Source organism: Garra rufa, chromosome 22, assembly GCF_049309525.1.
Source record: "Garra rufa chromosome 22, GarRuf1.0, whole genome shotgun sequence".
NCBI lineage: Eukaryota > Metazoa > Chordata > Actinopteri > Cypriniformes > Cyprinidae > Garra > Garra rufa.
In genome coordinates, this window is record NC_133382.1 from 8,696,291 (window position 1) to 8,767,198 (window position 70,908).

A 70,908-nucleotide genomic window follows, 5' to 3' on the forward strand; every position below is an offset into this window, starting at 1 on the left:
TACCACTTGTCACTGACTAGCAATAGCAAATGTTATCTGTGACTTAAACTAAGGCTATTTTTAATATAAAAAGGTGTCATGAGCCCTTTGATAAGTCTCATCCCTTCCTGTTTCCAAAGGAAATGTGTGAACGCAAGAAAAAAAAAGAGTCATTTCATGTGGTCTTTAAATAGATTTTTGAGAAACCCAAAAGGTTTGAGACACCCAAAAATGAAAAATTTGTCATTAATTACTCACCCTCATGTCGTTCCAAACCCCGTTTCTGATGAATTCCAAAAGCTTTCTGGACCCTGCACAGACAGCAATACAATCACTACATCCAAGACCCAGAAAGTAAGGAATAAGTCTGTTTGGTCAAAAACTTTCAAAATCCAATTTAGATGCTGTTTAGAGTGTAACAAGCTTACTTAACACAGCGTGCGGCTGTTGCTCATACCTGTGTTCGATGGCAGGGAAAGATCATGCAAGCAGTCCAGCAGACAAGCAAGATGTAAGGTGTGCAGACATGCAGGCAGGCAGGCAGGCAGGCAGGAGGAGGAGGTATACAGCAGGCAGGCAAGCAGATAGCACTCAGTGTATCAATAATCCAAAGGGAAAGGGGTATTCTAAATGAAATGTTCTAAATGTTCAAATTAAGCTATGAATCCTTGAAATGGTAAAGTGTTAAAGTGTTCAACGTCAAGATTCAAGCTATCAAGCTTCAAGCTACAAGTTTCAAGATACAAGTTTCAAGCTGTAAAAAACTATTTGTGTCCAGCATCTTCCATTGTCTAACCAAGACTGACTAAACCACATGGAAGACGCTATCTTGAAGTGAACAGGTGACCAGGTGACCTAAGACCATGTCAAAATAAAAGCTCCAAACAAAACTAATAATTCTCAAACAAACTAAGAGTCTTTCAGTTCAATAGGATTTAAATTAAATTTGGCTCCTACATCTCCGGCCCCTTATAGCAACCGCGTAAAGCATGCTCTCAAAGGAGCCAATTAATCGTAATTCATATGGCAAAAAATAGAAAATAATCTGAATTTCTAATTCTAAGGAAGGTGAATGCAAAATATCAGTAGATGTGTATGTGATGCAGAAGGATGCACATGCATATTCCAAGAGTCATCTCAGTCTTGATTGGCAGCTTCGACTAAGAGGCATATCTTGTTAATGGGTCTTTGGAGCTGGTTTGTTTTAGTCTGGAGCCATACACTATGAACCAGACCCTTGGAATCCTTCATAGCTTCAGTGACTCTTGCCATTATCCATGAGCCTTGTGGTGCTGTTGCATCAGCCACCACAACGATGTCTCCCACACTGAAATTCTGCTTAACACGGGATCACTTCTGTCTTTCTTGCATGAGTGGAAGATACTCCCGTATCCAGCGTGTCCAAAAAAGATCTGCAATGTATTGTATTTGTCGCCAGCGCCTCATGGCGTATAGATCTTCCTTTCTAAATAACCCTGGTGGTAGTACATGTTGGACTTTCAACTGAAGTAAGTGATTGGGTGTCAATGGTTCCAGGTCATTGGGGTTGTCTGAAAGAGTTGTCAAAGGACGGCTGTTCAAGATGGACTCTACCTCGCACATCACTGTGGCAAGACCCTCGTCATCTAAATGTTGTTGGTTGGTGACAAACAATAAAATCCTTTTGACCATTCGGATCAGTCGTTCCCAAACACCTCCGTGATGGACACCAGTCACTTTACACCCTTTTGTAAGAGACTGCGCTCGATTTGTTCCACATTCCAAGATTTCAGCGCTTCCTTTAATTATTTTTCAGCTGCGATCAAATTGGTTCCATTATCTGACCTTAGTTCCTTTACTTGACCTCTTCTGGAAATGAAGTGCCTGAAGGCATTCACGCAAGAGTCTGTATCCAGAGTGTGTGCCACTTCCAGATGAACTGCCCTGCTGGTGAGAAAATTGAACATCACAACATATCGCTTTACCATGCTGCGTCCTCTTCTCACCTCAATCGGTCCAAAGTAATCCACTCCGACATGTGAGAAAGGAGGAAGGTCAGGTGTCAAACGGTCATTTGGCAGGTCAGCCATCTTTTGTTCACCTGCACATGCATGTTGCCGCCCGCATGGCACACATTCATTTATGATTTTTCTTGCCAGGAAGTTGGCACAGGGAATCCATTACTTCTTCCGTAGGGTCGACAACATGTGATTCCTTCCACTGTGTCCAGTTTGATGGTGGATATGACAAAGCAAAAGCTTTGACACATGATGTTGCTTGGGCAAGATGGCGGGATGTTTCTGCTCTTCTGGCATTGCCATCCTGTTAAGGCGACCACCAACTCTTAAAATGCCATTGTCAATTATGGGATTCAGTCTGAGGATGGAGCTTTTCTTGTCTATATTCTTTCCATTGCATAGGCTATCCATTTCCCTTGGAAATCCTTGATTTTGGCAAAACTTCACAATGGATTCTTCAGCATCTTCAACGTCCTGAATGGACAACATCATACAACCAGGCTTTAGTGTTTTAATGGTGTCTTTCTTTTTCAGGACATGCTGGACAAGCAAGTTCTTCAATTTGAGCATCCATGCAACGGCATTTCTGAGTTTGCTCCATGTGGAAAAGTAGTTGAGCAGGGTGCTGGTGGCATTGCAGTCACTTGTGAAAGTGGCATGTACCTCAACCACTTCTCTTCTCAAATCAGGGTCATCTGAAGGGATTGCAAGCTCAGATGGTGGATTAGGCCAACACTGTGGTAAGTCTCTCAAGAATTTGGGTCCATTGATCCAGTTGTTATTCTTCAGAAATTGAGCAACATTCAGCCCACGTGATGCATAATCTGCTGGATTCATTTCGCCAGGAATGTGCTTCCATTGAAAGACATCGGACGCATTCCTGTTGAGATCGACACGGTTCGCAACAAAGGTATGAAACCGTCTGCTGTCATTTCTTATGTACTTTAAAACAGTTGTACTGTCTGTCCAAAATACAGGTGGTTCCAGTTGCAGCTGCAATTCAGTAGACAGCATCCAATCAATGCGAACAGCTAAAACCGCAGCAGTCAGTTCAAGATGTGGGATGGTCATTAGTTTTAAAGGAGCCACTCTTGATTTTCCCATAACAAATGCTATGTGCACTTGATCACGGCTGTCAGTCAAGCTCAAATAGGTCACTGTGCCATATCCGGATTCACTTGCATCACAAAAGTGATGCATTTGTGCACATTCCACATTTCCAAAGTTCTTTGGCTTGAAACAGCGGGTGATATTGAAGCCTGTGAGAGTCTTAAGGCCATGCCGCCACTGTTTCCAGGGTTGGGCATAAGTGTCAGGAATCACCTCATCCCAGCCAAGTTTAAGCCTACATAGTTCCTTTAAGATCTGCTTTGCCGGGAAGGTCAAGGGTGCAAGAAATCCAAGCGGGTCGTACATTGAACTAACCATGGATAGAATTCCTCGTCTGGTGCATGGTTGGTCCTTGAGGGAAACATGGAACTTAAAGACATCCTCTTCAGCACACCATTGCACACCAAGGGCTCGTTCCACAGGTAGGTCTTCCAGGTCTAGGTCCAGATCCTTCATCTCCTTTGCTCTTTCAGGCTCAGGAATGTGAGCTAAAACTTCACGGCTGTTACTGGACCACTTTGTTAAATTGAAGCCTCCAGTTGCACACAGAGCTTTCAATTCCTGGTACAAGCGAATTGCATGGGCCGGTGTACTCACTGACTTCAGCAAATCATCCACATAAAAAATGATTCAAAACAGTACTCACTGCTTCAGCTGAGAAGTTGTTTTTGTTGTCCTCAGTTGTTCTTCTCAGGGCATAGCTGGCACAGCTGGAAGATGATGTTGCTCCAAATAGATGAACTATCATCCTATACTCCAGGAGGGGTTGAGAGACATCTCCATCCTTCCACCACAGGAAGCGAAGGAAGTCAACATTCTCTGGTGGGATCTTGACCTGGTGATACATCTTCTCCACATCAGCCAACAGAACCACATTTTCATGGCGAAAGTGCAACAGGACTCCAATCAAAGAGTTTGTCAGGTTTGGGCCCTGTATAAGCTCATTGTTGAGAGATGTTCCTTTGTATGATGCAGAACAGTCGAAGACTACCAGCAAGGTTCCCTTTTTAGGATGACGGACCCCATGATGAGGTATGTACCAGCCTTTGCCATTTTTCAATTCAAGCTCATCTTTAGGTACAAGCTCAGCATGTCTACACCACAGAATGGCATCCATGAACTATCTGTACTCATCCTGAAAGGTTTTGTCCTTGCTCAGCTTCCTCTTTAGAGACACTGCTCTTTGCTCTGCCATCTGCCGGTTGTTGGGCATGTCAGGATCTCTTTTGAATGGCAGTGGCAAGTGATAGTGTCCATCCTTAAGTTTTGCAGAGGTGTCCATCATCTGCAGAAACCGCAGGTCCTCTTGAGACATCTCTACCTTCTCGTAGCTATTCTCAGGGAAGTCTTGGTTGAATTGCCTGATCAGGAGTTCATTTAAATCTTCAATAGAAATCCGGTTGGCATAAACATATGGCCAATTTAGATGCTGTTTAGAGTGTAACAAGCTTACTTAACACAGCGTGCGGCTGTTGCTCATACCTGTGTTCGATGGCAGGGAAAGATCATGCAAGCAGTCCAGCAGACAAACAAGATGGAAGGCGTGCAGACATGCAGGCAGGCAGGCAGGAGGAGGAGGTATACAGCAGGCAGGCAAGCAGATAGCACTCAGTGTATCAATAATCCAAAGGAAAAGGGGTATTCTAAATGAAATGTTCTAAATGTTCAAATTAAGCTATGAAGCCTTGAAATGGTAAAGTGTTCAACGTCAAGATTCAAGCTATCAAGCTTCAAGCTGTAAAAAACTATTTGTGTCCAGCATCTTCCATTGTCTAACCAAGACTGACTAAACCACATGGAAGACACCATCTTGAAGTGAACAGGTGACCAGGTGACCTAAGACCATGTCAAAATAAAAGCTACAAACAAAACTAATAATTCTCAAACAAACTAAGAGTCTTTCAGTTCAATAGGATTTAAATTAAATTTGGCTCCTACAAAGTCATTATAAAATACATTACAAATAGTAAAAAAATGTAAAAGTAAAGTGTTCATCGGATGAACAATTCAGATTCTCGACCATAAATAGTATGTCATCTAGGGTCTTTTTGCCTAGTATGCCTGCTTTTAAGACTAGTGTGAATTTGCAGTGTTCATATACTGTTTTTACTGTTTTTGTCTACAGAAAAGTATGGAACTGTGCAATTTCAGATGAAGCCACTGACTAAAAGGCTTCCTAATGACTGTGGAATTATATTATTAAATATACAGTATACACTTTGCATGTGATTAAAACTTTTCCACTGGTGTTAAAACCAAACCAGTGCCCTTCATGTTGGGTTTTATGATTTACAACACTTTAAAACATGATTTTTCTAAGTTGTAAGTAAAATTATTTGCAAGAAAATAGTCTTTCAGTATTTCTACTTAAAAATGTTATATTTAATTTGAAGTTACTTGCCATACCTTTTTTAAATACATTTTAATGTAGAAAATGTTTACTGTTAAAATGAAGAATATATTAAGCCACCTATAATAGAGACATAATTGCTAAAAGGTTCAGATTTGCCACATATCTTCCTTGTAACCTTATGTTACCTTCCATGTCCTTTTAAACTTACTGGCTGCTTTAAACATTCACTGTCTGCTTTGATAGATTGAGTCAAATAGAAGGTGACAGGCCAAAGTGAAAAAAGACTGATGCAGGGGAAAAGACTTGAGGCTACATTGAACTTTGGGGACAGCGCAGAGTTTCAAATGACAATGGATCGAACTGATGCAATCAGGAGAAGGAGAACGAAAGGAGATAACACTGAAGAAGACATAAGACTATAACTTTGTGAAGCATAATCATTAGGAATATGTCAACTATGTGTTTTATCTCTATTAATTAGATCTAGAATTAGAACAGGCTGAAGCCTTGCCTTCCTGTTGGATGTAATATTTAACACAGAATGAAAAGAACATACAGCTTTCAGAATGAAACAACCCTTGAAATATGGATGAACAGTTGATGAAATGTCCATGATTTCTGGATGAAATGTCCATCATCTTTTTTTTTCTCACCAAATTTAGATTAATGCTCTTAAAACCATTAATGCAGCAATTGTAAACCTGTAAATATTGCAATAATAAATGTACTGTACAGTCTCATCTTTAACATCTTGCTCCATAACAGCTTAGAACTTATGATTTAAGAGTTTGACCTTTTCTAAAGGAAAATGCTTTGTACTACTACTCATATATAGGGTTACGGGTTTGTCTATAGCTTTAGCATAAACCACAAATAACACAAAACGTGCTGTATACTTTTAATTAATAGACGAATGTCTTTAGAGAATTTATGATCTCTTGAATTCTTCAAACTTGGTTGCTGTGAGAAATATCTTTACTAATCTTTCACAGCTCATAAGTGGCTAAATTAATTCAATCCATGATAAACACAAACGTGACAAAATGTCAGAGTTGTCACTTGGGAATGTAAACTCATGAATGCAGAGGTACAATGTACAATATTTATGCTAAAACAGCTATAATTAATCTCAAATAGCATTAAATCCACAAACAAGACATGCAATAAAGACTCAAAGACCTCTTAAAGCCAGCATGAAATGGAAGATACAATCATCTTTTCTTCCCTATTGTGACGGATGAGAAAAACAGTGTAGTGTGTGATTTAATTTGTTCCATCAGGAATTGATTGGATCATTGTCATTTGTTATTTATGCAATCTCATATTCATGTTGCTATTAAAGATTATAAGACAAAAGCACATAAATTGAAATTAAATGAACGAATGAATCAATGTCATGCACGGATAAGTCATTTATAATAAATACTGTAATATTCCAATAAATTAATACATACAGGGCTTGACATGAACACTCGCCAATCTGCCAAATGCAGGTGGAAAAATAGTTAAAAACAAAGATCAAAATTCAGCGGTGTTTTGTTACTGAATGATTCTGCGTTTCTGAATTAATCATTTGAGTGAATGAATCAGTGGTCCATTCATAAAGACAGGCACCTGCTTCATTCTTGAATGAATCAGCCATCTGAATGAATCGTTTGAAGGCACAACTCAATGACTCATTCATTAAAGGTCCCATATTGTACACATTTCTGGAGGTTTATTTCAGTTGTTGATGTCCTTAGGAATATATATTTGCGGTATAAGTGCCAAAATCCATCTCAATATATTTTTACAGCTCCTTTTTTAGGAGCCCTGTCAAAAACAGTTCGATTTTGGCCCATCTAATTAATATTCATGAGCCTCTCTTCTGATTGGCCTGTTGTTTTCTGAGTGATGCACAGCCAGACCAATCACAGGTAACTACGGTCATGTATGCTTTAGCCGAGCCCAGAGCCATAGAGAGAGCCTAGCTTGCTGATACTCAATAGGATATTTCAGAATGATCATTAATGTTTTTTCTTTTTCAAACACCGAATGCAGTAAGCTACATAACTGTTGCTTTAGTAAAGCCCCTTTCACAATGCGCGCTGACTACGGAAAAAAATTACGGGAACGAGCGCTGTGTGAACAAAAGCCAGAACCATAAAGGCAGTGTTGTGGTGATGATGCACGTTATCATGCGACTCTTCACAACGAAAAAATACGTGCAAAGTGGAATGAAGCGGCGATCAGGCAGCTCCTCACTATCAGCACTGAAGCACAGTTTGTTCAGGTTAGTTTCAGTTTAGTGAAACGTACGCGTCGCATTACATCTCACATCCAAACGTCACGTCTTTATGGGTTGTGTGTAAAGCACGCACAGATTCCGGAAAACAACTGTGAATGAACCAAATCAAACAACTCCGGAACAAATCATGGGACACATTATGCATGTATTTACCGGAATTGCTGTGTGAAAGAGGCTGAAGTTGACATGCCTCTGGTCTCTTTTATTAACGTTGTTCGGAAGCCTGTGCAATGATGTAGTTTCGACATCTATCGACTGAACAGGGTTTTCTCGACTTGTTTTCGTGTTGTTGTTGCTTAGCAATGTTATGGACACGATATTGTCTGGGTTTGACAAAAGGAGGGTGGGACGGTGGTTGGTGCTGGGGTGGTGACTGAAGGCGGTGACTGAGTAGATCGGACGTCACATCGTTACGGAAGTCACAGTGGCTCGTGAAAATGAACAGCTACTTTAAGCAGGCTGTGTGCAGTTTACTGTGGATTGACTGTTTTGAAACTCATATGGTAGTTACATAGCCCCTAGACCTCAGTTATCATGAAAAAAGCCAGGAAATTTCGATTTTGACAATATGAGACCTTTAAGACCTATTGACAGTTTACCTTCATATTTAAGAGTAGCATACCTTTCGCATTTTTTCACAACAGTTCACACTTTTAAACGTGTAAATGCATTTTAAATGCCACTCCAGCTGCTTCTGTTTCTTCCGCAGTGGAAAGATCAGTTTTGTTAATACCGATCTCATTTGATTGGTAACAGCGCTATAGCGTCTTATCAAATTAAGCGAAGTTATTAATAAAATATAAGAATTTGAAATGAAAGACGATGCATGCATTTAATACGGTTAGGGGAAAATGGCCTTTAAATAGGCACATAAAAACCTGGAAAATGATTTAAATACATTTTAGCATGCAATTAATCATATAAAACGTACTTTCCCAACAACAAAATTGTGGCCGGTAAAAATTCTGAGTGGATTAGAATTATTATTTAGATTCCATGGTGAATTTAAGAAATATTTCACCCAAAAATTACAATTATTTTTTTTATTTTTTACTCACTCTTATGTATGACTTCCTTCTCTTGAAGAATCTTCACAATTACAGTTCCACAGATGCTACCAAAAGAAAAAAAACAAAAAAAAACAAATGTTTCATGAAATTCACCCATATGTGTGAAAAATAACCAAAATGCAAAGTCATTCATCATTTAAAACGTCACCTCCACTGAATATCTCAAATCTCATTCCCCATTTTAAACTACCATGTAATGTTTTGTTGTGACATACGAGAAACAATTTTTTAAATTTGAGTATTTTTTGAATGGATGTATTGGCTGACAATAGCTATCATTTAACTTCATATGCATACTTTTTTTTCCATTTTTGGAGCTTGGCAAATGTGGTCACTATGAAAGAAATGCATAAAGACTTCTCCATTTGTGTTTCAAACCTAAAATAGCAGCATTTCATATTTGGAATGACATTCGGGTAAGTAAATAACTACAAAGTTCATTTTGGGTGAACTTTCTCTATAAAACTTGCAAGGCACAGATAGCACATGTATGGCACTCAGCATGCTGAACATTTCAATATTATGAAAGCCTTGATGATTTTTATTATAAAATCTGTCAGTTTCACCTTCATCTTGATGAAGGAAATAGTATGCATGTAAAGTCATCCTTTGAGAGGAAGCCAAGCATTTATATGATTGAAGACTTTGTTCTTGATGTGGCTGCTCCCATTAGAGAGGCTCCAGGGGGGGGTTAAATTATCCGCCACTCATACAAAAGCGTGGATTCAGTGTTCTCAGGACAATTAGGTGATTCTCATAACTAATTGGCCATAACTTAGCATGTACCATGACCAATGCCGAGACTGACAATCATTTGAAAACTTCAATTATTGCAGGCAGAGAGAACATGGAGAATTTCTGAACTCTTGCATAAATTTATTATGGTTTTATTTAAATCATGCGCTAACCCTATCAGCACTAACCTCAACCCAGTTTTATATTGAGTTATTCAGCACAGCATCGGTTTATTCACATGACAGCATGACCAACTGTCACCTCTGTCACAGCTCTCGGCACTGAATGATGGGGAGACACCATTTCACCTTATTTATATCAGGATTGAGACAAGTGACTGTTGTATGATAAATAAATAATTTTTTGTTCTTTGGGCCTGCCAGCACTTGTGCATAAGCACAAGTTCCAGTAAATTTCTATCCTAGCCCTTTTGTTAAGAATGTGCAAAACTTCACAAACTAGTTGTTGGTTATTTGAATGAGCAGTTGTCTAGAATTAATTAGACCTAAGGAGTAATTAGACTTGCATATTAGTCAGTCATGGCCATGTTCACCTGAGATGCTGCAAAATTCCTTTACAAAAATTATTTTGTTGAAAAATAGTTGTACAGTGAGCAATCAATTGGTATGCAGGAAGTAAAAAAAACACCCTTGTACGATGCAATTAAGTTGCCAAATACAATCTGCATGTGTACTAATAGATAATGTATAATCATTCATGCATTGTGGATTAATAATTGGTATTACATTCCCTCTCAGTAGGCAATTTAAAGATTTCTCCAAGAAGTCTCTCTCAGATCTCTATCCCTTTTCAAGTGTCTTCATCTAGCCCTCATTAACTAGTTGACCATCTTGATCCATCCTTTCTCTTTAACCCCATATTGTCTATTGTATCATATTTGATACGTAAATTTCTAAGGTCTTTATGTTATCAACATGATCAAAACCTTGCTGAAACCTTGCATTTTTCTGACCATTATTTAATTTGTCAGGCTTTAAATGGTTAAGCAATTCATAAAAAACTGTTACTGTTCTGTGTTTCTACACTCTTGTCATTTCTTTTCTACACATTCTCCCAGTCATTAACTTGCACTGCAGATAATAGACATAATTTCATAATCTCTATATTACATGACTACACCAAACCACATCAGCATTCAATTCAACAATACTGCAAAGAATCGAAATCCAGTTTAATTTATTGGGGTTGGGGGGGGGGGGGGGGTCTCTCTGCCTCTTTGGAAATTATGCTCGCTTCCACAGTTTTGGTGTCAAGACTCATTTAAGCACAATTAAAGACTATCTGCTTAGTAACAAGACCACAGAAGAGAAGAACTGCTGTAAGTCAAAGGTTTCTGCCAAATTAGCCCATGCAGCTGTAAATGCATAAGAGCCTATTCCTTTTAATTGCCTTTCTGACTGAAGTCTCTGCTTTGGAACAAAAAAATAAAAAAAATAAATAAATAAAAAAACAAAGAGAAAATGGTTTATTTTTAGTATACTCTTGGTTTGCAGGCGAATGTTGATGAATGCATTTCGCAGACCTAAAAATAAAAAGGTTGTTGTCTTTGAGAAAGGTGTCAATATGCAAAATCTCTTGTGTGTGCATGTGCAAGAATGGTGTAATATATCCACCCCATCATTATTTTAAGAGAATTTTTTTTTCTCCCTGAGTTTGAGGTTTGCTGAAGGTTTAACCACCCCAGAAGAAACATATTTTTTTGTTGTTCTTGAGTGTTAGAGGTCAAAGGTCACTTTAACATTTTACCAGTGTGCTGTTGACCACTGGTGAGTTAAAGGTAGGTTAGGCAATTTCGGAGAGGCTAGCAATAGCAAGCTAGCTTTGAAAGAATAACATCTCACGCTCCCTGCATAATCACTCTCCAAAAACCACATCTCCTTCAAAACACATGAACGTTCACAGGTAGACCAGAGGCTAACCAGCGTCATGATGGAAGATGGCATTGGGAATGTTGTTTCAATGCAGCTTCAAGGGGCTTTACACAATGCCATCCGGTGAAAAAGGGGACTAATCTAGCAAAATGATTTGCCATTTTCTAAAAAAGAATAATAATAATGTATACACACTTTTTTAACCACAAATGCTTGTCTTGCACTAGCTCTGCAATGTGCATCTACGACTTCACGCATTGCACAATTACATTGGAAAGGTCCTGCGTGGTTAGTTCTTCATCTGTGTATTCCAGTTCAAAAAGGTAGGGCAGGGCAAAAAAGCCGCATCCTCGTGCCACATACAATCGAGGGGTGGAAGGGTGGGCCAATGGCGGAACAGACAGTCCAGGGAGCCAAGGCGGTGCAGGCAGCTAAGGGGGCTTTGACAGAACAGGCAGTCCAGGAAGCCATGGCAGAGTAGGCAGCTCAGGGGGCCTCGACGGAACAGGCAGTCCAGGGAGCCATGGCAGAACAGGCAGTTCAGGGACGGCCTCCCTGGACCAGATGTGGGAACAACAGCCCTCCCTGGGCTTGACTCGGGATCTTTGGCCCTCCCTGGGCCAGACGTGGGAACAACAGCCCTCCCTGGGCTTGACTCGGGATCTTTGGCCCTCCCTGGGCCAGATGTGGGAACAACAGCCCTCCCTGGGCTTGACTCGGGATCTGAGGCCCTCCCTGTGTCGACGTAAGAACAACAGCCCTCCCTGGGCTTGACTTGGAATCTAAGGCCCTCCCTGGGCCAGACGTGGGAACAACAGCCCTCCCTGGGCTGGACTTGGGATCTGTGGCCCTCCCTGGGCAAGATGTGGGAACAACAGTCCTTCCTGGGCTTGACTCAGGATCTGAGGCCCTCCCTGGGCCCAACATGGGAACAACAGCCCTCCCTGGGCTTGACCTGGGATCTGAGGCCCTTCCTGTGCCAACGTAGGAACAACAGCCCTCCCTGGGCTTGACTCGGAATCTAAGGCCCTCCCTGGGCCAGATGTGGGAACAACAGTCCTCCCTGGGCTGGACTCGGGATCCGTGGCCCTCCCTAGGCAAGATGTGGGAACAACAGCCCTTCCTGGGCTTGACTCATGATCTGAGGCCCTCCCTGGGCCAGATGTGGGAACAACAGCCCTTCCAGGGCTTGACTTGGAATTTGAGGCCCTCCCTGGACCAGACAAGGAAACAACAGCCCTCCCTGGGTCAGACGTGGGAACAACAGCCCTTCCTAGGCTGGACTCGGGATCTGTGGCGCTCCCTGGACCAGACGTGGGAACAACAGCCCTACCTGGGCTTGACTCGGGATCAGTTGCCCTCCATAGGCTGGATGTAGGAACAGGAGCCCTCTCAGGGCTGACACTGACATTGATGTTTTACCTTTTTTGTAAAGGGCGATTGACTTTCTTTGCACATTCGCTTTGTAAACACTGGGTTGGTTTTTCCGCCTACTTCACGCCTGACCTCTCCAAGTTGACTATGTAATGCATGAGGCCGAACTAGCATAAGACAAGCACAATGCTGAAAAAGGTTGAAAAGTATATATTTTAAATTGTTATTATTATTATTATTTAGAAAATTGCAGATTGTTTCACTAGACAAGACCCTTATTCCTCAGCTGGGATTGTCTAGAGCCCTTTGAAGCTGCACTGAAACTGTAAAAGATCTAACCAGACATTTCGTGCAATTTTACAGTAAAATACTGTCAATTGTACAGGTTTGAAGTAAAAAAAAACTAAACAAAAACTAATCAACGTATAATTTACAATCAAAAACTGCCACTGATATTCAACCTTCAGTGGCTTGCTGTTCAACATTATTACCCTGTGAGGCTCTGAATATCATGATGAACTGAATATGTCTATTAAAAATCCAGCAGGTCATTATTATAATAGCTTTTGGATGCTGCTGTGCCTATTCTATTCTTAATTCTTCTTAAAAAGCTTAACAAGAAAAAAAAAAAAAACCTGGTCTAACCTTTAAGGCTGGAACGCAACTTTTATAATCTGAACAGATTTTTAAACACTAAACATAATACATTGGTAACATCATGGTGACAGAAAAAACACTGGACATGATATACTATGATGACTGAGAATCATACACTACCAGTACTTTCCAGTCATTTTGGGAAAAAAAAAATGTGCGCTAATATGTTTGATATCTTCCAACTGGCCAGAATTAAACCAGCACAAACAAGTTCAACAATAGATCAACATTAAAATTCAAACTGGTCTGAACTATGATTACAACACTCATCTGTTTGACGTTAGACACAACCTTTCATGCGCTGCCTTACACTCTCCTGCTACCAACTAATGCAAATTAAATCACTAAATATATGTTTGGCATAACTGTGTTTCCACCTTATTTTTGCGATGTGGAAGTAAGCTCTTTTTTTATTGAATATGTGAGATTTCTGATTCACTAGCTGCTAAGTAAATAATTAAAAGAATAGCAATGTGCAGTATAGCAAATACCAGAAAACAAATATGACTTTGCAATATCAAGCAGCATAACGAACAGGTAAAACAACTGTAACGGAATGAAAGGAAGCCTTGCACATTCAAGATATAAATAGACACACCACTCCTACATTAAAAATGTTGTGAATAACCAAACCTAATGATAGCTTGCGTGCATGCATGTCAAACAGATGGAGCGCAGCAAAGAAATGAGTGTGATCATTTAGATTCTTTCATGCATGATACAATTTATGCATGAAATTATATTTTTAGAACAGTAAATGTAACAGTATCTTAATAAAGAGTCATTTACATCAAGGCCCTACATGACAAATAAATGACAGCAACATGTTATTGTATTCAGAGGACTGAAAGTGTGTGGAAGCTGCTAAAGCTGCTAAGTCTTAGTAAGCAGGAAGGGGTGAAATATTTCGACAAACTAAAGTTAATAGGTGACAAACTAAAGGTAATTCACCTAACGATATGTACAAGCACTATTAGTTAAGATATTAACCTAATATTTCAACTTCATGACTGAAAATTAAAAGAATAAACTTGAATGTTGTCAAGATTCTTGCCTTGGAAATCCTGGTTCAGTTTGGCCAACCACAGATGCCTTTTGTTCCTCAGACAGTTTTTTTGCACTCTTCTCCTTGATTTGTTAGCTGTAAATTTTGGCAGTCTAAACAGTACTCGTTTTTTCCCGGTCCGACCAATTAGTACAGCTCAAACCATGACAATAATTGACCATTGTCAGCAGCAATTATCAGCAAAATAAGCAAGTTTTATTCAGATCAGGGGCACTGTTTACGCTCTGTGCCGCCAATATGGCCGATTCGTGATGCGTTGTGAAAACATTCTAGACTAGTCAGCTAGCAAGCTAACCAGCATAAATGGTACGTAAAGTTAACGGACAGTTTCTAAAAAGTGCATCTACAGGTGCTGGTCATATAATTAGAATATCTTCAAAAAGTTGATTTATTTCACTAATTCCATTCAAGAACAGGGATACCATGGTCCTTAAACCAGGTACTGGTAGCTTTGGCACTGTGTGCAGGTGCCAAGTCCTGTTGGAAAATTAAATCTGCATCTCCATATAGTTGGTCAGCAGCAGGAAGCATGAAGTGCTCTAAAACATCCTGGTATACAGCTGCGTTGACCTTGGACCTCAGAAAACACAGTGGACCAACACCAGCAGATGACATGGCACCCCAAACCATCACTGACTGTGGAAACTGTACACTAGACCTCAAGCAACGTGGATTCTGTGCCTCTCCTCTCTTCCTCCAGACTCTGGGACTCTGATTTCCAAAGGATATGCATAGTTTACTTTCATCAGAAAACATAACTTTGAAACACTCAGCAGCAGTCCAGTCCTTTTTGTCTTTAGCCAAGGCGAGACGCTGTCCGTTGTTCAAGAGTGGCTTGACACAAGGAATGCGACAGCTGAAACCCATGTCTTGCATATGTCTGTGCGTAGTGGTTCTTGAACAGAGGTGGGTAGTAACGAATTACATTTACTTCGTTACATTTACTTGAGTAAATTTTTGGGGTAACTAGTACTTTTAGAGTATATTTAAAGATAGGTACTTTTACTCAAGTACATTTATAGTGAAAAAACTTTACTTTTACTTCGCTACATTTGATGGCGTTCCTCCGTTACTGTCCTCAGAAACATGTCGCTGGTATTTTCATTTCATGCCTGATAAAACTGCGTTAATGCTGCTTTGTGTTCAGCTGTTACTATGGAAACCGTAATATTTCAGCGCTCCTAAAGCGCCCCATCGTGACAAAGAATGAATTTTTCATTTCCAATACATTTTTTTCAGCTGTTTATGGTCAAATGATTGCAATTGTCGACCCATGTTTGTATGCAGCAAACACAATATTTATGTTTTAAATAAATATAATAAATTATATACTCAGTTTATCCATTTTAATGTTATAAAGGATGAAATGCCATAGTGTAACATATTTTGTTTTTGTGTGAAACTGTATCTGAATTTTAAATCATGCCATTTTATGGCTTAATATTCTACTTTACATTGTCCAATCCCATTACTGTTTATTTTACTTTTACAGATCTTAAAATGGTTATGAATTGCTTTAAATTAATATTTAAAAATTCTGCAGATACAGTAAATGAAATAAATATAATGAAATAAAATTACTTCCTTGATATTTGTTTATATTTGTGTATTAAAAACATTTTTGATAAGACTCCTATCTGATTTTCTATATTTAAAAAAAGGTCTTTTTTTGGGGGGGGGGGGGCTAGTTAAATTAATTTTCGGGCTACCAAAATCTGAAGGAGTATCTGCCCGAAGGACTACCAGAAATTTTGCGAGTCCTGTGTGTGTGTGTGTGTGTATATATATATATATATATATATATATATATATATATATATGTTTTCAAGGAGAGGTGTGCGGAAGCTTTCCAAATTCAGGGTCTTCACTTCATATCAAGAAGTAACTAGTAACTAGCTACTTGAGTACTTTTTCCATCGGATACTTTTTTACTCTTACTCAAGTAACTATTAAGATTGAAACTTTTACTCATACTTGAGTAAATATTTCCATAAGTACTTGTACTTTTACTTGAGTACAGATTTTGGGTACTCTACCCACCTCTGTTCTTGAAGCACCGACTCCAGCTACAGTCCACTCTTTGTGAATCTCCCCCACATTTTTGAATGGGTTTTGTTTCACAGTTCTACCAGAAAGACTCGGGAGAATTTATACTATACCGATTACATTTATGTAGAAGCTCAGCAAGCAATCCGGTTCTTTGGCGTAGGCCCCGTTCGTAACTCGCATTCCGAGGGTACGGAAACAGCGAGTCCCGCCTGAAGACGAAGGCGGGGGCGCCGCTAACCCCCCGCGGAGTCAGGAAAGGGGCCAACTGGTGATGGTGGGGATTGAGGAAGACAATCTGAAGTCTTCGCGAAGAAGGGGATAGCCTGATTGATGGATGTGGTAATAGAGGGATGACCCAGCTTGGTAGAATAGAGGAGTTGGAGGAGAGATTCCATCTTGGTGGAGGTGGGGAGGATGGAGGTACTGGAGCAACAGCATCTGCGAACTCAGACATGGTAAGCGCTACCCTTTAAAGCTACAGTAATGATATGATTGGAAGATGAGGAGGTAATTAGTGACGCGAACGATTGAGTCTTCCTGCCAGAACTTGCGCTAGCTTCATTTCTACCAGAAAGACTCGGGAGAATTTATACTATACCGATTACATTTATGTAGAAGCTCAGCAAGCAATCCGGTTCTTTGGCGTAGGCCCCGTTCGTAACTCGCATTCCGAGGGTACGGAAACAGCGAGTCCCGCCTGAAGACGAAGGCGGGGGCGCCGCTAACCCCCAAAGATAGGTGGACTTAAGGATCCACCAGAACGGGGCCCACCCCCAAAGGACGGTTTTAAAATTACCTTACGGTCGTGAATCCTGGGGTTCCTGGCTTAGATGGAGAAAGAAAGAGAAACAAATTAGATTTAGATGAGTGCCATTCATGGTTAACTTAAATGAACCACTAGCTGTTTTTTTTTTTTTTTGAAAATGAACATATGCTCCTGGTATCCTTGATTGCGACGTGAAACAGGGCCATCCTTTGATAGAACACGTGGCCCACAGGCCGACTTTGATAGAACGCATGGGCCACGGGCATCTTTTGATAGAACACATGGGCCACAGGCCATCTTTTGATAGAACGCTTGGGCCACAGGCCATCTTTTGATAGAACGCTTGGGCCACAGGCCATCTTTTGATAGAACGCTTGGGCCACAGGCCATCTTTTGATAGAACGCTTGGGCCACAGGCCATCTTTTGATAGAACGCTTGGGCCACAGGCCATCTTTTGATAGAACGCTTGGGCCACAGGCCATCTTTTGATAGAACGCTTGGGCCACAGGCCATCTTTTGATAGAACGCTTGGGACACAGGCCATCATTTGATAGAACACATGGGCCACAGGCCATCTTTTGATAGAACACATGGGCCACAGGCCATCTTTTGATAGAACACATGGGCCACAGGCCATCTTTTGATAGAACACATGGGCCACAGGCCATCTTTTGATAGAACACATGGGCCACAGGCCATCTTTTGATAGAACGCTTGGGCCACAGGCCATCTTTTGATAGAACACATGGGCCACAGGCCATCTTTTGATAGAACACATGGGCCACAGGCCATCTTTTGATAGAACGCATGATTGAATACGCAGCCCTCTTTTGATAGAACGCATGATAGAATACACAGCCCTCTTTTGATAGAACGCATGATTGAATACACAGCCCTCCTTTGATAGAACGCATGATAGAATACACAGCCCTCTTTTGATAGAACGCATGATTGAATACGCAGCCCTCTTTTGATAGAACGCATGATTGAATACACAGGCCATCTTTTGGTAGAACGCATGATTGAATACACAGCCCTCTTTTGATAGAACGCATGATTGAATACGCAGGCCATCTTTTGGTAGAACGCATGATTGGATACACAGGCCATCTTTGGATAGAACGCATGATTGAATACGCAGGCCATCTTTTGATAGAACGCATGGGCCGCGGGCCGTCTTGATAGCTTTGGTATTTATAATTACGATAGCGCATGAAGGCAGCATAAGCTGCAGCCACTTGAACCTATAGCGTGTACAGCTGTTTGACAGACGTATAACCCGCAGGCCATCTTGCTTTAGTAGCTAGCCATACAATTCGTGAAAGTGCCAACCGCTTTGGCAAAACACCACCACCAGTAGAAAAAATAGGATTTACCTAGATCGAGGCTGGAGAGCTTGCTGGGCTTCGAGGATGGAGGTACGGGAGCGATGGCATCGGTGAGCACCGCGGGTTCGTGTCGACGCTCGTCCGCTCGGCTCTCTCCGGCTCGGGTTGGCGCGTGTAGCGCGAGCGCGCTGGCGATCAGAGCCTCAGCCGCCGCTTGAGCAGCTCGAGCTCTCAGATTCGCCAGACTGGGCTCTAGCCGCTGCTTCTGTCTACCGCCGCCAGCGAGACGACGGTACATTGTTACGACTCCTGCACCGCAAACACATCCGCAGAGGGGGAGAACCGCACGGTTCACGTTAAACTATGCCGACAGCCGTTTTTAATGAAGTAACCATGGTATCCGTGATAAATCCTGTCAGTTTGAGAGAGTTAACAGCTCCGCTCCTTGCAACTGCGGCTGGAATCCAGTTTCACGGCTGTGTGCTGGAGCAACAGCATCTGCGAACTCAGACATGGTAAGCGCTACCCTTTAAAGCTACAGTAATGATATGATTGGAAGATGAGGAGGTAATTAGTGACGCGAACGATTGAGTCTTCCTGCCAGAACTTGCGCTAGCTTCATTTCTCTCCAGGGTGTGGTTATCCCTATTGCTTGTTCACTTTTTTCTACCACATCTTCCCCTCTCTATTAACCCTCTACTGCACGCATTGTAATAGACCTATATAAAAAAAAAAATAATACTGTTTTTCTTTTCTTAGAAAATCCTGTAGAAAAATATATTTTAAGGTACTTAATGATATGTGTCACGTGAAATAAGGGAGGTCTGGGTCGAAATGCAGTTAAGTATAGTTTAATAAAATAATAACAAACTAAACAAACAAAACAAAAAGCCAGCACGGCAGAACACAACATAAACTCAAATGAACAAAACAGGGAACAAGGTCTAAGGCCAGGATAACAGGAACACAGAGCAGACATACAGTACAAAAGACAATGCAGCCATGAAACAGGAGTGAAAAGTGAGTGTTCTTATAGTCCAGATGATTGTGAACAGATGTGAGTGATCAGTGCTAATGACAAAGACAGGTGAATGCAATCAGGAAGTGCAGTGCAGGAACAGCGACCTCGGGAGGCTGAGGGAACACGGTCCAGAGTCATGACAGTACCTCCCCTCAAGGGAACGGCTTCCAGACGTTCCCAAACAAAAAATATGGAGGGAGGAAGAACGGGGGAAGGTGAATCAGGGGGAGGGATGGCGGGCCAGGCCCATGCAGCGCAGTCACCGCCGCGTCAGGAACAGAAAGCGCAGTCGCCTCCGCGTCAGGAACAGAAAGCGCGGTCGCCGCCGCGTCAGGAACAGAGAGCGCGGTCGCCTCCGTGTCAGGAACAGAGAGCGCGGTCGCCTCCGTGTCAGGAACAGAGAGCGCGGTCGCCTCCGCGTCAGGAACAGAGAGCGCGGTCGCCTCCGCGTCAGGAACAGAGAGCGCAATCGCCTCCGCGTCAGGAACAGAGAGCGCAGTTGCCTCCGCGTCAGGAACAGAAACAGCGGTCGCCGCCGCCAGACGAGCGTCCTCCACTGCCCAACGAGCGTAGATGGCCGCCATCCACTCGGGCACAGCCGCCTCAACGACCACCGCGTCCGGAACAGAGAGCGCGGTCACCGCCGCGTCAGGAACCGAGATAGCGGACGCTGCCGCCTCCGCCGCCCAACGAGCGCAAATGGCCGCCATCTCCTCGGGCACAGTCACCGTCTCCGCGAAAGGCATAATCACCGTCTCTGCGGAAAAAAAACTCCCCACTGGACCCAAAGTGGATGGCTGCATTCTGTCACGTGAAATAAGGGAGGTCTGGGTCCAAATGCAGGTAAGTATAGTTTAATAAAATAATAACAAACAAAACAAAAAGCCAACACGGCAGAACACAACATAAACTCAAATGAACAAAACAGGGAACAAGGTGTAAGGCCAGGACAACAGGAACACAGAGCAGATAGACAGTACAAAAGACAATGCAGCCATGAAACAGGAGTGAAAAGTGAGTGTTCTTATAGTCCAGATGATTGTGAACAGATGTGAGTGATCAGTGCTAATGACAAAGACAGGTGAATGCAATCAGGAAGTGCAGTGCAGGAACAGCGACCTCGGGAGGCTGAGGGAACACAGTCCAGAGTCATGACAATATGTTGCCATATGGCAACAACATCCAATAGTGGATCTAACTTGGAAATATCTAACTTAGAAGTTTCCTTATAATTAATAATTTTGTTGTTTGTGTTGATTTAATTGGTGTTGCAGTATTATAAGCTTTAACACAGAACTTATAAATGACACCTTATACATACTTTCCAACAACTTTTATTCCAACAGCTTTTATTTATTCCATTCTTTTTTGCTGAATATTATTGAAAACAAATATAATATTGTATTATCGTGCATCATAAACATTGGTATAAAACCAAAAGCCTTGCAGTTCATGAAAATTAATTTTCTTCTTTCCATTGCCATAGAACATGGTGGTGCTCACTGATATACTGTTCCCTGTATTCATATCTAATCAAAAGTAGCATTGCCATTAAAATTTGATTTTATCCATAATACAAATGCCATTAACATATGACTAATCAACATTATATTACTAGCATTAATGTTGTTATTGTTACAACTTAAAAGATCACAGCTGACCTTGCTAGCTATCTAACCTATTGCAATATTGCACATTCCACTATTGCGCAGTGTTGCCATTTGGCAACACATACATTTGATAAATTTACAAAAAACTAATTTCATAAAAAAAAATTTGAGTGGTGAATATGTCATCATAACTTCCTGAAGGTGATGTCTCTGAATTTTTTGTGGATGTGACACGAGTTGATCCTTTGTTTTTATTGACGTTTTCGTTTGCATTCAGCAACTACTCACAATAGACGTTAGTCTGTCAGAAATCGTGCTACAGACAAACACTGCAAGTCAAGTGACTTAACCAAAGCACATCATTGGCTAAACTAAGGTCTTCTCTTTTCAACAAAAAAAAAAAATAGAATGTTTGTCTAAAAGAGACAGTGGCAGGGAAATAAACATAAAGAGCATGTTGCCAAATGGCAACACCGTGCGCTCTGTGAACAGCCAGCCTCTTTTGCAATGACCTTTTGTGTCTTGCCCTCCTTGTGCAAGGTGTCAATGGTCGTCTTTTGGACAACCATCAAATCAGCAGTCTTCCCCATGATTGTGTAGCCTACAGAACTAGACTGAGAGACCATCTAAAGGCCTTTGCAGGTGTTTTAAGTTAACTGGCTGATTAGAGTGTGGCACCAGGTGTCTTCAATACTGAACCTTTTCACAATATACCAGCATCTGTAGTACAAAAACAAAACTTAAGTGTTTTGGTCATTTGCATTATTAAGACAAAATAAAAACAAATGGATCGATCACTAAAACCTCAAAGAGGGGCATGTCATTAATTCAGCCTTGTTATCAAAATCTACACTGCCTAATTGCTAAACAATTATTTGGCTTATTTCCCAAATGAATATGTATAACCGTCTGGATAAAGCTAGTTTGAAACCCATTGTAAATCCATGCAAACTCCGACATTCACATTTAAATGTAATATCATTCAGCTAACCTTAAATACTTAAAATACCAAAGTTACATACTGAGTATACTTTTGGAAAACATTAGTTTTCTTGGTAATGAATTATTCAAAATATTACTACAGTATGCCAATACCTGGGACAAGTAATTCATGAACATTCAGTTTAAGACAACAGCAGAGTGATTCATGCATTTTTTAGCAATCTTTAACTTTCAGAATTTTTGATGGGGACAGATGGCTCATGTGAACAGTTGCCTATCAATCATTATGTCTAAAGAGGGAAAAATACATTTTTACTTAAATAGAACCCCTGCAATTTGGAACAAATGCAGTGCTGCCAAAAACCTTTCAGACTACCTTGCATTTATCTTGCCCCTAAGCACAGTTACCTGAGATGAAAGGTGTGTGAGGTCCCCCTGTGTATATCCAGAGCCAGACAAAAACAATTTAACAGCTTTTTTTGTGTTCCAAAGAGTCAAAGTTCGGTTGGTTACCGTGACCCAGTTAGCTTGTGCTCGTATGCTGAAACCAGAGCCATAGAGAAAGAGAGTTGTGACATGCTTTGTTCTCACCGCCACGCGGTCAGGTGGTTCATGGAGCTCTCAATAGTTCCAAACAACTCCGCGCTGTCAATGTGTTTGAATGTGTTTAAGTTGGATAGACAGCAGTTTTACCATATTTGCCACAATTTCGAGAAATTATTAACACATAATGTGCATTGATTGCAAGCCCGGATTAACCATACGGGCAACTGGGCAATTGCCCAGGGGCCCACGACATCTAAAGGGCCCAGGACAGCAAGGGCACGAGCAAAATAAATTGCCTTATGTTATTTATCTTATTTACACGAAGGCATGTCATTTCTGTCTCTATGTAGTCGCGCGTTTACAATGTCTCCTCCGCGAAAACAAGGACGGGATCGCGCGCTCCATTCATAAAAACGGAATTTACTATAGCGCGGAATACCATGGAATTCGTCGATTTTTGGATTAATAAATCAAAAGTTGGTCTGTCACTTAATTCAAATCGCGATATGGACTAGTGTCTGTGAAAACTTAAATGCAAAAAGACCGTTTTAATATGAATGGTGGAGACGCGTTTTTTTTTTTACTACGCGCGTACTGAAGCACGCGTGACGCTCACGGTAATTTTTTGCATTTGCACCTCACATGAACAGATAAACTCAATCTCCAAAACTGCTGTGAGTGTCACTTTTACCGTTTCATTTAAGAAAACTAGCATCATATCATACTGTACACACAGAAACTTCACGGCAACCTGTCAAAATAAAAGTACGGTTCAACATGTAACAGAACAATATTAGTCTTGTATTCCTTTTGTACAGTATAATGTAGGTGTTTATATATTCCTATTTAAATAATTTACATAAAACAATATATATGATAAAAAATAAATATTACAACAAGATTAACCACTTAATTGTAGAAAAAAATACTACAATTATTATTTAAACGTTTTAAACTGAATATAATTGTTCTTCCATGTATTGATTTTAACAGTAAACCTCTGTTTGTTTGCCAAAAATTAAAAGGGTTTATTTTTCATTTGATTAAAAATAAATAAATGTTTATGCTTTCATTTGATTATCAGAAAAATTAAAACACATAAGAATTTCAAAAAAAAAAAAAAAAAGCAAAAGATTGTTCAAAATGTTAAAATAGAGAGTTTTGGACTTATTTTTCACTGAAATAAATGTTTTCGTTTTTACACAAAGTAGGCTAAAGTACCGGGAAAAAAAGTAACGTTGCCTACTGGCAAATGGTTTGAAAGTGGTTGCTTATCTATTCATTTTTTGTGAAAATGGAGGATACTTCCCTCCCTCTCAATGTAGTGGGTCAATTTTACCAGATTATACTGTACAGATGCTGATGTGCTTTGTTTTCATAGCATCATATGTGAGTGAATGTCTTTGATAGGGGACATAGTAGTGCATTTGTAGTTCTATGAGCATTTAAATATTTGTAAATCAAAATATGATGACAGATAGGATTTGAAGTATTGAGTATATTTACTGTATATTACAATAATATATTCTATATATGACCATATTATGGTGATCCTGGGGTCGTGATGATGGGGCCCTTGAATATTGTTGCCCAGGGTACAACAAAGTGTTAATCTGGCCCTGATTGATTATGTATTGATAACTTCTCTGAATATGCTTTACAATCACATTTTATTCTGGGGAGTGATAAAGAGACATAATTAATATGTTCTCATACTTTTTGGCAGTCAAATGTGACCAAACACCTTAAGTGTAACTTTTATTCAATTAAATAATTGTAGTTCAGTTCTATTTAGTTAATATTTTGAGGAGTTATTATTTTTTTTTTTTTTGTACTAAATAATATGTGCAATAATGATCCTGACCATTTAAAATATAACATTTTCTAATATAGTGTTTATATTATAGTTAGTGTGATATTTAAGGTAAAATACATTTGAATTTGTATTTGGACATGATCAAACACTCTCTTTTTTATATGTTTCGATTAAACGATTTAATGTTAAATTAAAAAAAAAGTAATTTACTCATGTTATTTTATGATATTCAAATATACAACATAACTGAATATTATAAAAGGCCAGCAAAAATGGCATTTAACATAATAGAAAAGATGAAAATAGTGTTTTAAAAAACACAAGGCAACAAATTGCGTTCAGCATACATTTTTTCGTATTTCTTGAATGCAGTCTTTACTGAAACTCATTCAACCTCCTACAGTGAGAGAAAGATTGCAGAAAGACTAAAAACGTAAAAATATGACAACTAGCATCTGGTTATGTTACTCACGTTATCTAACTGCATTTACAGTATACCTGTTTATTTCTTAACGATAAACATTAACTATAACGCGTTTCATAAAATACCACTACTGGCCAGTTTTCCGAGAGGTCAACTGATGCGTTAAAATGTAAAAAGAAATGCAGTAATTTCTTCAATTTACCGACGACTGTGCTTGAGAAGCGCTGAAATGAATGGGCTTCTATGGAGGAGCTATTGGTTGTTTGGAACTATAGACCAATTATCTATCTGTAAACATCCGGGATGCATCTTGGTTGCAGAAAACCCGGGAGACATAGCGTTTACGAATAGGAAATCAAGTCAAGTCAAGTCACCTTTATTTATATAGTGCTTTTAACAATACGGATTGTGTCAAAGCACTGCACAGTATTTAAACAGCACAATAGTGTGTAAGTAACGCATTATTGTAAACAATCAATTAGAAATCCGGAAATCACAATAGTATATGATATCGCTGGAAAGTGTCCCCAACTAAGCAAGCCAGAGGTGACAGCGGCAAGGAACCAAAACTCCACAGGTGACAGAAATGGAGAAAAAAACCTTGGGAGAAACCAGGCTCAGTCAGGGGACCAGTTCTCCTCCGGCCAGACGAAACCAGCAGTTTGTACCAATGTCAGATTGTAGAGAACTCATCAGGTTCCTGTGGAGTAGCGCCGATGGCCGTCTAGGTTGGCGATGTCTTTTTTTTTTTTTTATTACACGGATACGGTACAAAACAGTTTGATTCTAAAATATTATAGATTATTTTGATTAGATGTTATTTTAAAAATGTTTACCGCATATTACAACAGCTTTTCACCCAACGATATAAACAGTTATTCAACGAAATTAACGTTAGTGAGTCGGATTGGTCTGACAGATCCGTTTGCCATAGAGGTAATCGTGTACCCAAATCAAGTCAAGTGCAAATTACATGTATAGCATGCCTCAACAGGCTTCACAACACAATGCAGACATAACAAAACGATCAATGTCTAACAAATTATCTTTACAAACACGATGTGACATTACTTGCCATAAATTCTCTGAATTTTGATGCCTGCAATTTAATCCCTCTTAGCAACTAAAGAGACAATATTTACCTCTAATATTTAAGTTTTGCATTGCTTTTGTTTATTTCACACTGGGTTGAGTAGGAAAAGACAGAAGGGACGAAGTCGGGACGATTGAAGTCCATGTATACCTCTCCTGTACAAAAAGTGTATTCTAACGTTAGTGTTTGACAGTAGGATAGTTCGCTATAACTTATTAGCCAAGTTCTAACGTTACTAGCCAAGCTTACGAGACTAGCCGTGTACCCAATGCACAACAAGACATTTTCATGGTTGTCTTTTCTTCTTTTTCTAATTTTTCTTTCGGGTTTTATGCTGCGTTCCAGGCAGGTTTTTGAGTTTGTAAATCACAACTTCAAATCACGACTTATGACTTTGTAGCGTTCCAGGCAAGTCACCCCAAACTGCCTGAGCGCATTAATTATTATTACATTATTATTCATTTGTTTGCAACGTTATATTGTCCTAAAGTCTATTTTTCCACCGTGTACTTCTTGCATAAACACCGCACCCGTAGGTGCTGACATAGTGGTTTCACGGGCTATGTCACGTCAGAACTCGGAACTGGGAGTACATCGATCTAGTACGAGTTCATGAGTGGGAAGTCACGGGTTTGACTGCTGTTCGGATGCACTTTCACGGGTAGAAGGTTGGAAAAACACGAGTAACGGGTCACCTGGAACGCGGCATTATAGCGGTTCCGGTCGTCTTTTGCAACCGACATGCGCAGTTGAACCAGCGTGACATATGTGTGACGTAGGCTGATAATTGGTCTATTAGCCGCTCCATGACACGCTTTACTTCCGCATTCCTCAGTTCCTCAGGAAGCCTATGGGAGTGTCGCAACTCTGTTTCTCTATGGCTCTGGCTGAAACTACCATTTTACTCTTCTCAAAATTGGAGTCAATCAATATTACAAAATTAAAACAATGCAATTATGACTAAATATGACATTTAAAACGTCTAAAAGTCACTCGTTTTTTTTTTTTAAGTAAGACTGTACAACAGCGACACTCGCAGGTAAAGATACAGCTGAGGCGTGCCTCTCCTCAGTCCATTTGATCGTTTGATAAATCCCGCCTCTTGTTTTCGTGCATACTCTCGGTCTGAATGAAGAAAATTATGGCATCATTGACTAATTATAAAGTAAGTAAACAACTCTTCCGCTTAGATATCACTGCTTTGTGTCACGTCAAAATAAAACATGAAATGAAAACGTGATGACTGTGTCATCATTTTAGTGAGCATTCAGCTTGACGAAATGATGTATCCTAGTGCCTGTAACAAAAAGGCTTTCACGACTATGACCCGTCTTGTTGGCCTAGGTCCTAGGCTATTTACACTAACTCCGCCCACCAAGGTGAGATTACAAAGCATTACAGAATTTTGTCCTCTAATAAGAGCCCCATTGGCTTATGCTGTAAAGTACGTGTTTAAGTCATTTTGGATGAAATCGACTGGGGTTCGAATTCGCATTTTGCCAAACTTTTTTTCTACCTTTTCAAATCAGATATCGCTTAGTTGTTATTGTTATTATTGCATACTGTTTTATTTTTTTCAGGCTGCATTTATTAGATCAAAAATACAGAAATGTAATATTGTGAAATATTATTACGATGTAAAATAATGTTCTTCTATTTTATTAGGCTATACATTAAAAATCTGATTTTTGTGATCAAAGCTGATTTTTTTAGCATCATTAGTTACTCCAGTATTCAGTGTCACATTCTCACACATTCTAATATTCTGATTTATTGTCAGTGCTGGAAACAGTTGTGTTGCTTAAAATTTTTAGAATCTGTGATACTTTTTTTTTAAAGATTTTATGATGAATAAAAAGTTAAATATAACAGCATTTATTTAAAATAAAAATAGTTTCTGTCAGTATACACAACTGTTCAAAAGTTTGGGGTCAGAAAATTCTTTTTTAAATGCTGTTTTTATTAATGCTTTTTATTAAACTTTTTATTCATCAAAGAATCCTGAAAATAGTATTGGTAGCATAACTGTTGCCAACATAGATAATTCTAATAATAAATCAGCATATTAGAATGATTTCTGCAGAGAGAATCTTTTTTTCCTGGGCATAAGTTGCACGTTACATAAACATTTTTGCCTTTCACCTCAGCAAGGGAAAAGTAGTGCTTATACTTCCAGTTTGCGAAAGCTACCTTTGAACTTGTTGGACTTGCCATCATTGTGACTCCTGGATGTTGGTGTGTGAGACTGATCTTGCGTGTGCATGTGTGTGAACACCCGCACTACTCTGCCTCTGATTGGCAAACAATGGAAATTTACTCAATCTAAGCCAATCATCGCGTTCTCAGTTACACCACGTTTAAAGACACACCAATCATCATCACTGGTGTGTCCCGCCCCGGCCCCGAACACACACACCCCAGAGAAAGAGAGGTCCTATGGCTGAGAGAGACGCTGCTTGCATGAAAACCGCTTCAGTGTTCTCCGTTATAGTAACGCACATTTTATTGTCAGTAACTGTAACGGGGGAAACAATAAATCATTTGATTACTCGTTACTGAAAAAAGTATTGCCGTTAGTAACGCCGTTTATTTATAGCTATTCCCATCACTGCTGAAGACCAGAGTAATGGGTGATAAAAATTCAGCTTTGCATCACATTTTGATCAAATAAATGCAGTCTTGATGAGCATAAGACACTTCTTTAAAATACATTGCAAGTCTTACTGATCCCAAACTTTTCAGAAGCAGTGTATATCTGTTAATGGCTATTCAAAAGTAACTGTGTATGATTAAATATTAATTTTAAAATAATTAATCACAAATATTTCATCATATTTTAGCAGATGCTTTATCTTGTGTGTGTACACCTTTTAAAACAATGAAATGAACTTACTTTGTTTCCCTCTATGTGCCGCTCTTCTCAGCGCTTGATAGTCACAAGTGAATGGTTGAACTTTCCTGTATAAACAATACATAAATAGAGAATGTAATCACTTAAGTTTGGTATCCTTAGATATTTCTTTAAAGTATAATTATAATATATGGATATGATATATTCAAAACAATAAGGATTAATCAACACTCAAATAACACCTTGTTTTTGGCACTGTGCTTATTCATTATTATCCAAACAGTGTTGTGATGACATAATTGATATGCTACACGTTTCTTTGGAACTTGTAGTTTTTGTGGGGTTAGAACATTATTCATTTTGGACACTGGTATTGCATTTTTCATTATCGCTAGCAAACTACAGTATAGGATGTGGTTTCCTGTTGTTTCAGCGAATTGTAGGTCAATATTAACTTCATACCACACTTTTGTTGTTGCATGCCCTACCTGTTTTATGCAGGGTCAAACCACTCCAAACGAGTGAGCTGTATTACTCAAACTGAACAGTGAGCTCAACGTTAGTCACCATCTTCATGGAAAAATGTCTCACCGTTGCTTCGGCTCACACGGCTTATCTGGCCACGGCCTGATGAGAGACAGCTGTGACCGATCAGCCATTGATGAGAGGAGACAGGTGATTTGTGTGAGTTTCCAGGGCGACGCTGATTTGTGTTCGGGACGCTCGTCAACCAAGGAGGGTGAACTTACGGCCTAGGAGGTAGTAGCGGAGCTCCAAGACTGCCCACTTCACTGCCAGAGCTTCCTTCTCCACTGCCGTGTATCTTCTTTCAGTGGGGGTCAGCTGATGTAAAGAATCAGATGCTCCTCACCCTCCTGAACTTGCGACAGGACTGCTCCTAGCCCTGTGTCGGAGGCATCCGTTTGTACCAGGAAGGGACAGTTGAAGTCCAGGGCTCGTAGGACGGGTTCCACCGTTAGGGCTCCCTTGATCCTTCTGAATGCCTCTTCTGTCTCCAGGGTCCAGGCAATCCGTTCCGGCTGTCCCTTCCTGGTCAGGTCTGTCAGGGGGGCAGCTAGAGAGGAGAAGTTAGGGATAAAGCAGTGGTAGTAACCCGCCAACCCCAAAAAAGCTTGTACCTGGGACTTCGTGGAGGGTTTCGGCGCATCATGGATGGCCTCCACCTTCTTCTCTTGCGGCTTGATTAGTCCCTGACCTACTTGGAATCCCAGGTACTTGCTTCTGAGAGGGCTAGGTGGCATTTGCGGGGGTTGGCGGTGAGCCCATCCCGTCGTAGCTCTGACAGCACCCTCTTCAGACGGTCTAGGTGGTCCTCCCAATGCTCGGAGTGGATGATAATGTCGTCCAGATACGCTGCGGCGTAGGCTTGGTGCGGCCACAGGAGGATGTCCATCATGCGTTGGAACATGGCAGGCGCTCCATGCAAGCCGAAGGGAAGGGTCCGATACTGCCAATGGCCACTGGGGGTAGAGAAGGCAGTTTTCAGCTTCGCTTCTTCACTTAGGGGAACCTTCCAGTAGCCTTTGGTCAGATCGAGGGTGGAGATGAAGCGGGCCCTTCCCAATTGGTCCAGCAGCTCATCCACCCGAGGCATTGGGTAGCCGTCGAACTCCGAGACTTTGTTGAGTCGTCTGAAGTCATTGCAGAATCGGAGGGTGCTGTCAGCCTTCGGGACCATGACGATGGGGCTGGACCAAGGGCTGCGGGATGGCTCTATTACCCCTAACTGAAGCATCTGGTGGATTTCCTCCTCAATAGCTTGCCGGCGAGCCTCTGGGACCCGGTAGGGGCGCTGCCGGATGATGACTCCAGGGGGGTATGGATGTCATGCTGGATGACGTTGGTTTGCCCGGGACTGAGGAGAACACATTGGAGAACTGATCAACCAGGTGCTGCAGCTCCTTCTTCTGGGCAGGCGAGAGATGGGGATTAACATCCACAACCACAGGAGAGGTGGTGGCAAGGGCGGCCACCTGGTCCCTGGTCCCTATCCACTTCTTCAGAAGGTTAACATGATACAGCTGCTCTTCCCTTCGTCTTCCAGGTTGTCTCACTCTATAGGTCACTGGACCAATTTTTTCTATAATGGTGTACGGGCCTTGAAAAGTAGCCAGGAACTTACATGCTGAGTTTGGGACCAGGACCATCATGTGATCGCCGGGGTGGAATTCCCATGGCTGGGCTGCCCAATCGTAGTGCCGCTGTTGTACCTGCTGGGCCTTCGTGAGATGTTCCCGGACTAATGGCATGGCGCGCTCAATCCGTTCTCGCATACTCTTCACATGCTTGATGACGGAGCGGTGTGGCGCTGGCTGTCGCTCCCAGGCCTCCTTGGCCATGTCCAGGAGTCCGCGGGGCTGTCGGCCGAAGAGTAGCTCGAACGGGGTGAAGCCAGTGGAAGCCTGAGGAACCTCCCGTATCCCGAAGAGGACATATGGGAGCATGAGATCCCAGTCCTGGCGGTCCTCCGCGGCTACCCGTCTCAACATCTGCTTGAGGGATTTGTTAAAGTGTTCCACGAGGCCGTCCGTATGCGGATGGTAGACGGAGGTCCTCAGTTGCTTCACCTTGAGCAGACGGCCGGGACATAAACGGGGTCCCCTGGTCACTCAGTATCTTCGCTGGGATGCCGACTCGGCTACAGAGGAGGAAGAGCTTGTGTGCGATGGCCTTGGCAGTAGCCTTCCAGAGCGGCACGGCCTCTGGGTAGCGGGTGGCAGAGTCAACTATCACCAGTATGTGCTCATTTCCCCGGGCTGACCTCGGCAGCGGACCCACCAGATCCATCCAGATGTGCTCGAAGGGCACTCCTATGATGGGAAGTGGAATCAGCGGGCTGAGGGGAGGCCTCCGTGGTGATGTCTTTTGGCACGTGGGGCAGGCCTGGCAAAACCGCTTGACTTCTGCCTCGAGGCCGGGCCAGTGGAAGCGGTCCCGAATTCGCTGGATAGTGTTGGCGGCCCCGAGGTGTCCTGCCATCGGGTGGGAATGTGCCAGCTCTAATACAGCATTGGTCTTCGTGCGAGGGACTACCAGCAGTTGTTTTTCCTCCCCCCTACGCTGAGCGACCCAGTAGAGCAGACCATTTTGGACCTCAAAGTGCGGGAGAGGATGGGGCCCCAGCTGAACATATTTCCCTTCAATCCTTTTAACCTGCGTCCAACAATGTTTCAGCCGGTCATTATCACGTTGTTCCTTGGCGAAGGCGCCCCCTCCCCTCACCTGCTGGAACACATCAAAATAGAGGTTAGAGTTTTGGTAGGGGGACTCACCGTCTCTCCCGCTGTCGGAGACCAAAAGGACGGGATGCTGTTGGGGTTTCTTCCCCGGTTTCCGCTTCGGGCGGCTCCTCTTTGGGCTGGCGGGCTGCTTGGCGTTGGCGAGCAGGCGATCAAAACCTGACCCGTCTCTTCCAAGAAGAACCGGTACCGAAAGGTCTTTCACGAGACCCACTTCCACCAGCCAAGAACCAGTGCTGGCACTGACGTGGACCCTCCGGGCAGGGACTTGACGGGTGAAGGATTTTGGTTCTGTTCGGGGGGCAAGGAGACTGGACTGGATCAGGCTGACCGTGCTGCCGGAGTCTAGGAGGGCTGGAAACGGCCATCCGTTGATCTTCACTTCGGCCTGTGGAGCCCCCGTTGGCACGTCGAGATGGACAATACAGCCTGCCAGCCAGGCAGTCGGTCGGCATTGGTTCATCCCGCGGACCGGGAGCCGCCGGTCTGCTCGTGGGTCATGAAGTGCCCTCCGGCGCTCGTCGCTCCTGGACCACCCTCCGGGAAAAAAGGCGGCGCTCGCTCCACAGACTCACAGGGTAAGGTTGCATCCGCCAGCTCGATGGCCTCCACTAGCTCTGCAATGGTGGTCGGGTTTCGCATACCCACAGCTTGCCGGTGTGATTTTTAGTACCTATCTGCATTTTTGCATGTGCAAGTCTTTTCTATTTCATTCATTCATTTACTCATTCTATGCAGTCTTCATAGTTGTTTGACTTTCAGAAGCAGAGTTGAGTGGTCTCAATAGGGTTTGCCAAATAAAATGTATTCATGCAGTAGTCATGGACTGACAGAATTTTCCACATAAATTTTAAGAAAAAAAAAGTTTAAAAATATCCTGCTCTTCTCATTCTCTTCTCGTTATGAGAGAACACAGCTGGCAGTCTGCTTTGGGTGCCATTCTTGTGTGACCTATAATATATAAGAATCAATTTGCAATGGATGGGTAGCCCTGAATTAGAATAATCCCATTGTGAATTCTTTTCTTAAGCATAAAATAGCACAAGGTTAAGAGGCAATTATAATAAGTCCTATTATTGGTTTATCAAGCCAATAACAAATTGGGAAACAGCTTATAGAGAAAGTGATTAAGAGTAAAGCTCATAGACATCATAAACATTCATTTACATTATTTTTTGTGATAAAAAAAAAAATCATTACCACATATGGATGTTAAAGGGATAGTTCACATGAAAATAAGTACTAAGGACCGCGTTAAAATAATGACATCAGTGGTTCAAGCGTGATTTAATGAAGCTTTGACAATACTGACGTTTTGATGTAGAAACCTGGATGCACAGCGCCTTGTTTACAGTCAGAGGAATGCACATGCATGCATGGTACTCAATAATATCTTAATTTCTGTTCCAAAGATGAACAGAGGTCTTACCGGTTTGGAACAACATGAGGGTGAGTAATTAATAACTGAATTTTCATGTAGGCATACCGAAATAATATTACTAAGAATTACCAAAAGAAAACACACACACACACACACACACACACACACACACACACACACACACACACACACACAAGTTTCAATCAGTCAATCAATCAATAAGAGGACAACTTGAAGTTGAACGCATTCAGGCAACATGTTTCATTTGGTGTGTCTTGCAGTCTGAGGTACATTGTCTGAACATTGAGAAATACAGAGGTGAAGTCCGACATGTCCCTGTTGGCAGTATGAGGATATGAGGTACTGGTAATCCTGTTGTGTGCAGCTCCCTGAGCGCTGTGGTAAAGTGACAATATTTACTGGCCATCACAGTCCAGGGACTTTTAACCCTCTGTGATAAGTGTGGCAACCTACACTTCACTATTCAAAAACAAAACTAACATATTGTTAAAAATAAGATCTTTAAAATAACCAATAACTTTAAGCCTTATGACATTTCTTCTTTTGAGTGTTTTATTAGTTTAATTATTTTGTCAAAACAGTTTTTCCTGGAGTCCCAGGGTCCTTTGTTTGTTTGTTTGTTTGTTTATCTACTTCCTTTTTCTTTTTTTTCTTTTTTTATAAATGAACTTAAGAAAAATGCCTAAACCTGGTTTCATGTACAGTACGTTCAGTAGAAATACACGCAACTATATTCTTTGTAAAGGGCAAGAAAAGTTCTTACAATGTGTTACAACAGTTCATAAAATAACTATTTATTTTAAATCATGTTTATCAAAAGTAAACAGAAATTGATTGAATGATTGATTGTTGGGGTTATTTTGTATTAATAATTACAATAAATAAAAATTAAATTGTTAATGTATACTGCATTAACTATATTTGCACTAACTACTCAAATGTACAGTATGTCACAAAAGTAAGTACACCCCTCACAATTTAGCAACCATTTTAGTATATCTTCTCAAGGTACAATACTATAGAAATGAAACTTGGATATGTTTTAAAATAGTCTATGTGCAGCTTGTGTAGTAGTATAGATTTATTGTCCCCTGAAAATTACTCAACATACAGCCATTATTGTCAAAATAGCTGGCAACAAGGATGCCTCACAGGTGCTTAATAGGGTTCAGGTCTGGAGAAATACTTGGCCAGCTTCACCTTTAGCTTCCTCAGCAAGGCAGTTGTCATCTTGGTGGTGTGTCTGGGATCATTGTCATGTTGGAAAACTGCCATTTAGCCTAGTTTCTGGAGGTAAGGCATCATGTTCTGCTTCAGAATGTACAGTACATAATGGAATCCATGTTTCCCTCAATGAACTGCAGCTCCCCAGTACCAGCAGCCCCAGACCATGATGCTACCTCCACCATTCTTGACTGTAGGCAAGATACAATTTTCTTGGTACTCCTCACCAGGGCATCACCACACATATTGGACACCATCTGAGCCAAAGAAGTTTATCTTAATCTCATCAGACCACAGGACATGGTTCCAGTAATTCATGCTCTTGGACAGGTTGTCTTCAGCCGACTTGTTGCAGTGTGCGGCATATGGTCTGAGCACTGACAAGCTGACCTTCTACTTCTGCAACCTTTAAAGCAATGCTGGCAGCACTTATGCATCTGTTTTTTGAAGCCAGGTTCTGCACCTGACGCACAGAATGAGTGCTCAACTTGGTTGATCGACCCTTGCAAGGCCTGTTCCGAATGAAACCCATCTTGGAAAACCTCTGTATGACCCTGACCACCGTAGTGTAACTCGGTTTCAGGGTGTTACTAAACATCTAATAGCCTTGGCCATCTTTGTGGAGAGCAACAATTCTAATTCTCAAATCCTCAGAGAGTTCTTTGCCATGAGGTACCATGTTGAACATCCAGTGGTCAGTATGGGACAATTGTATTTAAAGCACCTAATTTGAACTGATTTAGTGTGGTTTGTTTTTGCTTTTGCTTTTGTCAGGGCTGAATCAAAGTGTAATGAGACACCAGATTAGCTGTGGAGAACTACCTAAGATGAACTGGACAGGCTCTGCTGGGTCTCTCAGATCACACTGTTCCCAAGGGAGAAGTCGGTTCATGTCTTTGATATGAACTAAGCTGAGATTCATCACAGAGGAACACACTGGAGTGCTCTCTCAACCTGAGTTACATGCTCATGTGAGTGTGACATGTTGAGGGATTATCCAGCCTCCCAGAATTCCTGACTGAGAGGAAGCCAGATTCACACAGACAGAATGGGAAATCCGAAGAGCCAAAGAAACAGAATGGATTGTTTTTAGAGTGGTGCGAGCGTGAGGTGAGACACTGATGCGTAATGGTGTGTTTTCTTTGAAGCTGCTTCTTATGTGTGTAATCCGTGCAGTGACGATGTCACTGGCGGGAGTCATACGTTTTTTAATCCCATTTTATGAGGAGGATTTGCATGATCAATAAGAGTTGCTTCAAACGATGATGCCATGCATTATGTCATGCTTTGATTAACTTTTTTTTATTAATCGGATAAACTCATCAAGATCTGCAGACTGACTAAGGCTTAAGAGTACTTAAATCTAAATCATATGTCATGATCTCTTTGTGTTTAATTCAATGTTAAATGGGTATTTTTCTTTGTTTACCAGAATGACAGTCTAGTGGAATTTTCCATAAATCCACTCAATCTTCCTGAATATGTTAATCCATCCCACACATTTAACAACAGTTTTTTTTTTTTTTTTTTGAAAAATGTTTTACCATCACTGCAATTCTCTGCTATTGGTTGTTATTGCGCAACCTGTGACGTAATGTTTATCGCTTTTGGATAAAAGTGGCTCTGTTTCAAAACCTAATGAGCAACAAAGTAGGCGGCATTTCAAGGTGTCAGAGGCAGGTTCCCGAACATGAAGGATGCTCTAAAAAGTGGACAGCACAATTTTGCTGCCTATTAGGATATATGTAAATTTGGCTAAGTAGCATTGCATGTATTTTTCACGGAAAAAGCAATAACAGCATGCTTTTGGACAAGCTCAGTGAAAAATTTATCCAAAATGAAGGACAGAGTATTGAAATATAGTGTGTGGATGTGACCTGACATTATAGGGACCAATGTCCCCACAAGTGTCCCTATTCATTAGTACTGGAAATGTTTGACCTTGTGGGGATCATACTTATTATAATGATTTCCAGCTAGAAACTAGAACCCCCAGACTCTTTTGTAGCCTCCTGTAAATTGAGTAAGGAATAATTGACGACGGGCCGTTGAATTCTTAGAAAATAATGCACATTTCGTAGAATTCAACAGAATGTAGTCAATTATTCCACTTATACTACATTTACCACACCTCAAGACATCGTTCAGATGATATATTTCAAGACATTTGTCCGGTTTTTGTCCTTAAAACTCTATTGGGAGTAGGATTAATTTCTTACGCAGCTCATTCAACCCCTTCGTTGCTAAATCCAAGACATCATTTTAGACCTAGTAACGAACCTTGAGCGGTTGATAGCAAACTAATGCAGTTAATAATAAAATTTAGACAGACCGACAGATAGGCAGACAGAGAGAGATTAAGCTTGTGAATTACCTCTCTCAAGTCTGTGGGTCTCTCAAAAAGTGATTGGCAGCATCGTGAAACTTTAAATTAATTTTCTTGAAGACCACGCTGTTGTTACCTCACTTGTGAGAAATGTCATGTATTTTGAATTTGTTAATCGTCAGAAGAGCGCTAACAACAATGTATGCTAACGTGTGTGTAAACTGTATGTGTGTGCGCCTGTAAGGGAGAGAGTGGGAGAAATAGAGTATGTGCTTTCCGTACATAATAAAACTTAATATTGTGGCAAAAACATTGAAATAATCTGTTGTTTTTATCCTATTGTTTACTGTATGTATTTGTTTGGCCAGTGTCATTGTGGGTTTTGGTTATTTTGCTGTTTTAAGCTGTAAGGACCTTTGAAATAACTGAAATCGCCACTTTATAGAAACAACCTTTGTGCACAGCCGGCATTGTAGGCTACTCTCCCAGTTTCAGGAAACAGTCATGCGCTGCACACAGGAATATTTGCGTTGTTCTGTTCTGGAACAGTGATGTAAATATAAATTAACCACTGATTTTTAGTTGTGTACTCATTTGGAATGCCAAACAAAGTCGTTTTGCTTTTGCAACGAAACACACAGTGTCTCCTCAACATGGCGGCTGCTGCAGCAATACTTCAGCAAGAATAAAAGTTATGACTTCTTTCTCTGTGTATGCATTTGGGCACTGTTATGCAAATCTTCCCACACAGTGACGTAGATTTGTGGGGGCGTGTTTGAATGAGCCAATTTCAACTCATCACTTTTTTTTTCCATTTCCATTTTTTTTTTTAGCTTGCAGAAATACATCCCCGTTTGTGTGTGTGTGTGTGTGTGTGTGTGTGTGTGTGTGTGTGTGTGTGTGTGTGTGGTTCAGGTATAGACCTACCCTATGGGGACAAAATATCCCCACAAAAATGTCAATATGCAAAATCCTTGTCTTTGTGGGGACATTTTTGGTCCCCATGAGGAAACCAACTTATAAATCATACAGAATGTTGAAAGTTTTTTTGGAAATCTAAAAATGCAGAAAGTTTTGTATTGTTTAGAAAGTTTCCTGAAAGTTTAGCATGTAAGATTAAGGTAAGGTGATAGAGTTTGTACAGTAGAAAAAACATTACGCCTACACACACACATATAACGTGTGTGTGTGTGTTTCGTCGTGTTTTGTATTGATTATCCCAGTACAGCAACATTGACTCAACAAGTAATATGAGTTTGGGTCATGACTGTCTGTTTACTCAATCAAAGTTTAAATGAAAGCTTGCAGAATCAATGGCAAGCGTTCTTTCATGCACCTACCTCTACTCTTATTCACAATAGTGAGTTTTTTAAGGGGTTATGATTTGATTTGACTTGAGAGAAAGAGCAAGTGTGACTGAAAAAGGCATTGTACAATTCAGAGAAAGTTGAAGGTAAACAGCTTTGACATGTCTTACTGAACAAAAGTTGATAACATTTGCAAGAACTTCACTTTACCTTCCTTTTTTAAGGTTCAAAGGCATTTTGTCAGAGTGCCAGATCACTCTTTTTATTAGCGTCATAATAGACGGGCACTGTGTTTCCACTGTTGTTCAGTTGAATGTATGGCAATGAAGACAGTGTTCATCTGGACCTCTTCGGACCACTGACTGCTCAAACCAGTCACTTGTTAATTACAGCTACTGAAAAATCACCTAATCAGCTTATTGAGCATAGCAATGTTATTAAAATGCTAGAGCCTAAATGTAGAAATATGGGTAATTAGAAATAATAAGAGTTAATATTATCATAATGAAGCATATTAAGACAAATTGACATGCTTTCTGCCGACATCATCATTAAGAGTTGTTCCTGCCTAAAATTAGTGAAGCAGAACATAATACTTATTCATCATCAGAAACATGTTTCCTCTTTTCTTTTTTTTTTTCTCCCAGATTTTGCCATTACATTCATTAGGGTCTCTGAACAAATTCTCGCTTGCTTTTAATTTAATTTATTTTGTATTTATGTGTTTTTATTGGTTTGCTTTTTTTCATTGCACAAAAAGTGTACAAACTTAAACTTAGTGCTGACTTTTAAAGGTGTTACTCACAAAAAAAATCAGGTTTCCACACTGAAGTATAAGAAAATTATTAGAAAATGAGATAAAAAGTATGAGAAAAAATATATAGTATGACATTCTAGTAACAGAAAAAAATGAAAATTCTGTCATCATTTACTCATGTCATTAAATGACATCTTTTTTTTTGTCACTGATCGAGGCAGAACTTTTAATGATGTCTCAAAAATGACGAAGCATCAGATTTATCTTTTGCTGTTTGCTTTTTTTAAACAACAACTTTAGATGTGCCTATGATCTCGACATCTCTTGCTTTTTCTTCCTTTTTTAAAATCATCTCTGTCTCTTTTTTCATTGTTTATGAAGATAATATAAACATAACTTGTTCAAACAGCACTGAAATGCAGTATCTACCACTTAAACATGCACTGTAAAACAGTCCTTTATGTTTCTCAAGGATGAATTGCAACCAAGTGTGCCCCTCTTGTGCTTTTTGAACTAACATTCCGCAATGCTGACATGTGCTGGTTGTATCATGAAAATCTTAATAGAAGCTCTCTCTCATGATACAGAAGATACATAAGGAGAACCAAGGACAGTCACACTGATCTGATCTGACCTTGTCTTCTTATTTATAAATCAGTTGTGCCTTCATACATTTTCAAGTCAAAGTAAAGCACGAATGAAATGTCTATAGCTGCGTTACTGACCCTTATGGAAATGTGTATATCAAATATCTCTAGGTTGGGTATTAACTCTCCTGTTACCCTAAAATCCGCTAACACCTTTTTTCCACTGGGGTCAATTTGACCCCAGCAATTTAAAACCTCCAGAATATGATTTTTTTTTTTTTTTTTTTTTGCTAAAAGGTTAGTGTCAGGTAATTGATATCTTTGTTGACTACTTAACAACACTCTGAAACACACACCCCCACTTTCACTGTCAAACACCTGTGACAAAATCTCACTGACAGAGAACCTTTGCTTAGAGGCCATTTTCAATTGAGAGAGCAATTCAATTGACAGTGGTTCTCGCGGTACTACAGGTATGGTTGTGTTAGTTTTTATTTTTATTTTTATTATACTTAACATATAAAATTATAGTGCATATTATAAAATCATAGCATGTTATAGTGACCTCAATATCACCCAAAACAAATGTGTGTAAAGTTTTATATTTCTTATGTTTTATACAGCTAAAAGACCCTGGGGTCAAATTGACCCCAAAGAACACCGATGTGACAAAATGTGTACAGGGCATTGAAATAATCATCATCATCATTACGTCTACTGGCGTGTAGGGCAGCAACAAAGATCATCCACTTCTGCCTGTCTTTGGTCAGCTTTTCAATGGTGCCCCAGGTGTGGTTCAGGGTTTTCAGCTCTGCCTCTACTGTTCGCCGCCATGTGTTCTTTGGTCTTCCCCTCTTTCTTTTCCCCTCAGGGGTCCAGTGCAGGGCTGTCTTGGAGATGGAGGTGCAGTCCCTTCGCATAACATGGCCAATCCATCTCCATCGTCTTCTTGTGATGATGGTGTCCATGTCCTCTTGCTTGCATCGCTGGAGAAGGTCATGGTTGGAGATTTTCCTTGGCCAGAAGATGCGAAGGATCTTCCTAAGACTTGTGGTGTGGAAGGTAGACAGTTTGTTGAGGTCACCTTCAGTCATCCGCCAGCATTCCGACCTGTACAGCAGTGCTGACAGGACACAGCTCTGGTAGATTCTCAACTTGGTGTGGACACTGTATTGTGATGACCTCCAAACGTTGTTAAGGGTCATGAACACTGTCCTGGCCTTGTTGAGTCTGCTCTGAATGTCGTTTCCAGCGCCACCATCCTGTCTCACGATGCTGCCCAGGTAGGTGAAGCTTTCTGTGGTTGGCAACTCTTTACCATCTACCTTAACAGGAGCTGGTGAGTCGATGTTCAGTGTCATTACCTCTGTTTTTCTCTGGCTGATCTTCAACCCAACTTGTCTCGCGAAGGTGTTCAGACGGTTTGTCTTCTCCTGCATATGTTGATGGGTGTGGGATAACAGAGCCAGGTCATCTGCAAAGTCAAGGTCTTCAAGAGAAGAGAAGAGTGTCCATCGGATGCCTCTTGCCCCATCTTCTGTCGTGCATCTCATGACCCAGTCAATGGCCAGGTTGAAGAGCAGCACAGACATGACGCATCCTTGTCTGACTCCCGTCTTCACCTCAAAACGCAGATCACTGTTTCCCACGCTGCATGAGAAGTTGGTGTAGAAGCTCTTGATCAGTTCGACAATATGGTCTGGGATTCCATAGGCTCTCAAAATGTGCCAGAGGCTGTCCCTGTGGATGCTGTCAAATGCCTTCTCAAAGTCGACAAAGTTGATGTACAGCTGTCTCTGCCACTCTGTGCATTGTTCGATGATGTTGCGCAGAGCGAAGATCTGGTCAATACATCCTCTTCCTTGACGAAATCCGGCTTGTTCATTCCTCAGTGACTTGTCAACGGCGTCAGAAATCCGCTGCATGATGACCTTGGCAAGAATCTTGCTTGGTACTGACAGGAGGGTTATTCCGCGCCAGTTGTTACAGTCACTGAGGGCTCCTTTCTTGGTCGGCCTTGAACAGCTCAGCGTTGAGGTTGTCATGTCCAGGGGCTTTTCTGTTCTTAAGGGATCTGATTGCTGCCACGATTTCTTCCTTCCCAGGCGGGTCAGTGTTGATATCAAGGTCAGCACTGGCATCCTGTATGTCAGCTTCTTCTTCAGGCGGCGGTCTTTTGAGGACTTCCTGAAAGTGTTGTGCCCAACGTGCCTATTGTTCGTTTTCCGTTTTTAGCAGTCTGCCTTGTTTGTCTTTGATGGGGGGAGCACTGGCGCTGCCATGGTGTTTACCGCATAGAGCTTTGGTGATTCTGAACAGAGTGCCTTGTTCCCCTCGGTCGGCAGCGTCCTCTGCTTGCATTGCCAGGTTGTCCATGAAGGCTCGCTTGTCTGCTCTTACCATTCTTTCCACCGTCTTGTTAGCTTCTCTGTACTGTTGTAGGTATCTTTCCTGCAGTCTCCCTGATTTGGCTTCTGTCAGTTTTTTCTTAAGGTTACGTCTTTCGTCGATGGCCTTCCAGGTATTCTCAGCCAGCCATTCTTTTTTCTTTTTCCGTTTGTAACCCACACATGCTTCACTGCTTTTGGACTGTTTCGCTGTTTTCCCTACTTCCTGTTTGCCTTGCCTTGCCGCAGAGTGGTCTGTGTTTGTTGCTCCCTGCAGCTTCGGTTTTCTGTTGGATTCTCTGTCTTATTGTTAATTCTGCCGTTTTAAATTGATAGATATAGCTTAACTTGATTTCTGATCTTATCCATCAAACTAATCTGACTAATTTGATCGTTCGCCTTATTTTATAATCACGAGTGCAGCACGTTAGCATTCCATTAGCCAGTTAACTTTCTACTCGCACTCCATTCACGCTTTTAACTCTTGTTTACTATCTTTAGCATTACGTTAGCCGGTTAGCTTGTCATCTGCGTTCCATTCACGTTTTTTCTCTCGTGTTTAATATCGTTAGTACTCCTTTAGCCAGTTCCGTTCTGTTTTTTCAGGAATTCGAACAACAACAGTTGGTAAGTTGGAAACATTCCACAATCACGGTGAGTAATGGCTTCTTCTCCTACAATTGTAGTCTGCACTGCTTGCCACATGTATAGCTTATCTATCTCTGTCAGCAGTGAGCCTTATACATGTGATAAATGCAGGAATATAGTCAGGCTGACAGAGAAGATTTCAGAACTAGAATCACGCATCCAAACTTTAATAGAGGATAGTAAGAATGTGAGGGCCTTAGATACGGTTTTGGATGCGACTAGCTCAGAAAGCCCTGTACATTGTTCGGTTCCGGTAAAGACGCCCGTGCAGCAGGGCAACTGGGTGACTGTGAGACGGCATAGTCGCGGGTCAAAACACCGCTCTTCCGTTCCGATCAGAACATCAAACAGGTTCTCCCCACTCAGTGAAGCACCCACTGAGAAACCTGATGAAAGTGCTCTAGTAATTGACGATTCTATTGTACGGAACGTGAAAATAGAGACTCCAGCCACCATAGTCCAGTGTTTACCGGGAGCCAGAGCGCCTGACATCTTGGCAAATTTAAAAGTGCTGGCTAATGCTAAACGTAAATTCAGTAAGATTGTTATTCACATCGGCACTAATGATGTTCGACTTCGCTAGTCGGAGATCACTAAAAATAATGTTAAAGAGGTGTGTGAACTTGCAAATACGATGTCAGACACTGTAATATGCTCTGGTCCCCTCCCTGCTTACCGTGGTGACGAGATACACAGTAGACTGTGGTCACTCAATGGCTGGATGTCAAAGTGGTGCCCACGAAATAACATAGGTTTCATAGACAATTGGACGAGTTTCTGGGGCAGACCCGACCTGTTGAAAAGAGATGGTCTTCATCCCTCCGGATGTGGAGCATCTCTCCTATCTAGAAATATGGCACATAGTCTTAGCGTTTGCACTTGACTAACTGGGGCCCAGGTCAGGAAGCAGACAGACTGGCTAAACCGACCGTCTGCTAGCCGCCGCCTCACGTCACAGAAATCAGTTAATTCTCAGCACATAGAGACCCTTTCACCTAGATATCACACTATAGAGACTGTGTCTGTTCCCCAAGCAAGAAAATACAAAAAACACCTGAATCAAATCAAGACTAACAATTTAATTGATGTTCAACAAATAAAAAATATATATAATACAGAGAAACAATTGATAAAGCTTGGCTTATTGAATATCAGGTCCCTTTCTACGAAAGCACTTTTTGTAAATGATATGATCACTGATCATAAGCTAGATGTGCTCTGTTTGACAGAAACCTGGCTAAAACCAGACGATTACATTATTTTAAACGAGTTCACCCCCCAAGATTACTGTTATAAACATGAACCGCGTCTAAAAGGTAAAGGGGGAGGTGTTTCTACTATGTATAGCAATATTCTCAATGTCTCTCAGAGAAAGGGCTTCAAATATAACTCGTTTGAAGTAATGGTGCTTCATATAGCATTATCCAGAGAAACAAGTGCTAATGATAAATCCGCCGTGACGTTTGTACTAGCTACAGTTTACAGGCCACCAGGGCACCATACAGACTTTATTAAAGAATTTGCTGATTTTCTATCCGAGTTAGTGTTGGCCGCAGATAAAGTCTTAATAGTGGGTGATTTTAACATCCATGTTGATAATGAAAAAGATGCATTAGGAAAAGCATTTATAGATATTTTGAACTCTATTGGGGTTAGACAACACGTGTCAGGTCCTACTCATTGCCGAAATCATACTCTAGATTTAATACTGTCACGTGGAATTGATGTTAATGGTGTTGAAATTCTGCAGCAAAGCGATGATATCTCAGATCATTATCTAGTCTCTTGTATACTCCAGATAGCTAAAACTGTAAATTCAACTCCTTGCTACAAGTACGGTAGAACCATCACTTCTACTACAAAAGACTGATTTGTAAGTAATCTTCCTGACTTATCTGAATTCCTCAGCATATCCAATAGCTCAGAAAAACTTGATGATGTAATAGAAACTATGGAATCACTCTTTTCTAGCACTTTAGATACAGTTGCTCCAGTGCGCTTAAAAAAGATTAAGAAAAACAGTGTAACACCGTGGTATAACGATCACACTCGCGCCCTAAAGAGAAAAGCACGAAAAATGGAACGCAGCTGGAGGAAAACAAAACTAGAGGTTTTTCGTACTGCTTGGCGTGAATGCAACTTATCTTATAGAAAAGCATTAAAAACTGCCAGATCGGATTACTTTTCGTCTCTCTTAGAAGAAAACAAACATAACCCTAGGTATTTGTTCAATACTGTGGTTAAATTAACGAAAAATATAGCAGAAACAGGTGCAGACATTTCCCAACAGCACAGCAGTAATGACTTTATGAAGTACTTTACCTCCAAGATAGACACTATTAGAGATAAAATTGTAACCATACAGCCGCCCGCTACAGTATCGCATCAGATGCGTTGTAGATCTCCTGAGGAACAATTCCACTCATTCTCTATTATAGGAGAGGAAGAATTGTATAAAATTGTTAAATCATCTAAACCTACAACATGCATGTTAGACCCTATTCCATCTAAGCTACTAAAGGAGGTACTTCCAGAAGTCATAGATCCTCTTCTGAATATTATTAATTCGTCACTATCATTAGGATATGTTCCCAAAACCTTCAAACTGGCTGTTATTAAGCCACTCATTAAAAAACCACAACTTGACCCCAATGAACTAATTAACTACAGACCAATTTCGAATCTCTCTTTTCTGTCAAAGATACTAGAAAAGGTAGTATCCTCACAATTATGCTCCTTCTTAGAGAAAAATGGTATCTGTGAGGATTTCCAGTCAGGTTTTAGACCATATCATAGTACTGAGACTGTTCTAATTAGAGTAACAAATGAGCTGCTCTTGTCAACCGATCGTGGTTGCATCTCTCTATTAGTACTACTGGATCTTAGTGCTGCGTTTGATACTATTGACCACAACATTCTTTTAAATAGATTTGAAAATTATGTAGGCATTAATGGTAGTGCACTGGCTTGGTTCGAATCGTACTTATCAGACCGTCATCAGTTTGTGGCAATAAATGAAGAGGTATCATTTAAATCAAGTGCAGTATGGAGTACCTCAAGGCTCAGTACTAGGGCCATTACTTTTTTACGCTTTACATGTTACCCTTGGGAGATATCATCAGGAAACATGGTGTTAGCTTTCATTGTTACGCTGATGATACTCAGCTCTATATTTCTTCGCAGCCCGGCAAAACATATCAATTCGAAAAACTAACAGAATGCATAGCTGATATTATAAACTGGATGGCGAGTAACTTCTTACTGTTAAATTCTGAAAAAACAGAGGTGTTAATTATTGGACCTAAAACCTCCACAAGTAATAACCTAAAACACAGTCTAATACTAGATGGGTGCTCTGTAAATTCGTCGTCATCAGTTAGGAACCTAGGCGTCCTATTCGATAGCAATCTCTCCTTTGAAAGCCACATTTCTAGCATTTGCAAAACCGCATTTTTCCATCTTAAAAATATATCGAAATTACGACCTATGCTATCAATGTCAAATGCTGAAACATTAATTCATGCGTTCATGACCTCAAGGGTAGATTATTGTAATGCTTTATTGGGTGGTTGTTCTGCACGCTTAATAAACAAACTCCAGCTGGTCCAAAATGCAGCAGCTAGAGTTCTTACTAGAACTAGAAAGTATGAGCATATTAGCCCGGTTCTGTCAGCACTGCATTGGCTCCCTATAAAATATCATATAGATTTTAAAATCTTGCTAATTACTTATAAAGCCCTCAATGGTTTAGCTCCTCAGTACTTGAGCGAGCTTCTATCGCATTATAGTCCCTCACGTCCGCTGCGTTCTCAAAATTCTGGCAATTTGATAATACCTAGAATATCAAAATCAACTGCCGGCGGCAGATCATTTTCTTATCTAGCGCCTAAACTCTGGAACAATCTACCAAACACTGTTCGGGAGGCAGACACACTCTGTCAGTTTAAATCTAGATTAAAGACACATCTCTTTAACCTGGCTTACACATAAAACATTAACACATTCCTATAATTCAAATCCGTTAAAGGATTGTTAGGCTGCATTAATTAGGTCAACCGGAACCGAAAACACCTCACATTACATCTGATGCACTCGTTGCATCGTAAAAAGAATGGCATCTATGCTAATATTAGTCTGTTTCATTCTTATTCCGAGGTCACCGTAGCCACCAGACCCAGCCTGTATCCGGATCAGATGGTCACTGCAGTCCCACGGATCCAGTCCGCACCGGCTTAGATCATGGATCACCACCTGGAGATGACTTCAGTAGCCATGGATGTCAACCAGATGAGCTCCAGAGACCGATCATCAATGAAGACCTCGCCAACCTAGATAGCCATCGGTACTACACCACAGGAACCTGATGAGTTCTCTACAATTGGACATTGGTACAAACTGCTGGTTTCATCTGGCCAGAGGAGAACTGGTCCCCCGACTGAGCCTGGTATCTCCCAAGGTTTTTTTCTCCATTTCTGTCACCTGTGGAGTTTTGGTTCCTTGCCGCTGTCGCCTCTGGCTTGCTTAGTTGGGGACATTTTCCAGCGATATCGTATACTATTTGAACTGAACTGACGATGATATCACTGAATTCATTGATGAACTGCCTTTAACTGAAAATTGATTATCTTCAATAATGCGTTACTTACACACTATTGTTCTGTTTAAATACTGTGCAGTTGCTTTGACACAATCTGTATTGTTACAAGCGCTATATAAATAAAATATAAATAAAGGTGACTTGGAGTACAATGAAGCCACCTGTTCCCACTGCTTGTTGGTCTCATCTGCCCTTCCTGCTTCTTCATCTAGGGCTTGCAGTGCCTGAAACCTGTTCCTCACTTGTACCACAAAAGCAGTCTTCACCTTGGTGTCTCGCAGCCTGCTGACATCAAAGTGTTTCCGCATGGTTGTCTTGCGGCCTGTGGTCTGCAATTTTAGTCTTATCAGTGCAGTCACAAGGTGATGATCGCTGCCGACGTCCGCCCCTCTTTTCACCTTGATGTCCAGCAACGACCGCCTCCATGTGCCATTGATCATGAGATGGTCAATCTGGTTCTTGTCTCTTCCATTGGGTGAACACCAGGTCAGCTTGTGGATGTCCCGATGAGGGAACAGGGTTCCACCGATGACCATGTGGTTCAAGGTGCAGAACTCCACCAGGCGCTCCCCGTTGTCGTTCATGACACCACATCCATGTGTCCCCATGGCTCTGTCATGGTGAGTGTTGTTACTCCCCACCTTGGCATTGAGGTCTCCCAAGATGACGATGAGGTCATGACGTGGAGCTGCTTCCAGTTCGGGCTGGAGCTGCTCATAAAACACATCCTTGGCCTCCTCGTCACCATCGTTTGTTGGGGCATAGCACTGGATCAGGGTGATGTTGACGTGTCATCCTCTCATCCTGGCACTCATGAGTCTGCTGCTAACCGGCTTCCACTGCATCAGGGATTTCTCTGTTCCTCTGCGAAGGATGATAGCAATATTCTCAATGTCTCTCAGAGAAAGGGCTTCAAATATAACTCGTTTGAAGTAATGGTGCTTCATATAGCATTATCCAGAGAAACAAGTGCTAATGATAAATCCGCCGTGACGTTTGTACTAGCTACAGTTTACAGGCCACCAGGGCACCATACAGACTTTATTAAAGAATTTGCTGATTTTCTATCCGAGTTAGTGTTGGCCGCAGATAAAGTCTTAATAGTGGGTGATTTTAACATCCATGTTGATAATGAAAAAGATGCATTAGGAAAAGCATTTATAGATATTTTGAACTCTATTGGGGTTAGACAACACGTGTCAGGTCCTACTCATTGCCGAAATCATACTCTAGATTTAATACTGTCACGTGGAATTGATGTTAATGGTGTTGAAATTCTGCAGCAAAGCGATGATATCTCAGATCATTATCTAGTCTCTTGTATACTCCAGATAGCTAAAACTGTAAATTCAACTCCTTGCTACAAGTACGGTAGAACCATCACTTCTACTACAAAAGACTGATTTGTAAGTAATCTTCCTGACTTATCTGAATTCCTCAGCATATCCAATAGCTCAGAAAAACTTGATGATGTAATAGAAACTATGGAATCACTCTTTTCTAGCACTTTAGATACAGTTGCTCCAGTGCGCTTAAAAAAGATTAAGAAAAACAGTGTAACACCGTGGTATAACGATCACACTCGTGCCCTAAAGAGAAAAGCACGAAAAATGGAACGCAGCTGGAGGAAAACAAAACTAGAGGTTTTTCGTACTGCTTGGCGTGAATGCAACTTATCTTATAGAAAAGCATTAAAAACTGCCAGATCGGATTACTTTTCGTCTCTCTTAGAAGAAAACAAACATAACCCTAGGTATTTGTTCAATACTGTGGTTAAATTAACGAAAAATATAGCAGAAACAGGTGCAGACATTTCCCAACAGCACAGCAGTAATGACTTTATGAAGTACTTTACCTCCAAGATAGACACTATTAGAGATAAAATTGTAACCATACAGCCGCCCGCTACAGTATCGCATCAGATGCGTTGTAGATCTCCTGAGGAACAATTCCACTCATTCTCTATTATAGGAGAGGAAGAATTGTATAAAATTGTTAAATCATCTAAACCTACAACATGCATGTTAGACCCTATTCCATCTAAGCTACTAAAGGAGGTACTTCCAGAAGTCATAGATCCTCTTCTGAATATTATTAATTCGTCACTATCATTAGGATATGTTCCCAAAACCTTCAAACTGGCTGTTATTAAGCCACTCATTAAAAAACCACAACTTGACCCCAATGAACTAATTAACTACAGACCAATTTCGAATCTCTCTTTTCTGTCAAAGATACTAGAAAAGGTAGTATCCTCACAATTATGCTCCTTCTTAGAGAAAAATGGTATCTGTGAGGATTTCCAGTCAGGTTTTAGACCATATCATAGTACTGAGACTGTTCTAATTAGAGTAACAAATGAGCTGCTCTTGTCAACCGATCGTGGTTGCATCTCTCTATTAGTACTACTGGATCTTAGTGCTGCGTTTGATACTATTGACCACAACATTCTTTTAAATAGATTTGAAAATTATGTAGGCATTAATGGTAGTGCACTGGCTTGGTTCGAATCGTACTTATCAGACCGTCATCAGTTTGTGGCAATAAATGAAGAGGTATCATTTAAATCAAGTGCAGTATGGAGTACCTCAAGGCTCAGTACTAGGGCCATTACTTTTTTACACTTTACATGTTACCCTTGGGAGATATCATCAGGAAACATGGTGTTAGCTTTCATTGTTACGCTGATGATACTCAGCTCTATATTTCTTCGCAGCCCGGCAAAACATATCAATTCGAAAAACTAACAGAATGCATAGCTGATATTATAAACTGGATGGCGAGTAACTTCTTACTGTTAAATTCTGAAAAAACAGAGGTGTTAATTATTGGACCTAAAACCTCCACAAGTAATAACCTAAAACACAGTCTAATACTAGATGGGTGCTCTGTAAATTCGTCGTCATCAGTTAGGAACCTAGGCGTCCTATTCGATAGCAATCTCTCCTTTGAAAGCCACATTTCTAGCATTTGCAAAACCGCATTTTTCCATCTTAAAAATATATCGAAATTACGACCTATGCTATCAATGTCAAATGCTGAAACATTAATTCATGCGTTCATGACCTCAAGGGTAGATTATTGTAATGCTTTATTGGGTGGTTGTTCTGCACGCTTAATAAACAAACTCCAGCTGGTCCAAAATGCAGCAGCTAGAGTTCTTACTAGAACTAGAAAGTATGAGCATATTAGCCCGGTTCTGTCAGCACTGCATTGGCTCCCTATAAAATATCATATAGATTTTAAAATCTTGCTAATTACTTATAAAGCCCTCAATGGTTTAGCTCCTCAGTACTTGAGCGAGCTTCTATCGCATTATAGTCCCTCACGTCCGCTGCGTTCTCAAAATTCTGGCAATTTGATAATACCTAGAATATCAAAATCAACTGCCGGCGGCAGATCATTTTCTTATCTAGCGCCTAAACTCTGGAACAATCTACCAAACACTGTTCGGGAGGCAGACACACTCTGTCAGTTTAAATCTAGATTAAAGACACATCTCTTTAACCTGGCTTACACATAAAACATTAACACATTCCTATAATTCAAATCCGTTAAAGGATTGTTAGGCTGCATTAATTAGGTCAACCGGAACCGAAAACACCTCACATTACATCTGATGCACTCGTTGCATCGTAAAAAGAATGGCATCTATGCTAATATTAGTCTGTTTCATTCTTATTCCGAGGTCACCGTAGCCACCAGACCCAGCCTGTATCCGGATCAGATGGTCACTGCAGTCCCACGGATCCAGTCCGCACCGGCTTAGATCATGGATCACCACCTGGAGATGACTTCAGTAGCCATGGATGTCAACCAGATGAGCTCCAGAGACCGATCATCAATGAAGACCTCGCCAACCTAGATAGCCATCGGTACTACACCACAGGAACCTGATGAGTTCTCTACAATTGGACATTGGTACAAACTGCTGGTTTCATCTGGCCAGAGGAGAACTGGTCCCCCGACTGAGCCTGGTATCTCCCAAGGTTTTTTTCTCCATTTCTGTCACCTGTGGAGTTTTGGTTCCTTGCCGCTGTCGCCTCTGGCTTGCTTAGTTGGGGACATTTTCCAGCGATATCGTATACTATTTGAACTGAACTGACGATGATATCACTGAATTCATTGATGAACTGCCTTTAACTGAAAATTGATTATCTTCAATAATGCGTTACTTACACACTATTGTTCTGTTTAAATACTGTGCAGTTGCTTTGACACAATCTGTATTGTTACAAGCGCTATATAAATAAAATATAAATAAAGGTGACTTGGAGTACAATGAAGCCACCTGTTCCCACTGCTTGTTGGTCTCATCTGCCCTTCCTGCTTCTTCATCTAGGGCTTGCAGTGCCTGAAACCTGTTCCTCACTTGTACCACAAAAGCAGTCTTCACCTTGGTGTCTCGCAGCCTGCTGACATCAAAGTGTTTCCGCATGGTTGTCTTGCGGCCTGTGGTCTGCAATTTTAGTCTTATCAGTGCAGTCACAAGGTGATGATCGCTGCCGACGTCCGCCCCTCTTTTCACCTTGATGTCCAGCAACGACCGCCTCCATGTGCCATTGATCATGAGATGGTCAATCTGGTTCTTGTCTCTTCCATTGGGTGAACACCAGGTCAGCTTGTGGATGTCCCGATGAGGGAACAGGGTTCCACCGATGACCATGTGGTTCAAGGTGCAGAACTCCACCAGGCGCTCCCCGTTGTCGTTCATGACACCACATCCATGTGTCCCCATGGCTCTGTCATGGTGAGTGTTGTTACTCCCCACCTTGGCATTGAGGTCTCCCAAGATGACGATGAGGTCATGACGTGGAGCTGCTTCCAGTTCGGGCTGGAGCTGCTCATAAAACACATCCTTGGCCTCCTCGTCACCATCGTTTGTTGGGGCATAGCACTGGATCAGGGTGATGTTGACGTGTCGTCCTCTCATCCTGGCACTCATGAGTCTGCTGCTAACCGGCTTCCACTGCATCAGGGATTTCTCTGTTCCTCTGCGAAGGATGATGGCAACACCCTCGTGGTGCCAATCGTCCTCCCTTCCAGAGTACAGTACCGCCTCGCCTGTGCTGGTTTTCATTTTACCTGATCTGGTCCACCTGCTCTCGCTGACCCCCAGGATGTGCAGGCTATATCGTCTCATCTCCGCCGTGATCTGTGCCAGTTTGCCCATTTCGTACATAGTACGAACATTCCAGAATCCAATTCTGGTTTTGGACTTGGCGCTTAGGACTTCCATCTTCCTGTCAGTGGCTGCCTTTCGGCTTTCACCACTGTCATTCATACGAGTCACCAGATGGGACTCTGGAGGACCACTGCAGCCAGATGCGGAGTTTTTCTTTGTTGCTGTTTCTGTAACGTTTGGGTTTTTTTATGGGTCGGGGTTGTTAGCCCTGAGCCCAACCCCCGAGCCTGGAGGACCGGGGTGCATGCTTCGTCTGGCTCCTCCCCCTCAACCTGTCCGGCTAGATTGGACCTGCCAGGAGCACTAGGCTCCCGCCGGCATAGCTCTTGGGATCACAAGAACACGTAAGCCTCGCCGCCACGACAAGGCGTTGCACCATGGGAGGCACTGAAATAATAATATCATGTTAATTTTATGTTTACCAAGTTTCCCCATTAAATTAGGAAAAGTCATTCAATCTGAAGCAAAAAAAAAATTCAATTATATATGTACATACGTTAAACATTGAATGGGGTCAAATTGACCCCAAGGATAACAGGAGGGTTAAGAAACAGCTCTTATTATGATTTTTTTTAAAGTACTGAACCAAACAGTATTTATGATATTTATTTAACAGCTAAATGCTGAATCTTTTATTAAAGGGTTTTATTAAAGGGTTCCTATTATGCTCTTTTACAAAGTCTTTATTTTGTTTTGGGGGTGTACTAGAACATGCTCTCATGCTTGGTAGCTCGAAAAACGCATTATTTTTCACATAATTTACATTATTACAATAGCTTTCTCCCCAGCCTGGCACAAATGGCTTGATTAGTTCCGGGTTTGATGAAGGCCCACCTTCCGAAAAACGAAATGTGTTGTGATTGGTTAGCAGTCACACTGCATTGCGATTGGCGTACATCTTAGACGGTGTTTCAGTCCTGCCACGCCCCTTTCCAAAGCAGCAAGTTTCAACTGTGCAAGCTAGATTAAAGTGCTTCTTACGTTTTAAATATGGATATTTTTCTTACAAAAACACATCAGTTCGCTACAGGTGGCTTTTAATTAACCGACACACACACACAGAGCCACTCCCACGATAGTTGATTGACATGAGCGCCTTACCTTAGACCCGCCCTCACCGAGCTGAAACAGTCCGACTTCGATCGCCATTGTGACGACTCAGGTGTAGGGGAAGACAAGAGTGTCTCCGATTGAGTGATTGAGGTGTTCTGTTGTTGGATGTAATAATGAACATAGCAGTCGTCATTTACTCCCAACATCTGAGCCACTGAAGACACAGAGGATAACGTTACTTTCGTTTTTAAAAAGCGCCGATCCCAATTTACATATGCGTTTATGTTCGTGCAAATCCTTCCTGATACAGCTTCACCCACAGCAGACAACATCCACAACATCTTTGCAAATGGCCTTTCTTAATAATGAGCTTGTTGGCAAGTTTAGCTGCTAAAAGTGGCTAAAGTAAACATTACGGCTCATAATCCCACGGCAGAGAGGGGCGGGGCGAGCAGAGCTCATTTGCATTTAAAGGACCATGCAATAAAACAAGTTGATTTTTTTGCAGAGCTAATTTTGACAAGATAAAATTTTTACACTACTATTGAGAATTTTTAACCAAAGTATATTATAGACTTTTAATTAAGACCCTAAAGAATCATATGAATTGGTGGAAAATGGGCATCCTATGACCACTTTAAACAACTTTTGTTTAAAGAAGAAAGAAAATGAAACGTCTGTAGAGCAAAATAACAAGAATAGTGGAAAATTCATTTTTAATAAAATGCTATTTTTTTAAGTAATATTAATTAAATGATAACGAAAGATAATCTAAATTAAAATTTGCTCTAATGAGCATAAGATTAATGATAAAGACACAGGATCGAGGCAGATCAGTCACAGTCCCTCATACTGGGACAGACAGACACATACTGTGTTGCAATCACACTTCATTCATTGTTTGGTAAATTATCTAATTTGTGCCGCATCTGTTTAATTCTGAGATTATACTTTTTCCAGATGACAATGCAGATCGTTCTTGATTTTTGCTTTGATGGCAGTAAAGAATTAAGGAACATTCTATGATCAAAATGGACATTTCTCAATGTTTCACAGATGAAAGAAAGTCATGCAGGTTTGGAACAACCGAAGGGGTGAGTAAATGATGACAATTTTTATTTTTGGCTGAACTACATCTTTAAAAAACTGGAGATTCCCATCCTTATCACAACTCAAGCTTTCTTGCACCTGCACATAGTATCAACTCATAGTTTGATGACTTTTCATTCATATGTGACCCTGGACCACAAAACCAGTCTTAAGTCGCTGGGGTATATTTGTAGCAATAGCCAAAAATACATTGTATGGGTCAAAATTATTGATTTTTCTTTTATGCCAAAAATCATTAGGAAATTAAGTAAAGATCATGTTCCATGAAGATTTTTTGTAAAATTCCTACTGTAAACATATCAAAATGTAAATTTTGATTAGTAATATGTATTGTTAAGAACTTAATTTGGAGAACTTTAAAGGTGATTTTCTCAGTATTTTGATTTTTTTGCACCCTCAGATTCCAGATTTTCAAATAGATGTATCTCGGCCAAATATTGTCCTATTCTAACAAACCATACATCAATAGAAAGCTTATTTATTGATACATCTCAGTTTTGTAAAATTTAACCTTATGACTGGTTTTGTGGTCCAGGGTCACATATGAATTGCTGGGTTCAATGAAACCAGCCCATTAGAGAAGCAGTGATCATCACTGGCCAATCAGAGGACGGGCACCTGAAAGAACCGCCGATTAAAACAAATCTTCATCTGGAGCTGGGGTCAGTGGACTGATGTGTTGGTGATGTCTCTCCGATTGCTTTGTCAGCTGTCAGCTTGTTCCCTCAGCCTGAGAGAAGCTTTGCACATGGTTGTCTGCTCTCATTAGACTCAACTGCTGAAAGTCTTTCCCAAATCGTCACCATGCCTCTGACGATTCCTCGTCCCACTAGCCATGAAACCTCTGCCAAACAGACCCCAGTTCTCAAGCATACAGGCACAGCTGATCTCGGTATATAAGACAGTGGCCCTAAAGACATTTGGACACTTAAACCACTCATGAAAATGTCATTGTGTTATATAACGATATCACACCAAATGGCGTTTGTTTTACAAAAATAAGTTTTTTAGCTTTTGAATACTATGTATCTTGTGGAGACAGTAGCTGCCGCTGGGCATGAAGTTTCTGTAACAGCTGGTCAAAGTTTCTTCCAAGTTTCAGGCATCAAAGCCTTCAGTTTATCCACACCACAGTATTGGCATTCTGACATTTTTCTCCCAGTTGCGGATTTTCTGGGCTCTGGGATGGCAATTCGAATAACTTTTTTTTCACCTCACATACATATGTATTTTTCATTAAGTATTCCTTTCTAAGGCAAGACTTGAGGTCATCCAGTTTATCTATTGGGAAACTCTAGGACTTTTTTTCCAAAAGATCATTTCTTTTCTGATTTGTTTTGCATCCAAAATTGGTTTGGACTTCATGATTCTATTAGTGAACAAAAACTCAACAACACCTCTGACATTGATGTTTTCACCTTCATGTTCTCCAGTACCCTGATGACTTCGCATTGTAAGCAAATGTCTAGGTTACGTATGTAACCCCTGTTCCCTGAGGACAGGGAACGAGACGCTGCGTCCTGGTTCAGGACACTATGGGAACTGCCTTCAGCATGACCGGTTCTGAAGCTCTAGTAAAACAACGACAATGAACTTGACATTGGCCAGCGCCAGCCCATGACGTCATTAACAAGGCGCCTACCAGTATAAAAGGGCGCTTGTGAATACATCAACCATCTTTTTGTCTGACGGAGACGTAAGTGGGGCCCGAAGCATGGCTACGAGACGCAGCGTCTTGTTCCCTGTCCTCAGGGAACAGGGGTTACATACGTAACCTAGACGTTCCCTTCCGGAGGGAACTCTACGCTGCGTCCTGGTTCAGGACACTACGGGAACGTTAATACCAACGCTGCCATGCTGAGGAGCAAGTGAACACCTGACTGATTGAGGAGTCAAGAGGGAACATCACTCCCCACTACCAGCGAGAAATCGCTTGGGCCGACGTCACAGCTAGCTCAGCTACCCAAGCACGGAACTCCTAGGAGTGGAGGCCTGATACTTCTAAGCGAGAGTAGGCCTAACTACACTCACCGCTACAGAAAGTAGTGAAGCTTGCATTAAAGCCTTCATACTGAGCGGGGGTTCTGAAGAGCGGAGGCTCCGAAAGACCCTCTAGATGAGAGGAAGCCTAGCAACACTCTGTGCTTGCGGGGAACTCTGGGAGTGGAGGTCAGAGACCTATCTACACTCAACACTGGAGGTGATTCATGAGGCTCCAAGAGCCTAAGCAATAGAACCACCTAAGTGGAGTTTCAGGAGAGTGAAGGCTTCTGCAGGAAGACTCTCAAATGAGAGGAAGCCTAGCGACACTCAGTCCTAAAAAATAGTGCTGTCTGGAGTGGAGTTGGAAAAACCCAGGGGTTTTTAGAACCAACTCTAGAATGGGAACGGAGAAATACTGCGTAACCCATACCTTACAGGTTTTTAGAAAAGAGCCCTACTCTTAGAGGGGGATCTTTGCCATTTCAGGTGGATTCCTGAAAGTGCCCAAAGACTCATGTGTTTGCACTTACCACCCTACATGGACTTTAGGGAGTGCTCAGAGCTTCCTGTGAGCACTCGCCACTACTGTGGACTTGAAAAGGTGCCCAGAGCATAGCGAGGGAAACACCCTAGATCATAACAGGCGGCAGCGAAGCCTGGAAATGGAGCTTTTCGGAGAACGGAGGCTTCAAGAAAACTCTCTGAATGAGAGGGAACCTGACAACGCTCAATCCATCAGCTCTTAAGAGTGGAGGTCTCAAACGTAACCCCTATTTGTGAGGGGAGACCTGACTACACTCACGGTTGCAAGTGCAGAAGCGGGGCTTCTGGAGAACGGAGGCTTCACCAAAGACTCTCTAGATGAGGGGAAGCCCAACAACGCTCAATCCGCCAGCTCTTTAAGAGTGGAGGTCTCAGAACTCTTGAGTGAGGAGAGACCTGGCTACACTCACGCTTGGAAGTACTAGAAACGGAGCTTCCGGGGAATGGAGGCTTCACAGAGACTCTCCAAAAATGAGAGGAAAGCCTGACAACGCTCAATCTCCCAGCTCTAAGGAGTGGAGATCTCATACCAATATATTTCAGAGAGGGGAGATCTAGCTACACTCACGTCTGGAAGTACTAGAAGCGGAGCTTCCGGGGAACGGAGGCTTCACAGAGACTCTCAAAAATGAGAGGAAAGCCTAACAACGCTCAATCTCCTAGCTCTAAGGAGTGGAGGTCTCACACCAAATTACTTCAGTGAGGGGAGGCCTAGCTACACTCACGCTTGGAAAGTGCTGGAAGCGGAGCTTCCGGGGAACAGAGGCTACAGAGGACTCTCTAGAATGAGAGGAACGCCTGACAATGTTCACACCCCTAGCTCTTAGGAATGGAGGTCTTCACACCCATACATTTCGATGAGGGGAGACCTAACTACACCCACACTCCGAAGCACTGGAAGCAGAGCTTCTGGAGAACGGAGGCCTCACCAAGACTCTTATAATGAGAGGAAGCCTAACAGCGCACGAACCTAAGGGAAGGTCATAAGAGTGGAGATCTCACCCAACATGCTCTCGGTGAGGGGAGACCTGACTACACTCAACGCTTTAGAGAATACCAGGACTCACAGCAGGGCCCAATGCTGAAAGCAGGGCTCTGTAGAGTGGAGGCTTTGAAACGTATCTCTAAAGAGAGAAAAAAGCCTGACAACACTCAGTCTTGGTGAGTGGTAGTCTAATAGTCCCTAGCAAGAGGTGCTCGAAAGTGGAGGTCTCAAATAGAAATCCTACTGAGGGGAGACCTGACTACACTCAATGCTACAAGTACATGAACTCACCCTAGAACCCACACACAGGATTCTGTAGAGTGGAGGCTTCAAGTCTCTGAAAGAGAGAGCCTTAACAACACTCAGCTTTGGCAGCGGGGCTCAAAGCATCGAACAAAGTAGTTAGCGAGGCCTAAACAGGCCTACCAGCTATATATATACCGTGAGGATGTACTATAAGCGGAGCACTAAGGGGAGCGAAGGCTGCAACTGGACGGTTCTCACAAAGAGAGAACACATCTAACAGCTCTAAGTCTGAACCGTGGGGAAGACCAAGAGCACGACCGACATCATAATCCTACATACTAAATTACCACCTGGACAGAGCTCTTAGCGCCTATACAGGGTTCAGGAGTGAACTCTGGAGGTCCAAGCCAGGGCTTTCGCCAAGGGAAGACCTACCACAATACGCTCAGTATAAAAGCGAGGCTCAAGGGAGCCTACCAGCTACTAGAACTGCCCAAATCTGATGGAGCTGTGAGAAATCTGCCTAAACAAGAACCTCCAGAGAGGGGAATCTCGTCAGCGCAACTCTCAGAGAGAGGAGGCCTGAATAAATCCTCACGGGGGGGGGGTTACTAAACTTTCCTCTCTCCCTAAAGAAACTTTTTTTTTTTTTTTTTAAACAGAGCCCTAGGGAGCGGGGCCTTCAATGCACTGACTCACAAAGAGAGGCAGCCCAAGCGCTCAACCCTAGGTTGCTTCTACTAATGAAAAAGGGTGGGAACCTACCCGAATCTCCCGGTCTCCACATTCAAAAAAGAGCGGAGTCTCTGAAGAAACTCTTACCACGGGACGGGGTTAGTCAGCCACACCCAACGGGTGGGTGAACATGCATATGCAGGTAGTGAAATGCCAAAGTCGAGCTCAAACAGCGGAGGCCTCAGGAAAAACTCTCACACGTGAGAGGAAGCCTAACAACGCTTTTAACCCCACAGGAGTTAACAACAAGTGGAGGTCTAGACACTATCTCATGAACGAGGGGAGACCTGGCTACACTTAACACTCAGGGACAGTAGGGCTCAGATTACGGAGTCCAAACTAAGTCTCACCCAAGCGGAGCTGGTAGACAAACACATACATACACATATAAACACCCAATATGTCAGTTTCATATACCGGGCCGTCAGATTGCATTAGTAACTTCATCATAGGCCCGGCCCCGGAGTCTATGAGGACGGGGAAGGCAGGCGGCCGAATGATCGTGAGGGGAAAAGGGAGAGGGGACCTCAGGTAGCCGATTCCAGCCTGCCTCTACGCCTGCGCTGGATCGTTTCCCTGAGATCCTGCTTCCTATGCCGCGCGTCACGTCTCCTCTGAGACCTGCTCCGTGGTGGAGGAGGGCCTCGAGTGGCCACACTAGCCACCTGGCCCTGTCTCTGGTCCCCGGACCAGGATGTGCCAGGCTTTCCACGGCGTTTGGGTGAGGGCGCGGACCGGCGAGGGATAAAGGATTTAAAAGCCGCTGAGCGCGCCTTCGTCTATCTGAATTTTTCGACCACCGTTTCTATAGACGTGCCGAACAATTCGGAAGGCGAAACCGGGGCATCGAGGAGAAAGCGCTTATCTTTCTCCCCGATGTCCATCAGGTTCACCCACAGATGTCTCTCTGTGGCCACCAAAGCAGACATAGCGCGACCAACCGCGGTCGCCGTCTGTTTGGTGGCCCTCAGAGAGAGATCAGTGGTGCGGCGCAGCTCAGTCACCTCCTCTGGGGAAATCCCCAGGCCCTGGTCCAGATCTTTGAGCAGATCAGCCTGGTACGCCTGCAACACCGCCACTGTGTGCAGGGCGGCACCAGCCTGACCCACTGCCGTGTATGCCCTGCCATTCAGCCGCGATGTCTCTTTTAGCGGCTTGGATGGCAGGGTTGGAGCCTTAAGTGTCGACGTCACCCCTGATGAAAGATAAGCAGCCAAGGTATCTTCCACAGGGGGCATCGACACATACCCGTGCTCGCGCATTCCCTCGACATCAGCATAGTTGACATGCTGATGCCTGTGAATACGGGCCGAGTATGGTTTGTCCCATGCCTTCTCGACCTCAGCATGGAGGTCGGAAAGGAATGGGAGGCTCAAAGGAGGTGGCCTGAAGTGGCCAGGAAGATACCTCTCATCTAGTCTACCGTGAGGGATCTCTTCCTGCACGCGCCGCCACGGCAGATCTAGTCTCGCGGCGGCACGTTCGATGACGGCCATCAGCTCCTCATACGCGGGGCAGGAGGGCTGGACAGACTCAGAAGACTCATCTTCGCCCATCTCAACTACTTCCTGCTCGCCCTGGCTAGCAGCCAAAAGAGCACTCGCCGCTGGATCCGAGGATGTGAGAGATAACACATCCTCCTCCAGCAGCACGCTCTCGTCCCTCGCTGACGGGCGCGAGAGACACACACCTCTCTCAAACTCGTCAGCGAGCTCCACCTGCGAACCCCACGATCTCAGCCGCCGGGCAGCCTCGGCTGCCGCGGGACCAGAGCCGCGTGGGGCAGATGAATGTCCTAATTCCCTCGAGAAAAGGGACAAACGAGAGCGGAGCTTTTTGAGTGAAAAGCCCTCACAATGCACGCACTCTGTCCCCTCAAGAACAGAGCACGCGTGCTCTTCACCCAAACAAATAACGCACAGGCTGTGTGAGTCATCCGGTGTCAGACTCCTCGGACACGGATCAGCACACTTCCTAAACATTTTAACTCCGGGCATTGCCATCATACTCACGCTTAGAACAAGGTGATCTGAAGAACAAAAAGATGGTTGATGTATTCACAAACGCCCTTTTATACTGGTAGGCGCCTTGTTAATGACGTCATGGGCTGGCGCCGGCCAATGTCAAGTTCATTGTCGTTGTTTTACTAGAGCTTCAGAACCGGTCACGCTGAAGGCAGTTCCCATAGTGTCCTGAACCAGGACGCAGCGTAGAGTTCCCTCCGGAAGGGAATCTAATTTGTTTGTCAAATCTTATATTTAGGACTCTCAGTCTAAACTTTCATTTTGCAAGAAATATGATCATTGTTTTTCATACAGTGTAGACAATATCTGCCATATCTACATTAGCTGCTATTGTAATGATGTAAGCTTTTGTACAGTCCCAAGAAACATGCAAGAGTTGCTGTGAAAATCGTTCCTCTGATCAAGTCCATCACAACATTTCTATGAATTAATGTGGTGCATTAGAGACCATAAGCAACAATGCCATTGTTTCCAAAACCACTGACTCGTTCACTCTTTATTTTATTTTATTTATTTATTTTCAGACTGTTAGAAAAACTAAAGCTTTTTTAATTTGCAATTGTGCATTTGTCTTTCAACTTGCCATTAAATCCATAAAGGTTAAATTTGTAATTTGTAACTTAAGTTGCTTAGACTCAAATCATACTCCAAGAACACAAAAGTATATGGTTTTTATAATTTGATTACATTTATGGCAGAATTTAATCAACTTTTTCAATGTACAAATACACCAACTTGGAATGCCATCCATGTGTTTGTCAGTGCAAACCATTCTGAATGCAAAGTAGTTGTATTTGTATTTTTAATAACTGTTGGCAGACAATATCACCTGATGCAAATTTGGTGAGGATTGCACAAACTTTGTAGAATTAACGATGAGAGTAGTTTTTTTGACAACGCTTTTGATTTAGGATCAAAATGGACGATAGACAATATTGCCAACTGTGGAAAAATGGTAATTATCTCATGCCTGAGGAATCCAAATAGAGCAAAAAGCATGAGTCAGATGCTCAGAGGATGGTGACATCTACACAAATTCATTTCAACACTCCAAAGCATTGCCAAGATACAGCCTCGCTTCCTGTTTGTCATCTGTCATTTGTCAGCGCTTTAATAGCTGTCAAATACCAAGAATCTGTTCGGTCTCCTTTATATGTAAATTAGGCTCATTATACATTGTGCCTTATTCATAAAAGTCAGTGCTATTTGCCTGATGTAATTAACATTGCTATGGAGGTAGTAGTCTGCTGCATCCTTCACAACTTAGAGTCGACCTCAAAGATCAAGACTTTTGGCTTGCAAATTGTGCTCAACACAGATTTTGTGAGTCTAGTGCTAAAACAGCACAGACAGCTTGTGCACATAAAATATAATTACATTCTGCAAAAATATATGTGTCACGATTCAGGCAGGAACACACGAACAACGACGTAATAAGTAAGAGTATTTAATAAATCCAATGGGAAACAGGCAGACACAGGAACACAAGGAGGTAACATTAAAGACCGACAGAGAATGAGGAGAAACACACACCTTAAATACACAGACTGATTACAAACACAGGTGCAGACAATGAGGGATGAACCAAAATACACAGAGCTGCGGGGGGAATAGATGGGAGAAACCAACATGGAAGTCGGGGGGTGTGACATTACCTCCCCTCCCGGAAGGCACGTCCTCGTGCCAACAAACAGAAGGAAAACAGTACAAAGTCTTGGGAGGGGGCTTTGGTGGAGGACGGACTCCCAGGAGGAGGGCACAAGATGTAGTCCAGGGTGGTGACGGAGGGAGGAGCCAAGGAGGTGACAGGAGGGGGCTGGAGCAGGAGGAGCCAGGTGGGACCCAGAACTCAGCCATGATGGAATCCCACGGTGGAGCCGATGGAGGGAGGAGCCATGGTGGAGGAAGGGCTGACGACTCCATGGGGCTGACCGACGGAGGCGGAGCAGGTGGTGGGAGAGCCCGAGGCGGAGACGGAAAGCCGATGATCTTGGGCGACACCGCGGATCCGGAGGGCCAAGGCGGAACCCAAGGCTCTGACGACCAAGGTGGAGATGGAGATCCGGAGGTCCGCGGCGGAGCCGGAGCGAAAGAGGGCTGAGGAGGGCTGAGGCTGTGTCCGCGGGAGGGAGGAGGTCCACAGAGCCGGTGGGACGGAGCGACGAGGCACAGCCAGAGGAGTAGAGTCCAGAGGCGAAGGTGGGGCGACGACTGACCAGGGTGGAGCCGGAGGGACGATGGAGCCCGGTGGAGCTGGTGGACCGACGGGCGACGGTGGAGACGAAGGAGCAAAGAGCTGGGGTGGAGCCGCAGGGTCGGAGGACCGAGGCGGAGTCCAGGACTCTGAGGCTGGAGGCGATGGTGAGGGATCCTCCAGCCATGACACCGATGGAGACTGGCAGACCCGCGGTGAACCCACCGCACAGATGGTGGGCTGAGGGTGAGCAAGGGGACAGACAGAAGACAGTGGGGATTCAGGAAGGCTGGACAGAACCAGCGGAGATTCAGGACGGCTGGACGGAAACAGCGGAGATTCAGGCATAGGCAGAAGAGGGAGGGTGGGTGGGAAATCCAGGCAGATAGGTATTTCCCTGAAACAGTCAATTAAATCCCCAAAATCTTGTTCCAGCTCACCCTCAGTGGTGGTGCAGTTGGCAGGGCTCTCTACCGCCCCTTCTTGCTCGACGCAGCACTCCACCGTTGCAGCTGTGATGGGCGGCTCTCGCACCTGGTCGGAAGTTATGATCCATACAGCTGTCGCTCCGGGCTGGGGCTTTCCGTCTACGGTGGTCTCGAGCTCATAATCTACACGCCGGGGTGGCTGGCTGTGTTTTGGGTCCGGAGTGACCACTCCACAAACGCGGTGAAATCCGCTCGAGGGCCGTCCTCGGACGACGGCGCTCTGCATGACACGTTGAGGCAAGCGTCATAGAACGCACAGAGCGTGTCGTCCGGGTAGCTGGTGGTGTTTGCTACAAGCTGGAACATGAGCGTAAATCCCTCGAGTGGTAAATCCCCCTGCTTCAGCCGGAGGAGGATGAATTCTGGACGTAGGAAGGAATCCATGGGGGAAACTTAACGGAAACATAAAGACTGTAAAACAGATCGATAAACAAAAGAATACGCAAAAAAAAAAAAAAAAAAAAAACTGTATCGGTCGGTCTTTCTGTCACAATTCAGGCAGGAACACACGAACAACGACGTAATAAAAAGTAAGAGTGTTTAATAAATCCAATGGGAAACAGGCAGACACAGGAACACAAGGAGGTAACATTAAAGACTGACAGAGAATGAGGAGAAACACACACCTTAAATACACAGACTAATTACAAACACAGGTGCTGTCATGTATCTGGTCTATCCTGTCTTCATGTACTCTTGCACCACACTTCATGGACTTCATTCCCCACAAGCCACTGCTCTAATCACTGCATTCACCTGCTCTCACTTTACTGATTACTGCTCACAGCTGCACCTCATCACACTGTCTGGATTTAAGCCACTCACACACACAGCCACCTTGCGAAGTCTTACCGTTCCCTATGGTCGTAATTCCGAGCGTTTTCCCTTGTGTTGGTTTCTCTGTGTATGACTCTGGACTGTGTACCCCGTTGACGATTCCTGCTACCTGCCATTGCGACTATTGCCTGTGTATCGAACTGTTTCCTGGATTTCCTACGTTGTTCCTGTTTTCCTGGTGATTATTCCTGCCTGTTGACTATTCTCAATAAATGCTGCAAATGGATCCGCACGTCTCTGACCCTCCTCGTGACAGAAGACTTCGCCGCTACAAGGATCCAGCAGCGAGTATGGTGTCATCCGGTTCCAGCACGAACACCACTGTACAGATCATGCGTCTCAAGCAGGGTGAGCGGACTATTGAGGAGTATGCGATGGACTTCATAGAATTGGCTAATCAGTCTACTATGGATGATGGATGCCTGATGATTTTCTTCCGTGGAGGACTCTTAGAGCCATTGGCTTCACTCATGCCCATGATTGAACCTAACTGGACCTTGCAATATTATATGGATCTTACTCTTTTGTTGTGTGGCTCTCCTTTTACTGTGGGAATTGTGGAGGAGGACCATCTTCCCACAGTAAGTTCCAGCTCAGAGCCACAGCATAAGATGTCTGCCAATCATGAGTCTGTAAACAAGATGGCCTCCCTTCTAGAGTCTTTTGACAAGATGGCCTCCCTTCTAGAGTCTGTTCGCAAAATGGCTGCCCTTCCAGAGTCTGCTCTCAAGATGGTCACCCTTCCACAGCCATTGCACAAGATGGCTGCCCTTCCAGAGTCTTCGCGGGTTCAGCCCAGCCTTCCAGAGCCTCCGCTGGTTCAGCCCAGCCTTCCAGAATCTCCGCTGGTTCAGCCCAGCCTTCCAGAATCTCCGCTGGTTCAGCCCAGCCTTCCAGAATCTCCGCTGGTTCAGCCCGGCCTTCCAGAGCCTCCGCTGATTCTGCCTGGCCTTCCAGAGCCTCCGCTGGTCCCGCCCGGCCTTCCAGAGCCTCCGCTGGTCCCGCCCGGCCCTCCAGAGCCTCCGCTGGTTCCGCCCAGCCTTCCAGAGCCTCCGCTGGTTCCGCCCGGCCTTCCAGAGCCTCCGCTGGTCCCGCCCGGCCTTCCAGAGCCTCCGCTGGTTCCGCCCAGCCTTCCAGAGCCTCCGCTGGTCCCGCCCAGCCTTCCAGAGTCTCCGCTGGTCCCGCCCGGCCTTCCAGAGTCTCCGCTGGTTCCGCCCGGCCTTCCAGAGCCTCCGCTGGTCCCGCCCGGCCTTCCAGAGCCTCCGCTGGTTCCGCCCAGCCTTCCAGAGCCTCCGCTGGTTCCATCCAGTCGTCCTGAGATTCCTGTCTGCCCGGTTCTGGTCACGGAGCTCATGCATGGACTGTTCCCACCCACCCTCCCTGCTGCTCCAGTCCCGCCACCTCTGTCTCCTGACAGTCCCTCTGCTCACCCACATCGCACCTTCGGTGCAGAGGACTTGCCGTGGGACTGCCAGTCTCCATCGGTGTCCAGACTGAAGGATCCCTCACCATCACCTCCAGTCTCAGAGTCCTGGACTCCACCTCGGCCCTCCGACCCTGCGGCTCCACCCCGGCTCTGTACTCCCTCGTCTCCATTGTCGGCCGTCGGCCCACCAGCTCCTCCGGGCTCCATCGTCTCTCCGGCTCCGCCCCGGTCAGTCGTCGCCCCACCTTCGCCTCTGGACTCTACTCCTCCGGCTGCGCCTCGTCACTCCGTCCTGCCGGCTCTGTGGACCTCCTCCCTCCCGTGGGCACAGCCTCGATCCTCTGTCACTCCGGCTCCGCTGCGTACCTCCGGACCTCCATCTCCGCCGGGGTCGCCAGAGCCTTGGGTTCCGCCTTGGTCCTCCGGATCCTCTGTGTCGCCCAGGACCATCGACTCTCCAGTTTCACCTCGGGCTCCACCGGCTCCACCTCCGTCGGTCGGCCCCAGGCAGGAGCCAACCCTTCCTCCATCATGGCTTCTCCCTCCGTCGGCTCCGCCTCAGTTCGTGGTTCCAGTACCCCTACATGGACCTGGCCCTCCATCCCTCCCCCTGTTCCGCCTCCTGGTGATTATTCCTGCCTGTTGACTATTCTCAATAAATGCTGCAAATGGATCCGCACGTCTCTGACCCTCCTCGTGACAGGTGCAGACAATGAGGGATGAACCAAAATACACAGAGCTGTGGGGGGAATAGATGGGAGAAACCAACATGGAAGTCCGTGGGTGTGACAATATGATCAGTATTTTATTTCAACTTATGTTTTTACATTACAGTAACTAAATAAGAAAATCAAATTGAGCTATTTCAACTTCTTTAAGTTATATGAAATTCAACTTGACTTTTTTAAAGTCATTTTAAGGTGAGACACTGCAGGTTAATAGGGTAAAAAAAATAACTAATAGTTATCGCCTTACCCAATTGATTGATTACATTGATAATTGCAAAAAAAACTTTTTTACAAGTTTTCTAAAATGTTAGGTGTAAATATGCAAATGAGGCATTATTTAATGAAATATGTGCTAATTTGCATACATTACTAGTACAAAATTCTAAAAAACTGGATGCAGTCAGTTTCAAAATTCTTTTTTTTTTACAGGGGGAATTTTTGATTTCTATTATTTTCACTCCATAATTCAGAAAATACAAATTTTCTAAGCAGTAAAATGTTGCATGTAATCAAGCAAATTATATATGAACAAATTCCTCTGTAAAAACCTTCAGGATATAGACGGAAATAAAAATGTAAGGTGTGGTGTGTGAAAGTGCTACTGAAGTGGAGATTTGTGGCTCAGTGTAGGAGGAAAAAAATAATTTTGAGAAAACGGCCTTTAAAAATACGCATTGTAATTGAAATCTATTGACACAAATAGATAAAGTGCTATAAAATAAACACTTAACAGTGTCTTTTGGATTTTCTTTCCACTAGTCTGAAAAAAACACTTTAAGAAAACCCAAAAACTCAAACTTGACAGATGTATGAAAAAAACTGTGTTTTTGCCTGCAGTGTCTCCCCTTAATGTAATTTAAGTTGAAATGACAAGTTGATTATACTTAGAAATACATTACTTTTTTTTACAGTGATATCAGCACACAATTAATTCATGCAATTAATTTTCCTCTCATACTATTACGCCGTTTCAACAATTGCATTTAATTGGGTTTGATATTTGTGTTTTTTATGGTCTTGTAACAGATTGTAATAAAAAGTTATTTTGCAAATGTTGTTATTCTTCAAGCTAACGAAAGACTTTTCTGCATTACTGTTTCTCGGTTTAGCCACATGTGTTGATCTTGCTTTAAATGGAGCCCCTGTCATTTTCTATTCCTTTTTACTGTTTAGCCCAGTTGTCCTATAAAGTCTGGTTGTCTTTCTCTGTCCAAATACTTTTTGAGGCCACTGTATGTTTGTATTCATGGGAGGCTTCTAGACTGAGGGATTTCAGTTTATACAGACTGACAAACTCAATTACTCAAGCTCAGTAGTGGACTTCAGTAATAAATAATCCTATGATAAGGACATAAAAATTTCTTGACTTCAAAATACAATTTTTGTCTGTCTTGTGTATCTCCCATAGTAATGTTTTCAAATGATAAAATTTTCCTCAGCAAATATATATATTTACCCACACTTACCCACTTTGCCTTGGTAAAAAATAAAGAGTTTACTTACTGTATGTTGACAAATTCATAAATGATCAGTATTGGGCACATTACTTAAAAAAAGTTAGTCTTGCGTAGCCAGACCTTCAAACTGACGGCTGAAGGTCTGGAATTCATGGCAGCTTTCATTGGCCAAGGCCTGCCCATAAGACTGTTTGATCGACATGTCAAACAACCAATCACCGTTCGTTTCGTTCAGCGTCACATTTCTGTACGTGGAAATGCCCCCACAACAACTGGTGTGCAACAAGTCAGTCATTGAAATAACCAGCACTGAAAGATAACGAAGAAGAGGGAGAACAAGCAGTAAGTCAGTAATTTGTTCGCGAACGTTGCAAATGTGTATAACAACAATGGCGTCTGCATAAGCACCTTTTAGCAAAACGCGAGTAAATCAGTCTGCGCTTTGCTTCCCGGCGGACCGAAAATAAACGCAACACTCGCGTCTCCCGGAAATCCGGTCAAATTCAACTAATCAGATGACAACTTCGACATTCCTGAAGTGTTTCCAGTTAAGTGTACCATATGCATCAGACGTTTAGCCAATGTTCCGTGGGCGTGACGTCTGAGGCTGAGACTAAAAAAAAGTAGGTTATAGTTACTAGTTACTTCCCACAAATAGTAACTGTTTTATTATTATTCTACGTTTATGTGTGCGTAGTCATAATTACTAGAAAACAATGTGCTTTTGTAAAATAAATAAAATAAACAGGGTGTGCTCTCTGCAGTCTCAGTCTCTGTCACATCTCCTTAAGTAATCCGTATGTTTCCAATGTGAGCTCCAGTTTTTTCTGTCTGAACTCATCTCTAATTTAAGTTCTAATGTAGCACCTCCACTTTTCAAATTCTGCACGGCCGTCCATCTGCCATGAGATGCATTTACATAGATAAACGCCAACATCACATCCGTAAAAAATACATTAACATTCAAGTACATCTTGGCTACTTTTCGTTTTTGGAAGAAGATGCGCTGAGAGGAATAAGCCAGAATTTACCTCAGAAGAAGAACAAAACACGCCAATTATAGTAATGCCACATTTTATTGTCAGTAATGGTAACGGCGCTGTAACGGGGGAAACAGTAATTTGTTTGAATACTCGTTACAGAAAAAAGTAATGCCATTAGTAAAGCCATTTACTTATAGTGCCGTTATTCTCACCACTGCAAATGTTGACAGCAGTTTTAATAGACCTGTCAAAAACATAAGCAAAGCTGATTATTTTGTACATCAGTAAGTGCATTTTTATGTTTTCATCCCATAATCAGCTCCATATGTATGTTTTTTTCTGATAGAGTAAACTTGCTCGATAGCTCACCTGCTACAGCATTACATTTTGCAATATGGAGTCCCTTGAGCTCAAAGAAAGCTAAAATGGCATTGTTACTTCAACAAATGCATTTTTATCAAGTGTGCCACACAACACTTGTCCTGAAAAATGTAAAGTAATTTGATCGACTGGTGGCTGGCTGTAGTATAGTTCATAAACCCAGCTCTCTTCATATAAAAAAATATGACATGAGGCAACATAAAAAAAGTCAAATTACACCTCAAACATTTGACATTTACATGTTCTGGACATTTCTGGAATATTTTGACTTTATTTTTCTACAGTGCATCTATCTTTTTTACAGTGGCTTTTATTTTCAAATGCGATAGAACATTATAATTTAGCGCCACTCACGAGATATTTCTGCCATAAGTACACTGCCAGATTTATCTATAAAACAACTGAGGCCTCATGTACAAAGACTTGCGTTGAATTAATACTAAAACATTGTGTACAGACAAAGCTGTAAATGTGCGTACGCAGTAAAAAAATCAGATGTATGAAACACTGCGTACGCGGAATTCCACGCATAATCTCTTTGTACATCCGAATTAACGTGAAATTGAGCGCACATGCACGAGCGCAAAACCCCTCCCTGCCTCCTCCCCCGTATAAATATGGTAATGACTCCACTTTGGCAAAACCAAACGAAAAAGCAAGCAAGAGAAACTTCACAGAATGTGAATTGAAGGTGCTCCTATCGGAGGTAGACCGGAGAAAAGCTGTTATTTGCAAGTTTGTAAAAAATAAAAATAAAATAAAAATAGAAAAAATAGAGTGGGAGAGTTTAGCTGACGCGATTAACGCAGTGGGGTCTGAACATCGCACTGTCAACGAATTAAAAAAGAAATGGTCCGATGTAAAGGTGCAGGTAAGAGGAGAACAGCGGCGACTTACGTTTCAGCACATCAGTCAGAGTCATATGAACGTCTTTGTCTTGTAATGGTAAAATATATTGTTGTTTGAATAAGTGCTACGTTGTCTTAAAGTAGGCCTATGTATAAAGGTTCATATAATGCATTACCACACGGTGTGATGTTGACATAATGTGATTTAGTTTGACTCAAAGCAACCGAGTGATCCTTGTC

General features: G+C 42.5%; 1 pseudogene; it reads right to left on the minus strand.

The window, feature by feature from the left end:
• Positions 1-32,686: 32,686 nt before the first annotated feature.
• LOC141298344 (uncharacterized) lies at positions 32,687-52,746 on the minus strand (annotated as a pseudogene).
• Positions 52,747-70,908: the final 18,162 nt, after the last annotated feature.